Source organism: Mustela nivalis, assembly GCF_964662115.1.
Source record: "Mustela nivalis genome assembly, contig: HAP1_SCAFFOLD_1169, whole genome shotgun sequence".
NCBI classification, from domain to species: Eukaryota; Metazoa; Chordata; class Mammalia; order Carnivora; family Mustelidae; genus Mustela; species Mustela nivalis.
This window is the reverse complement of record NW_028135495.1, coordinates 508-72,596: the sequence shown is the minus strand read 5'-3', so window position 1 is coordinate 72,596 and position 72,089 is coordinate 508. Positions and strand designations below refer to the sequence as shown.

Genomic DNA, 72,089 nt, shown 5'->3' with positions numbered 1-72,089 from the left:
TTTTTTTTAAAAGATTTTATTTATTCATTTGACAGACAAAGATCACAAGTAGGCAGAGAAGCAGGCAGAGAGAGAGGAAGGGAATAAGGCTCCCTGCTGAGTGGAGAGCCCGACGTGGGGCTCGATCCCACGACCCTGGGATCATGACCTGAGCCGAAGGCAGAGGCCCCAACCCACTGAGCCACCCAGGCGCCTCCTGTAGTAGCTTCTTTAGGGAGTGTGCACAGGAGGTGACTTTGAGATCTTGTGTATTTAAGAATGTTTTGGTTATTGTCAAAACTAGATGGAGATCCTAAGTTACAACCTTCCTTTAGAATTGTAAGGGGGTTACTCTGTGGACTTCTGGCTTCCGTTGACATCGGCAGGACTGATGCCCTTCTGATTCTTCATCTCTTCTGTGTGTGGCTTTTGTCCCTTAGAAAGATGTTCTGGGAGGCTTTCCTTTCAGAATGTGAATGGATAGCCAGTGTTCTGAAATTTCATGATGCGTCTTCGTGCCTCCCGCTGTTGTTGTGGACCATTTAGACCCCAAGGCCCCATGATGTGGTCCTTCGTGTCTCCTGCTGTTGTTGGCTGTTTATCAACCCATTTAGACATGTTTCATTTTCCTCAGTTCTAGAATATATCTGATACTAGTATTTGGATAATTGCTTCCAATCAGTGTAATCTCTTTGTTCTTTTTTCATATAGTCTTAGTTGCATATTGAAATGCAGATTCATTCTCTGTTTTCCCTCCTTTTTCTTCCATTTTTTGATCATCTGATATTATTCTACATTTTGGACTATTGCCCTTTTTGGTCCAGTTCATTGCACTTTTTATTTCGTAGAGTGTTATCTTAATTTTTTTTATCTTTTTTTTTTTTTTCCATTCATGTTTTATAGGGCCCCTTTCAGCCTGGAGCTGGGCCCTCCGCTGCTGCCCACCTTCCCCGGCTCTGTCCAGTTGCCCAAGGGAAGGGCAGGGCAGGGCAGGGCAGGCAGAAGGAAGGGGCTAGAGACAGATCATTAGCCCTCTCCCCTCCCCCCGGGGGAGGGCCATCCCAGTCTCCAGAGCTGGCCCCAGGGCCACCAGTCCAGCCGCCCCCAGCCAAATCCCAGCTATGGGGCACTGGGGGCGGCCCTGAAGGCTGGGCCTCTGCGAGCTATGTGGCCGGCGTGTGCCCGTTGGCCAGCCGCCCAGCTGTCCGGCTCCGAGGGCCGTCGGTTGGGCCGCCCCAGGCCTGGCAGCCGCGCCGTTCTTCAGCGGCAGGTGCTCGGGGACCACCTCCCCGTCGCTCGAATCGGACTCCTCCACGTCGCTGCGCACGTCCTTCTCCATCCGGCCTTTCTTCACGAAGCTGTAGATCATGCGGAGGATGAGGCACGACCAGAACACGTGCAGCAGCTGCAGCATCACCAGGAGGACGTTGAAGAAGTAGTAGCCGAAGGGGCCCCACTTGGCGATGGACTCGTAGTAGGTGGTGTAGAGGATCTGCGTAGGGAAGAGCATGAGGCGAGTATAGAAGAAGGAGGCAATATTCTGGTTTTTCCCCCAAGATATTATTTATAATTTTTGTTGGTGAGGTTTTCTTATGCTTACTGGATTGTTTTGAGCCCCCCCCCCCCCCCCCACTGTTTTAAACTCCGTCTTTTCTAATGGGAACTTTCCTTAAATTTCATTCACACATACAAGTGAGACTCTGAAAAGCTGATTGGGACTTGGAGTACTATGGGTGGAGCTTGTCTGCTGTGGTTTCCTCTAGGGTGACCCTTGGCAGGCAGGTGTTAGAAATGGCTGCATCCCCCCACCTCCCATTCCAATGGCTGGAGCATTTCCTCTGGGACTCTTACTTGGTGCTGAGGGACTTTCAGTTTCTGTCAGAGGTAGCTTAGTTCAGGGTTTTGTTGAGCCCTCTGTCTTCTGTTTGGTGCCTCACTGCTGTCCTCTGCTGTCCTGAAGGGCTTTTGAACCGGATTCTTCTGTGCAGCTTCTGTGGAGACTAAACCTGCAGTTGAAAGAAAGGGTAAGTGTCATCTAGAGGTCTAAATGGTCATTTTAAAAGACTTCTGACCAGCCCCTGTTTTTAGGGGAAGCTCGACCCCTCCCCCCTTTTCTTGGCCTTTTGAGTTTTTGCTTAATATCTTCTTTTACTGTCATATTATTGGGGTTTTGTGGGGAAGGTGGGGAGATGACTATTTAATTTCCCTGGTTTAACACGATCTGGGCCTCTTCTCACGTCTGAAGCATCCGTGCTTACGAGCAGAGGTGTCTGTGATTGGAAGCCTGGTGTACATTCTGGCAATTCTGGCAAGGGCAGCACCCTAGCTGCTCCACTCCCATGAACTCCTTCCCTACGGCTCCCACCCGGATTCGGTTCACGTTCTTACGTTGATGTGTGTCTAGAATTGTGTCTCAGAAGGACCCATTTTCTTCAGCAGAGGAATGTTTTATATATTGAAGACTGTTTTACCTTTAATCCTATCCAGTTTAAGTATTTCAGTCTCTCCGTTTTGTGTCTGACTGTAACTTTTTCTGTAGATAGACTCAGAACAACTAAAACAACATCCTTGAGAAAATTTATTATAAAATGAGTTCTGAAATTAGTCTATTTTTTTGTTATGCTGTTTTTTCTCTGATATATTGCTCTGTGTCAGCTGTGTAAAAAAAAAAAAAAAAGGATTTCTAAGAAGGTTTTATTTTTATTATTCTCCATGGATCAATCAATCCAAATTAAGAGGGTGGTATTTGTGCTTCTCCCTGAAACTGACTAACTGATACTGAGTAACACCCAAGAGAAGCAGGAGGGAGTGGAGTTAGTAAGAGATCTTTAGAGGAAGCTTTGTCTTTTATCCCTTCCAGAGACTCATCTAATGGGTAGAAATGTAGTTTCTGATCTCTGTGCCTAGTTATTATGAAAAATTGGGATCTCTGAGGTAGCCAGCGTTCCAACTATGAAAGATTGAGGAACACCTGAATTATATTGAGAAATTAATTGGTGGTCAGAGTAGATGCAGCAGAACTAGTATAGTGTTTAACTCTGTGATTTAAACTTTCAGGCTACCTTCCGACTGTCTTCTATACTGTTAACTTTTTTCTATAGGTCCTGTTTTGCAGCTCTTAAAATATCATCACTCTTTCTCCCCCCCCCCCCCCCGCGCCTTCTTCCTTTTTAAGAAATTTTTGGAGTTAATCACACTATAGGAGTCCCTTAAAAATGAAGGGTGGAGCTTTGTGGGGGGAGGGTAGGAGAGGGTAGCTTATTTAATTCAGAGGTAACGTTGTGACTTTTTTTTTCCCTCTCTGTACCTGTCTACAAGGTAGTTAGTGTTGAAACAACACTGGAATGTAACTGCTTTAAGAACTCTGGTTTATCTTTTCCAATAATTGAATTTTGTTAAAATGAGGCACACGTGTATTTTCTTTCTTTTATCAGTATGCTCTTAGCTAAGTATGCATTTTCAAGGTTTATTTTAATTGCTTCTAACAAAAAGCTTACACCGAGAAGGGTTTCTATCAGAACTGCCTGTTTGGAGCCTTTTTGTGACTGGCTTTTTGTGACTGGCTTTTTTTGTGACTTTTTGTGAGTGGCACAGTCATTCACTACCACTTGCCTTTGGCAAATAGTACATGTATTTGGGCACTTAGAAAATCAGACTTTTTTTTTTTTTTTAATGGACAGAAGAAAAATAACCACAGTTTAATTAACTGGCAGAAAATTCAACATAGGGGTTACATTCCATATTGTTACTATAACCTATTTTCCATTACTTTCAGTTGCAGTTATCTTTTTTTGGAAGAATATTTTCACAAAGGATCGCTTTGATGGCAGTTCATTCTTAGTATTCTGATGTATGTCACTGTACTTTGCAAAATACATTGAGTGGGGATTTCCTGTTGGTTTAATTCTTGTGAATGCTTTAATATTTCTGATGTTATTAGAAAGCAGGAGGAATTCTACTGTGGAGTGGGGGTTCAGGAACTATCTTGAGTGGGCCCGGTAGCCTTTTGAAAGCTTTCTGTTGCAGCAGAATATCCTGCTTAAATGTCACCTTTATAGGGTCAGCTAACTTCTTTGAAAATGAATTGTTTTGATCCAATGAACCAGATTGCCTTTTTCCCCTTATATCTTTTAGCTAGTGGGTACTTCTTTTTGTATGTAGATAGAAAAGGGGTGATTTCAGTTAGTAGTATCTCTTTCCTACTTTTGTGCAGTCTACCTTTTTAAATAGTCTTTTCTCATTGTTTTATGATATGGTTCTGTATTAATTTTCTAATACAGTAGGAGCCAACAGACATGTCGCCTGAGCAAATGTATTTGTGAGGTTACAGTGGAAGGTGCTTTTCCCTAAGATCTTTGTTACGAAATAATAGTTGAGTTCCTAGACCATCTTACAAAAGGATTTTTACACCTGAATGGCTAGTGGTCATTGGTTCGAATTGGTCCAGGGGACAGGAGCATTGTGAAGAACAGCGACAAATAAAAATGAAACTTTCTTTCCATTTGCGGGTTATAAAAGGACATCCTCAAGAATAAAGTTGATTACGCAAATGTCTTGGTTCTGTTTTTGTTTGAATTGATTGTCATTTTGTTTCTCTCCACCCGATGGCCATAGGCTACTTGAGGGTTAGATTATCAGAGATCCCAGAGAATGTTTACATTAGATCCGAGAGAACAGCTGTGTCCCAAGTCCTCTGCTGAGATTGGATCAAGTGTCCAGCCCTGTGGCAGGGTCTGTGAAAGGGTTTGTGATTGACAACCTTGCAGAATTTATGTAGAGAAGTTATTTTCTGTAAGAAAGGGTGGGGCAGCGGAGTTCAGGGGTATGTGGTGAGGAATGCATTTCCACTAGCACATGGAAGGACACTTTTAGATCTGGTCCACTTGGCTGTGGTGAGACTGGTGAGTAGGGGCATGTTGGTACAGTGTTCAAAAACAGGGCCACCTAAACAAACTGTAGTAGGGGAAGAGGGTCTTTCCTTAGAAGGGGATGTTCATATCCTTAGAAGAGGATAGGCATCATCGTCACCAGCCTCCAGCACGGGGGACAGTGGAGCATTTAAACATTTTAAAACTTTTCTTTTTAGGCGATACTGTTAACATAATGGTGGGAAACACCAGTAGTCTCCAAATGATATACGTAAGATGAACGATTGGGCTGTGGAAAGAAATACAGAATCACTAATGTTTATTTTTATCTAAAAATGAGAGCGAAGCCTTACTAATTCTTGTTTTTAAAGATTCTTTTATTCATTTTATGGAGAGAGAGTGTGTGCACCCAACGGGGGCTGGAGATAGCTGGGTGGGGGGGGGGGCGGCAGAGGGAGAGGGACTTCCCGCTGAGTGTGGAGCCCGCAGAGGGTAGAGTCCGGAGGGTGGCGTCGGATGTGGAACTCCATCCCGGGACTCTTGAGATCATGACTTGAACTGAAATCAATATAGTCAGATGCTCAATTGACTGAGCCACCCAGGGGCCCCAGCCTTATTAATTCTTATTAAATGTTTGATACTAGTATCCACACTCTATCCATGTGTGAAGTGGTCCTATGTCACTTCAAGTTCCATAGCACTAAAGAGTTGACAGTGTAACTGTCTCCTATTCATTTATATGTTTATAAACTAGTACAATTTCAAGGTAGATTTAGAGATGATACGATTTAATTTCTGTTAATCTAATTTTTCAAAATGGTCAAATGACTTAAAAAGATAGTTTCAAAAATAACAGTGCCGTGATGAAGGCCAGGGAACTGTTGTTAGTGCTTCAGGTGGATTATTAGTTTAGTTCTTTTCAAGATTTTAGAAGGTGGGCCCTGTGTTACAAACCCCGTTTACAGCCGAGGACGCGGATAAGCGGAGTGGCGTGGCAGTTTCCAGAGGTCAGAGAGCAGAAGCATACTTGGACCTAGACAGTTTGCTTTCAGAGCCTGTTCGCTTCGATGCTGAGCGGTGCTGCTTTCAAGGCCGATGATCACTCCAGTGAATTCAAGCAAATTTGGTAGATAGGATGGAGAATTTAATTTAGAAAATACAGTAAGGCCGTAAAGGAAACTTTCCCCCTTGGACCTGTCTATGCATCTGTGTATCTATCTTTGATTGCCATTAAAGCCACATTCAGAAATAACTGAACGTAAACTCAGACCTGCAATCGAATATTAAAATCTATAGCCCACAGTTTATCACACGGTGCACTTTGTTTCATTGCTGTCACTTAAATATTAATAATTTTTAGTGAAAACAAAATTAATGTAAATAAGATAAAAATTTTACATATTTATTTTGTCTCAGTCACATTTGTTACACAGTTGACTGTTGAACAACACAGGTTTGAGCTGTCTAGGTCCATCTATGTGCGGTTTGCTTTTTTTTTGGTACACAGTATAGTATTGTATTTTCTTTTATGATTTTCTTGATAGCATTTTCTTTTCTCTAGCTTACTTTATTATATATAATACACATAACATACAAAATGTGTGTTAATTAATTGTTATAGGTGAGGCTTCTGGTAAGCAGTAGTCTGTTATTAGTGAAGTTTTTGGGAAGTTGAAAGTTACACACAGATTTTTGGCTATGTGAGGGGTTAGCACCCTTAACTCCTGCACTGTTGAAAGGCTGACTGTATGTAATGTATATTTTTATGTATATACATTTACATTTTATAAAAGTGTATTTTCATGTATATGATGAACCATATAATTTTTATTTGTATTTATTAGGGATGTGTGTTCAAGATAATCTTAGTGATGGGGCTATGATAAAGATTTGTGGAGGGGGCATTTATCTTAAAACCAGGAGCAAAAGGCAGTAGAGGATGTCATTGTGTCCAGTAAGCAACTGAAAAAGTCAATGCTCAGACCTTGAGGAGAGTGGTGGCTTTTAAAAATTTGCTTCCCTTTATTTTGAACCTGGTTATACCTTTGATCTTCAAAACAAGCTGAGAAGACATAGGGTAGGTTTCAACCCTTAAAGCAATGTCTTTTGTGGAAATTGAGCATTCAGAAACAGGAGTGTGGGGGAAATCATCGCAGACAATCTTTTGCATGAAAGCTACACACTAGCGAGATACATTTTTAGGTTTTAGGAACTTGGAGGAAAGTTACTGTCAGGGAAGCTGAAGACAAATTTTCAGAGTTATGAATAAGATCGAAAGTTACTGCTTGTTCTGGAGAAATTGTAGTAGTTTCAAGCTTTGATTTTTCTTTAATGGGATTGATGAAGATCAGTGCAAGACCATACGAGAAGACCCCAGAGAACTGATTATAATGTTACTCATTGCCTTATGTTCAGAAGATGAGCAGGAGTCTACCTCCCAGCATTCTGTACAAAAGAATAGACTCCCTCTGGTTCCTTAGCTTATCATTCCATTTTTCTCTTTTTTTTATAATTTGGTCAACCTTTATTATAAATTTTTCTAATATACTGCGAAACGCTGTCTTTTGCTTTTACCTGTTCTGTGGAAGTCATTCAAATCCCTGTTGCGTATTCTTTAACAGAAGTGTCCAGTGATGGAGAGTGACTCTTCTCTCTGATGGCAGAGGCATAGTTTATTGGTCATTAGCTTCATTAGACTGTGATACAAATACTAGTATTTTTCAGACTAATTAATACTGAATAATCGGTAAATTAATCTCAGTAACATTGTAGATTCTACTGCAGGTGTACTTAGCCCCCGGATAGGCTTTATTAAAGTATATCCAGAGTTACATTTATCAGTAGTACCAATGCATCATCTCCTTTTCATCTACTTCTTTTAGCATTTACCTAGAAAGCCTTTAAAGCACTTGTTTTTATGGAAACCACTTCTTGGCTCTGACCACCAATAGGAATGTAAAAATCATATATTCTCATTGGGCCTCATGTTCTATTCTTTTCTTTTTTGTGTGTGTGGTATTGTTTAATTCATTTCTCTGTTCCTTAAATATCTTGTAAATTGGTAGATAGGTCTAGACATGTGATTGAAATTTATTAGTTTAAAAAAATGTAGTACTTTTGTTTTTTAAGACAGGAATTCTTCCTAAGAGTTGCTACATATTTCTGCAAGAGACAAAGGTTTGGCTGTTCATTTTTATTTTTATTTTTATTTTTTTAAGATTTTATTTATTTTATTTGACAGACAGAGACCACCAAGTAGGCAGAGAGGCAGGCAGAGAGAGAGTGAGAGAGAGAGGAGGAAACAGGCTCCCTGCTGAGCAGAGAGCCCAATATGGGACTCCATCCCAAGACACTGAGATCATGACCTGAGCCGAAGGCAGTGGCTTAACCCACTGAGCGACCAAGGCGTCCTGGCTGTTCATTTTTAATTTGTAGTGCACTGGGGCTTCAGATAGTTTTTCAAGTTCCCATCAGCCACTTACGCTTTTGGTATCCATTGATAATTATTTCCTACTCCATTATTTGTAGTTATTTCTTCTAAATTTATTAGCTGGATTTATTCTATGATCTGGACCTTCTTCATCAACTCTTTAATTCCCTGTGAACCATAGTTCTTACAAGAAAGACAAGATAAGGGGCAGCTGGGTGGCTCAGTTGGTTAAGCGACTGCCTTCGGCCCAGGTCGTGATTCTGGAGTCCCAGGATCTAGTCCCCCATCAGGCTCCCTGCTCAGTGGGGAGTCTGCTTCTCCCTCCGACCCTCCCCCTTCTCATGCTCTCTGTCTCAAATAAAAAAGACAAGATAAGGGGCACCTGGGTGGCTCAGTCAATTAAGCATTCAACTCTAGATTTTGGCTCAGGTCATGATCTCAGGATCCTGTGATCAAGCCCCTTGCCTGGCTCCATGCTGGGTGTGGAGCCTGCTTGGGATTCTCTCTCTCCCTCTGCCCCTACTCTCTACCCCCGTGCTCATGTGCTAGCTCTCGGGGCTGGGGGGAGGGAGGGAACAAGATAAAACTTTGATGTTCTCCTTTTATATATGAGTTTACAGCATCCATGGAGTCTAATGAAAGGTTTTATAAAATATCATTATTAATTCATAAATATTTATATGATTAATGTGCTTTTTATCAATTGCAGTATTTCTTTTGAATGAAATTTGGCTCTTGAATCGGTACAAAATATATTCCAGGCTGATCTACATTTGTATAATTCCTGTCCCAGACCTAGTGTAGCCATATCTGTAAGACATCCTAGTTCCTTTTTGTGGGAAAAAGGTTCTTAAAGACTACAATCTGTGTGCCAGGGAAACTTGTTGCTGCTAGGCCTTTCAGTGGATAGAAGTTGAAAACACACACACACACACACACACACACACACACAGACACACACACAAACTCGAGTTTATACTAATACTTTAAATTCCAATTTAAGGGGCATCTGGGTGGCTTAGTGGGTTTAAGCCTCTGCCTTTGGCTCAGGTTATGATCTCAGGGTCCTGGGATCAAGCCCTGCATTGGGCTCTCTGCTCAGTGGATAGCCTTCCCCCACCCATTCTGCCTGCATCTCTGTCTACTTGCGATCTCTGCCAAATAAATAAAATAAAATCTTAAAAAAAGAAATTATTAAAAAAAAGATTTCTTCTTTTTATTCTTAGACTATTTCAATACGCATGGATAGTAAAAACTCCATGTTTTAAAGTTGCTCGAGCTAATTTTTTGTGTAGTTCTCCCACGGACTGGATAAACATTTAGGTGTCACTGATCTCTGTTTCCTTTCAGCTTTAGGCATTTCTTTTTTTCCTCTGAGATATTTTGGATTTAATTTAGTTTAAAAAAAGATCGATGCAAAGTAAATATTTTTAAAAAGGTACTTTGATTCCTCTCTACTCTTCCTCTTTCTCTATAACCATTTTTATTAGTTTTTAATTTATCCTTCCTGGTTTTTAAATATAAGTAAATGTACATGTCTGTGGATGTGTTTGACATTACCCTTAAAAAAAAAATACTTATTTTTAGAGAGAAAGTGTGTGTGCAAGTTTGGGTTGGGTAGGGCAGTGGGAGAGAGAATCTCAAGCAGATTCTCCGCTGGGCACAGAACCTGAATTGGGGCTCGATCCCAAAGCCTGATACCATGATGAGATCAGCTCCTGAGCAGAAACCAAGAGTCCGGTGCTTAACCGTCAGAGCCACCCAGGCACCTTGACACTGCCCCTTAAAACAGTCTCCTCTGCCTAGGCTTTTTAGGTTAGTGAGGATGTGACCTCCCTGCCTGGTAGTGCTTTGAGAAGTGTCCTCTTCCCTCTTCTTCCACATTCAAAGTCTCCCCACGTCCTCATCAATCAACGTATGGGTGTTTTGTCAGCTCGCTTTGGGAACCAGTGTGTCTTAGTGGGAAGGAAAAAGGAAGACAATGAATGTTGATCAAATTGTGTGTCATTGTCTCCTAAGGTAGGATTATTTCCCCCCATTATTAAAGAGGAGGACGTTAAAGTTCAGTAGGCTGTAGTTACACACGGCTGGTAAGAAGTCGGTTCATGTGGAGGATTCAATGCACCTGAAGTCTGTTTGTAATATATCAAGAGTGATGTGCAGGTATCTCAGCATTTCAGTGGTGGTTGTGCTAGCATACTGAAAAGTTGTTGTTGTTTTTAAGATTTTTATTTATTCATTTAGTTGAGAGAAAACACAGTGTGGGGGGATGGATGGTAGGAGCAGAGGGAGAAACAGACTCCCCGCTTGGCAGGGAGCCTAATGTGGGGCTTGATCCCAGGACCCCAGGATCATGTCTTGAGCAGAAGGCAGACACTTAACCGACTGAGCCACCCAGGTGCCCTTGAAAATTTTTAATCTAACATTTCAGAGGTTCTCATTTTATTTGCTTTTTATTATTAATATTTTTTAGATTTTTTTAATTTATTCATTGGAGAGAGAGCAAACATGAGTGGTGGGTGGCGGGGGGGAGTTGCGGGGAGGGTCAGGAGGAGAGGAGGGAGCACACTCCCCACTGAGCAGGGAAGCCTGATGCAGGGCTCAATGCTAGAACCCTGGGATCATGAACTGAGTTGGAGGCAGACGCTTAACCAACTGAGCCACTCAGGGACCCTTTGTTTTTATTTTTTGATGGCACTTAAGAATCTGATAGAAAACCTCACTTTTGTGTCTTTTCAAAAGAATTTTTGATAGTTATATTTTAAAATGTATAATATATGAAATGCTTAATATCTACAATGTAACAATGGGAATTGAAAAAAGAATTATAAAGAAGTCTAAGATTTTTAATTACTCTTACTGTTTAAACTGTATAGTTTTAAAATTAGTTTTCATGAAGGCCAAATTTAGTGCATATATTTTCTTTCTGTTTTAACCTGAAACCAATGCCTGGAGCATCCGTTTAATGTTCAAATGGCAGATTAGCAGACAGAATAATTATTTCTACTCTCAGATAATTTATGAGGACCATAAATTCCCTATCTTCTCTCTGTTTTCTTAACTATACATGGAAATTCATTCTCTTGAAAATGTGTTGCCCCATATTTAACAAGGTTTTTTTTTTTTTTCCTATTCTAGTTTGGGAATACCTGCTACTGTAATTCAGTTCTTCCAGCACTTTATTTTTGTCATCCATTTCGGGAAAAAGTTCTAGCATACAAGAGTCAACCTAGGAAGAAGGAGAACCTTCTTACCTGCCTAGCAGACCTCTTCCATAGCATAGCCACTCTGAAGAAGATTCCTCCTAAGAAGTTCATAACAAGATTACGGAAGGAAAATGGTAACTCTTCTACTTCTGAACGTATTCTTACGTACCAGTAAGGGTAAATAATAGCACACCACAGTTCAGCAGGCACTGACTGAGCATCATCTAAGACTGAACGTACGTTAGCCATGGAAAAACCAAAGCTGACGTTCCTGTCTTGAAGGAAGTGCTAGTTCAGTGAGGGAGGTAATCACACAGTAATTAATATGAGGTATGATTAATGTTGGAAGTATGTTCTACAAAGATTACATTCTGTATGCCAGGAAATGAGAAATGATAAATTTTTTATTTTATTTTATTTTTATTTATTTTTGCCTGCTTGGCTGTTCTATGGAGAATAAAGTTGGGGCTTCCACCCATTATCTGTTGTTTTTATAGTAGCATGTCTGTTTCATGTCTGCTTCATGTCTGTTTTACGTCTGTTAACCCATTGGATCTTTACACTACCCTGATTTAGAGAGCATGTGATCTCTCCCACTTTAGCCCTGCAAAGAATAGAGGCTAAAAAGCTTTCCAGAAACTTTTTGGCTTAGGGTAGGTGTAGGTGGTTTTAACTCCACTGACCCCCTTTTTAAAATAGTTACTGATTAAGCCTGTCTTCTCGTTTCTCTCTTCAGTGTTTTTCTTTTAGATTTGTCCCTCACGTTTCTGACATCTAAGTCGCATACTCTGTCTGCTGTGTTATGTTACCTAAGAAAATTCAAGTAGGAGTTATTTATTTATTTTTTAAAAAATTTGCATCAGTTTTTATGTTTTTGTTTTTGTTTTTTAAGATTTTATGTATTTATTTGACAGAGATCACAAGTAGGCAGGAGAGGCAGTCAGAGAGAGGAGGACACAGCCTCCCTGCCAAGCAGAGAGCCTAATGCGGGGCTCTATCCCAGAACCCTGGGATCACGACCTGAGCCGAAGGTAGAGGCTTTAACCCACTGAGCCACCCAGGCGCCCCTCAAGCAGGATTTAAATCACATGTAGAATTCTGGGTTTTGTTTGATGTGGCCAGTTTAATCATTCTGGAAATAAAATTGAGTGGTATTTTTAGTTTGATTTATTATCAAAAGATGCCCACAGAAATAATATTTGAGACGTCTTTAAGATTGGTTACCAAACACACCATTGAATAATGCTGTCCTTAACTGCATGGACACTGTTCATTATCCCATGAATTGAGATAAGCCTGGGTCATATCCAGTTTCCTGTGTAAGAAGACACTGAGATAACATGGCAGTAGGCTATTATTCCTGAATCTGATTCACCTGTTAAAAGATTTTGTTCATTTCCTCTGTAAACAGATACAAAGCAGTTGATCATTCATTCACAAAAACAAATCTTTCTGTGTTTTCCCTATGAAAGCCAAACATTTCCTTAAGTTAGAAATCTGTGTAGTATCTTCTGTTTTTAAGAACACCAAATACAGCTCTGTTCGAGTTTGGCTGAGTGATTCAAGTCCCTTAAGTTATTTTGTCTGTATTGGTATGAAACTTCAGGGATTTTGTCTTGGTAGAAAATTGATGTACATGGTACTTGAACATGCTATCTTTCTCAGTGATTTTGTTAGTATTTTAGAAATGGTCAGCATCAGAAACATGAAACACAGAATACACAGTATTTTCTTTTTCAGTGAATAGTGCATTTTTTTGACCTTATTATTTTTTTAAGATTGATTTATTTGAGGGCAGGAAGGGGCAGAGAAAGAGAATTTCAAGTAGAATTCCTGCTGAGCGTGGAGCTGGGCACTGGGCTCAGAAGCAGAGCCTGGTCTCTCGACCCTGAGATCACGACCTGAGCCAAAATCAAGGGTTGGATGCTTAACCAGCTGAGGCACCCCGGCGCCCCTTGAACCTATTCTTTTTTTTTTTTTTTAAGATTTTATTTATTTATTTGACAGAGATCACAAGTAGGCAGAGACGCAGGCAGAGAGAGAGGAGGAAGCAGGCTCCCCACTGAGCAGAGACTCTGGTGCAGGGCTTCATCCCAGGACCCTGGCATCATAACCTGATCCCGAAGGCAGAGGCTTTAACCCACTGAGCCACCGAGGTCCCTTGACCCTATTCTTTAATCTATTGTATGTGCTCTTAGTTTGGGCTGCTGTAACAAAAGTACCATAGCCTGGGGTTTCTTGCAGTTCTGGAGGCTGAGACATTCCGGAGTAACATGCCGGCAGCTTCAGCGTCTGCTGCGGGCTGTCTTCTTGGTTACACACGGCTGTCTTCTTGCTGTGCCCTGCATGGTGAAGAGAGAGAAGCAAACTTGCTCATGTCTCTTCCTAAAAGGACACTAATCCCAGTCTTAAAAACCTAAAAGTCCTACCCAGGCCCCACTTCCAAAGAGCGGCACATTGGGGGTTAGGGTTCCAGCAGGGGACTTTGGGTGGACGTACATGCCTATGGTCCTGAAGTGAGCAGTGGCTTTTTAAATTTACAGTAAGTCACGCTGCACACAGAGCTCAAGTTACTGTGTTTTGAAAGTTGTGTTTCTGTGGCTTTATACGTTTGCTTGTCAAAGCTGGAATGTTTTTGCAGTGTTTATTATTTTTTTAATAATTCAGTATTTTCTGAAAATTTTTTAAATGTTTAGGCAGAGTGCATTTTACAGTGGACTTCTTTTGTTTGATGAAATTGATTCCAGAGTGAATATTCCAAACTTATCCTCTCATAGTTTTGTTTCATTTTTCTATACCTCAGATACAGTATTTAATAAAAAAGCATGTTTATTATTTGATGTTGCTGGCATTTGTATGAAGTACAGTTTTGCCTTTTGATTTTTTTCCTGATAATTTTGTAGAGGAGAGTATACAAGTTAAAGAGCATTTAATGGACTATCCATGCTTAACTCTCCTTCTGACCTTATGTTTGCTGGGGTTTTTGTTTGTTTGTTTGTTTGTTTCTGTTTAAATCTCTGGCGAAAATGGATATTGTCCATTTCAGAATTTCCACTAACTTTCACTGTTGGATTGTTGTTCTTAAACCAGTTTTCTTCCATGGTATGCTGTAAATAAACACGTCATGTTTTTTACTTGCAGTCGATATTAGCTTCATATTGTGTTAACCACTGATACTTTATATAGCTAATCATTTCGATATTACTTGGGAAGAAACTGTTTTAATTTCAGTAATGGATTTTTGGTTTCAAAATTTTATTTCATGTTCCCTAATCATAGCATAGAACTTTTACAGTGTGATAAGACTTGCTCCATAAATGTGTTCTCCCTAATGATGGGAAACTAGCTGAAAGTTTGAATTGATTAACTATTATATATTTAGCTTCTGTTGACGGCCAGGAACTAGTGGAGAGGACCAATAGTCATGTAATTTAATGTGTTATCTCCATGAAAAAAAAAAAACATGGAAAGGGAGTTGATCAGTTATGTTAGTTCAGAGAGTTGAAGTGAGAAGCCATTGGAAAATACGAGCCAAACTCGTTCCAAGTGGATGGAATCAAAATTGCAGTTGCCCTGAGTGCTTGAAGGATGACAAGAATATTTATGTGGCTGGAGTGGAGTAAGAGCAAAAAGGCAAGGGCCTAGAACTTGGGCTTTAATTTGAAAGCCATGGTGAGCGGTTAGGGTTGCTGAGCAGGTGGGTAATGTGTTTTGATCTGGCTGCTGGGTGGTGTGGTAGCATGAGCGGGCATGGGTCACATGAGTACAGCCCAGGAAGCCAGCCAGGAGGCTGTTGCACTAACCTAGGTAAGAAGTAAAGCCCTCTGTTCTACACTGCCAACTTCCCATAGCCACTCTACCATTCTAGAAGACTCAAAACACAGACTGATGAGCTACTTGTGTGCTAGCTAGCAGTGACTTGGCTTGGGATCACTTCTGGGGGGCTTGAAAGTCCCATCAGCCGCACGTGTAGCTGTGTGCTCTGATTCACTGGGTCTTAACAGCACAGGTAGTTCACGCTATTGTTTGGGCCCAGATTTCTTCCCATGTTGTCGTAGCTGTTTCCGCCCCTGTTGTTCATTTGGTAGTTCATTCATTCATACAACGCCAAGCACATCTAAATATGTGGCAGGCATTGTCCTGGGTGCTGGAGATACACCAGTGAATGAGACAGAAAAGATCCTTATTCTCAAGAAACCTGTATGTACCTAGCGATGCTTCAGGTGATGCAGAGAGATACTGATATAAATATGTGAGAATATATATTTAAGGATTGGTCTTCCTTAAGTGAGGAAATTATTACAAATAACACCTGTTAAATAGATGTGAGTGAATAATTCCCATGTTTATTTTAATCCTGTTTCTCCAAAAGAGCGTAAAAGATTTTTGTATTAATGAAAGCTAACTATTTCTGAATTATGAAGAACACATAACATTTTTACACGTTGATTTAGTCCCCCCCCCCTTTTTTTTGCATTAATGTTGCAGCTATTTGGGACTTTAATAATTTATACCTTTCATATTCATTTATTTAATAATGAAATTGTCCCATTAGACTGTCAGTTCCATGATGAGGGGAAGCCATTTGTTTTTGGTCACCATTGTATTCCCAGCATGTAATCTAGTTCCTGGCATGTAGTAGGTGCTTACTAAATATTTGATGAGTGAGTGAGTGAATGAGTGAATTTGTTTAATTTGCCAAAGCAACTTTGAAGCCCACCTTTCCCATCATGCTACTTAGCAGAAAAGAAAGCAAACCATAAGGAAACCAAGATTTTAGAAATTAAGTGTACTCCATTTTACGGGTCTTGTCTGTGGCCATTTTGTTGATGTTGTTTTCCTGTTTATGTGGTGCTGGTTGAAGTTTTTAAATTTGTATTGACTACTCAGGCATAGCGAGAGTCTGGCACATTTACCATAATGTGTTTATAAAAAATGGACTGCAAATTATTTTAAATATTTCAACAAAATGCTTTAAGAGTATTTTCTGGTTTACTCTATATCTCATTTCCAGAGTGTTCAAGTCAGTTGAGGTATGTCTGTGCATGTGAAGTCCTTTGTTCTGTGTTAAAAGAACAACATCTAAAAAAAGTTGTTTCAAGCTTCAAAAAAACAAAAGTATTTGCCTATTTTTTCTTTATAAATTATTTTGAAAGACATGCATAGATGCTAAAATAACTTCTAACAGGAAAAAAAACGAGACTTATTGTTTATTGTTTTTTCTTAACCAGAAGTTTTGAAATTTATATCTTTTTAGTTATTTTCTAATTTTATAGTTTATTTTAAATATTCATGGCAAAAATACATTCATTAAAATTTTGGTTAGGGGGTGCCTGGGTGGCTCAGTGGGTTAAAGCCTCTGCCTTCGGCTCAGGTCATGATCCCAGGGTCCTGGGATCAAGCCCCACATTGGGCTCTCTGCTCCTCAGGGAGCCTGCTTCCTCCTCTCTGTCTGCTTCTCTGCCTAGTTGTGGTCTCTGTCAAATAAATAAATAAAATATTAAAAAAAAAAAAACAAAAACAAAACTTTGGTTACAAAAAACTTGATTTCGTGGGAAAGAGACTACTTTAGACTGTGGCATTGAGCCAGCATACAGAGAGCCAGCATATAGAGTAAATTGTTCATATCTCACTTTAACTAGGCCCTTAGAGTTTTTATGAAATATTTTTATGGTGCTCTCCCATTATCCTTCCTTTTAGATTCCTCGCTGACTTTTCCAATTTGTTCGTATTTTCCTTGAAGACTAATCAACTCTAGCCTATTTCCTTCTTAGCAGACATGGGTGGTTCTTTTGTGACCTGGTGATAGATGAGTAAGTGAGAGATAAAAAGGGGACTTTTAAGGGTGTCCTGTACACTTCTAGAGCTGCCCAGACACTCAAAGTGTCAGGGTTGGTGAAGGAGTCAGGATGGACAAAGAGGCCAGGAATCAGGCCTTTAGGAGGTGAGGGGAAGTTGACAGATGACCACAGAAAGAAGGAGGTTCAGGGTAGTATGGCCAGACCTAACAGGTTTTTTGACTGAGGGTGAGTTTTTCATATGCAAAGCAAAGTGTAATGATTTAGAAGTGGCTGCAGGGAGCTCAAAAATGCCAGAGGCTGAAAAGATGGGGAGTTTAGAACAGAACCTTGTTCTGGAGGGAACAGCAGAAAGGGTTGAGAAAGAAGAAAATCCCAAGGATGAGGAAGGAAATTAGGAACAATAAACGACTCAGAGTAATAGAGGATGGGAGAGTGGGGTTGGGAGGTAGACTAGTATTTTCAGGGATGAGGCATCATTGCACTGAGAGGCAAAGTGAAAGGTGATTGACTTCAGTTACCCCAGCCTTGCCTAGACCCGTCCAGCGGTGGAACCATCTAAGGGTTCTGACCATGACTTGGTTTGTCTCAGGAAGATAGAGTAGACAGCTGGGAGGTTTTGCAGTGAGCTGTGTCAGTGTCGAGAGTGACACACAGACTTCTGGCGGCAACAGGGGATGGGGAATGGTGTCACAGTCTCTTGTATCTGTCCCTCATGGGCAAAAACCACTGGACACACAATACCAAATTATCATCAGTTAAATGTTAACGCCACATAGGCTAATGCAGTATCTCTCAGGACTCAAGGCTTTCATTGTTCTTAAACATAAAGGGCTTGTTGGAGGCTAATCAAATCCCTCAGGACAAGTTTAAAGAAGAGAAGTGGGGAGTGGCTCTAACTGCATTAGTATTATTGAGTTTGACTTGAACTCCAAGAAGGAGGTTTAATAAATTGCCTGTGACATACATGTAATGAAAGGTCGAACCATCCTAGGAATGCGGACAGTCTTGCTCGAGCAGCTGCACCTTACATCTGAGGCTTCTTACAGGTCTTTTTGACACCAAGAGTGAAATGAGTCTTTATTTGTTTTGACTGTACTTCCCAAATCCACATTTTCACTAGTTCCCATTCTGTTTGTACAGTAACTTTGCAAAAGAAGATGGTATTCCCTTTTCCAGACCAGAAAATCAAGGCCTTTTTGATTACCATAGATTGAACATTTTCTCACATTTTTTAACTTTTTGACTTCTGTTTTTATAAATTGTTGATTTCCACACTTGGTATTTCCTTTTGTATAAGCTCTTTATGTGTTGAAGCTGTTAATAGTTTTTATGGGTTTTTTTTTAAACCTTTTCAGTTTTCTAATGCACAGAAACTTAATTTTATGCAGTCATAACTGTAGCTCTTCTAAAATGTAATTTTTTGTTCTTTTTATCTTAGACTTTGCCTAAGTTTTGTTCCTAATTTGTTGTCTTTTATTTGAAAAATGTCAGTTGTGATATCTTTGGAATTTATTAAATGTGCCTTGAGTATCTAAAGGTAAAATATTGCTGGCCAGGTCTTCTCAGTGTGTGTGATCGCTGAGCAACAGGAACCAGTTGTGGGGCAGGGCCTCCCTGGGCAGGCTGCTTTGTATGCAGCTGGGCTGCTTGGGGACTGCCTGCTTTGTGTCCTGGGCCTGCCACTTCCTGGCGCATGACTTTCCCTCTCTGATCCCATTCCCTCATTTGGAAGATGACAATAACATAGTCACAGAGTTGTTAAAAGATCACCTGCAACACTGCCTGTGAAGTCCTTACCTTTCAGTTTCAGTGGTGTGATGTCCAGTGCTGGGTATAAAGCAGTTCATGTTAGTGACTGGTTTTCGGTGATATTTTTTCATTTGTATAGTTACAGGGAACATTTCACAGAGTTACAAAATCTCACTTTTAGAGATTATCTGGATTGAATAGATCATTTGTGATACCGATGTTTCCTATACCTGACTGCAGATCCGAGTCCCCTGGAGGAACTTTGGAAAGTTCCAGGTTCCAGGCCTCACCTCTGACTGAATCCCTAGGATGCATGGCCCACAATTCTCGTGGATCACTTAATATTGTTGCTTTAAAAAGAAGATCCTCATTTGTCTTAACTGTATTTTCTCCAAGTTTAGTCATATGTTTTTGTGAAAGATAATCTGTTTCTTGTACATGACTGACAATACCAGACATTTGTATTTAGTTCTGATAGAATATTGGATATTTGTTTTCCATCTAGTTTTAATCAGGTTATTAATTTTGAAGTAATTTTCTAATATATTTTTATTTTTAGAACTTTTTGACAACTACATGCAGCAAGATGCCCATGAATTCTTAAATTACCTGCTAAATACAATTGCTGATATTTTACAAGAAGAAAGAAAGCAGGAGAAACAAAATGGCCTTTTACCTAACGGTAATATTGACAATGAGAACAACAACAGCACACCAGACCCAACGTGGGTTCACGAGATTTTTCAGCGAACACTGACAAATGAAACCAGATGTCTTACTTGTGAAACTGTAAGTATGTCATCAAATTTTGTATAGAGCAGATTTAATTCATTTTTATTAATACTTCCTAGAGATGGAGTGTGAGAGATGAACATGAAGGTGGTAATTTCTTAGGTGTAGCATAAATGAATTATCGAAGCTGTACTTGCTCTCATACTCGGTATGCTCTGTAGTAATGCTGCTTATAAACAGTGAATACCTGAGCTGACCGAAAAATACTTACTGCGGTTTGGACCGTAGTTCACCCTTGAACAACAGGGGCTTGAACTTCATGGGTCCACTTATTTGTAGATTTTATTTTTTATTTTTTTTGTATACGTATAGTATTGTAAATGTGAGGTTTTTAAAAATAATTTTCTTAACGACACTTTTTGTAGCTAACTTTATTATAAATACATACTATGATACATACACAAAGTGTGTGTTAATCAAGTTTTATGTTATCAATAAGGCTTCTGGTCAACCGAAGGCTCTTATAGTTAGCTTTTTGGAGACTCAGATGATTTTCCACAGTGGCAGCGTGGGTAGGAGGTTTTGGTACCTGTCACCCCCCCTCATTGCTCAGGGGTCAACTGTATTTGTTTTTATTTCTGTGTAAGAGGCCATAGAATCATGTTCTGGAAATTGTTCGTCTGTGTCTTACTTAAGTCCATAAGAAACTTACAGGTCAGGGAGGTACATTAATTTGTTTTCCCCTTTCCTGCAGTTATGTTTATTGTTGATTGTTGGAATAAAAACTAAAGCATACTGTGTACACTCAAGCAGGGGGAAATACCCACTGCTGGATATTTCGTAAAGCGGAGCAGTAGGGAAGAAGCTTGAAAATGGATTTTATGTGGGGTCAGATAGCCCAGTCCTTTCGTAGTATCATTACCTTCTTAAGACATTTACATTTTTAAAGAATATGTCCTTTTTAAAAAAAAATCTAACATTTCTCATAATGAGTTTATCTGATGTTTCCTTCTAACTGAGATGCAAGTATGCATTCTTGGCTGGAGTGATTCAGTTAACGTGTCTTTCTCAGGGTCTCACGTGTGGGCACACAATATCCGTCTGCCTCTCATTGGCAAAATTTTGATCTCTCATTCAAGGTGTTGTTCACTTTCTCTGGTTGATAATGTCTTATTTTTATGTCTTGGTAAAGGCAGTCTGTGGGGAGACACAAATATCTTGTTCATCAGAATCTCCCGCAACATTTAGCATCCACTCAGGTCCAGTCCTACTATGATGGTTCTACAACTAGTCTTTAATAGCACAGAAGAGTAGCATCATCCATTGGAAAAGAGAATTCACAAGCAAGAAAAATAAGACAGATGTTTTATGGATGTTTGGAAGAATAGCATGGTTACTTGTTTGTCTAAATCAGATAAACATACCTAGTATGTTGAGTGAGGCCAATAGGAAATTGTATTTTTTAATTAATGGACTTCAGAAAAATTGAGTAGAAAGTACAGAAAGTTCCCAACTCTCTCTCTCTCTTTCTTCCACTTTCCCCTATGATTCATGTCTGGTATTAATGAGGTACATTTGTTGCAGTTGATGGACCGATAATGATACATTATTATTATTATTATTTTAAGATTTTATTTATTTATTGGACAGAGAGCACAAGTAGGGGAAGCAGCGGGCAGAGGGAGAGGGAGAAGCAGGCTTTCCGCTGAGCAAGGGGCCAGATGTGGGGCTCGATCCATTCTGGGATCGTGACCTGTGCCGAAGGCAGATGCTTAACTGCTTAACTGACTGAGCCACCCAGGCGCCCCATGACACATTAACTAAAATCTGTAGTTCATATTTTGAGTTCAGTCTTGGTATTGCCTGTTCTGGGGTTCCATCTGTTTTGACAAATGTATAATGACACGTGTCTGTCATTAAAGTATCATACAGAGTAGTTTCACCCTTTGTTTCACAAATTCATCCCTCCTTCCTCTCCAAATCCCTGGCAACCCCTGATCATTTTACTGCCTCCATAGTTTTGACTTTTCCAGAATGTCGTATATTTGGAATCATAGAGAAGTAGCTTTGTAGCTCATTTCTTTTTTTCACTTAATTACATTTCATGATGTGGATATTCTGCAATTTATCCATTCACTTATTCACTTATCCATTCAGCTGCCTCCCAAGTTATGATGACTATTGCTTTGTCTGCTCTGGGCCTTGTGCTTCTCCATATAAACCGTAGAATCACACAATATTTAAAAACTAGCATTGTCCACAAGATAGTGTGCTGTGATTTCAAAGGGGATTGCCTTGACTCTGTAGATGAAGTTGGGAAAAACTGCGTCTTCACAGTCTTGAGTCCAACTGTCCATTTACATGGACTGTACATTTATCTACATCTTCTTTGATTTAGAAAGAAATCATCTTGTAGTTTTCATGTTGATCTTGTACATATTTTATTTTGTTATGTTTGTATAGATGAGTGGGGTTTTTTTGTTTGTTTGTTTTTGGCTCTAATGTAAGTAATATTGTAGTTTCTTTCTCTCTCTCTCTCTCTCTCAAAGCAAATGGTGACTGTTTTGGTTCCACCATGAATTAAAAGATAGGGTCTTTAAATAGAACCATGACCTATACCGATTAATGATCTATTGACTGTTGATTATGCATTGATCTGTTTAACTATAATCAGGCATTTGGAAAATTATAGTTGTCAGTAGTATAATTTTAGTTAATGAAGGACACAGTAGTAATAAAGAAAATTCTTTTGTGGAAATACATTTTTATTGGTGACCCTCTCTCACATCAAGTGAAAGAGGTATAATTGAGTGTTTAAATATATTAACATGCTGTGAAGATGTTTTTGGGTTAGAGTAAGGATTATTGCTCACTGCTGCAGCCATTAGTTAATTGTAGTAAGAGTTTGGGCAATGTTTGATGGCAGGAATTGGTCGTCTCAGTACTCATATTTATTCTATCTAACCAACTCCATTTGTTTTTTAACACAAGTTTTGTAGATCTTATAAAGAAGAATTTTATTAAGCTGAGCTCTAAGTAAATATATTGTCCAATTATTAGAGCAGTGGTTTGGTTGGAATAATAGGTACAATCAGAGAACTTGACAGATGCTTTTGATGTTTGATATGATGGAGTTTGGTCTGTGTTAGAAGATATGTATAACTCATCCTCTTCGATAAAACAGAAAATAGTTAAATTTGTTTAGCGTGTTGAGAAATGCAGTAATAGGTGAAGCTGGCAAAGTAGATTTGGGAGGGTTTGGGGATACTGTGATATAAGGTCTTTTAAGTTTATGTTACAGACTGAGGATGATGGGAGTGAGGATTAGATGGAGAAAGTGATATCACCCATTCTTGTTTTGCTCAAATATTTATTAATTTTACTTGTAATGGATGGATAGTGATCCTTCCACCCATTCCTCGCTAGCTAGGTCCTCCTGTGGTCTGCAATATGTATTTGCAGATAGTCTCATAAGAATTAAGGGTATGAATTGAGAATATTTCCTCAAAATCTCAATCGCCCTCTTGCAGTCTCAGTAAATGATCATTAGTACCATGCCTTTATCAAGTTCAGCTAGAGGAATGAAATTGAGAATTTCTCAGAATGAATATATTAGCATTTCTTCATTTAGTTTCGTACAACTGTTTGAGTACCAACTATGCCAGGTCGAAGATGGGTAGAGGTTGGCGGAAGATGAGTAAGACCTCAATTCTGATCTCAAGATGCTCACAGGTGAGCATGCAGGCTTCCAACAGATAGGTAATTCCAGTACAGTATGTTGTAGTTCAAGTAAGCATGAGTCTGTGGGAGTTGGACAACAGTGGAGCTGACCTATCCAGGTGGGAGTGGGACGGAGTTGTGCAGATTCAGAGTGGGCTTCGGGGAGACAGAGTTCATATGGCAGATGTTAGTAACACAGTGATTAATGTCCCAGTTGGTAGAAGATTGGGTTTCTGTAATGGCACCCTCTTCTTGTGTTCTTCTGTTCTTTGATGCTTTCTTCTGGTCCCATTCTTTTTCTGCTATTAATCCTTCAAATGTGGGCTTCCTCCAGGCTTTTGTTTTGGGCTGCTTGTTGTTCTGCCTTGGGAGGGTCATGTTCCATTTTGTTATCGCCTGTGCTAATGACTCCCCACCCACATCTCTAGCCTATAGGGCTTTACTGAGTCTTCCACATCCTGGGTGTGACCTGACGTTAGAATGGGCGAGTCCAGCAACAACCAGACACTTTAAAGAGTTAAATACTGCCCCACTTGGTAGTTTCCCAGTACCAACAGAACTGTAAATCCAAACGTAGTAACTCAGATATATCCAGGTGATCCAGAACAATCATTATGTCAAAGTTTGTGTGCTATAATAAAGATCAAAATCTAAAATGAAGACCCCTGAGGCCGTGCCTGAGAACCACAAACCTCATTTTGAGAAACACCAGACTCTCTAATCTTTATTTCTCTTTAGCCTACACATAAGGCCCTGCTCAGTCTGGCTTTCGCCTGTCTGTCCCATACTATCCCTTGACATCCTACCCTTCTTCCTCCCAAAATGGGCTGATTCTTTTTCCTTATGACCTCACGTTCCCTTTCCTCTGTGATGAGTCTTTCTTATTCTCTTTTTCACTGAATCTTTTGAGATCCAGGTCATTTCCCTCATGGTGTCCCTAGAATGTACGTACATGGTACCCATAGCTACTCCTGTTTGTGTAAGTACATAGTATGTACAGCCACGTAATCTGTCACAAGTTAATATGCTGATCTTATAAAATTGATGCACTGTTGAAGCAGGAAGGCATTTACTGCACTGGGCTTATAGCCCTTGTGTGTGAGAGGTACAGTCAAGAGATCTCCTGTTGTGTGCTAACATTAGGCATAGAGTCTTTGAAGGGAAGAGCTAGGAAAATTGATTTCTGAAGTTCTGTCCTAATCCAATTCAAATGAATAAGTAATAACTTGAATTTTTTTTAAATCAGATGAGTTACCCATAATTCAAACAGTACTTTATGTTAGATTTTATTTTTGAAGAAGAAGAAGGATTAAAGGAGGTCATCGATGAAGACTATAATTTGGTTGTCAGTGAAGATTGTAATTTGGCATTTTAGGCAAAATTATTTCCTTGAATAATAAAACAGCACAGGTGTGATGCCCTTTGCCAAGTGTCCCCATTTAGTCTTAGCCCGTGTTTTCTTTAAGAATTAGTATATATGGGCAGTTTGTTTCTTGTTTCACCATAATACCAAGGTTTTGGAAAATGATGTGATTTCCCATCCTCATCGTTGCTGGAAAGGGAATCAGTCACAGGTGGACTTTGCTGCTTAACCTGTACGTGTGTTGAGAGTCCTTTACTCAGTGTCCTTTTGGATAATCCAGATCCAGTAGATTTCTTTTGAACTCGTGGAAGATGAATTCTTCATGTACTTACTACTACTAATAGAAAGAATGCATTTAATTCTGTCACTTCAGAACAATGATTTACTGACAGTTAAAGAAATCAGAGGTAATTCCCTATTTTTACAGATAAGCAGCAAAGATGAAGATTTTTTAGACCTTTCTGTTGATGTGGAACAAAACACATCGATCACTCACTGCTTAAGGTAAATGGAGAGTTACTTATTTTGGAAGTTTAATGAATATCTTTGGTTTAGAGTACTTTTAAATGAATACACAGTTTTCTGGTATAGACTAAATAAATTTATCTTGAATTTTACACAGGGGTTTCAGCAACACAGAAACTCTGTGCAGTGAGTACAAATATTACTGTGAAGAATGCCGCAGCAAACAGGAAGCACACAAACGGTAATGTCACGTTTTTAAAATTTGGTAGTAGTTCTCTGGCAGTGGGTCATGTAGATGGGCTTTCCGAGCTGAAAGTTATGCCTGAAAATCTACAGAATAAAAATGCCTAGTTTTATCATTAAGTAATTAAGACTCACTAAGTTATTCCTGGGTAAGCAACAGTCAGCTCTGCAACCTCCAGTGATTTTCTCCACTTAATGAAAGTTGTTTAAGAATCATCAACCAGTACAGTTAAAATACTTGACTTTGGAGCTTGCATGCTTTATGTAAACTTGGTCTTGGTGAGGAGAAAGAGTGGGGAAGATGCTTTTCCTCGCCTCTACTGTCGCTCCTGCTAGCCCCACCTAGGATCTTGTGCTCTCTCTCATTTGGTATTTGGTGTCGAGGAATGGAATCGCGTCATCACCATTCTTATTATTTTACTTTTTATTTTGGAACAATCTCAAGCTCAAAGAAAAGTTGTATGAACAGTACCAAGAATGCTTATTTACCCAAAACCACTCAAACGTAAGGTATGAACATGAACACGTGAGTGGCTGTTTCCCACCAAAGGGAAGTTTCCCTATTGCCATAGTCACCCCCTGGGGCAAGTCACGCTGGCATGTTAACTGTTCTAGTGGAAGGTATTTTATTAGCTCGGATGTCCCAGTACTGTCCTTTCTGGAACAAAACAATCCAGTTCAGAAAGACATGTTATCTTAGTATTCATGTCTCTTTTGTCTTTTTACATTTGAAACAGTCTTTTCTTGGCTTTAAAAATCTCGACGCTTTTGAAAATTATAGATTATTTTATAGATTGTCCCTCTTTGGGTTCATCTCAACGATTGCCCCTCTTTGTGTTCTTATGATGAGGTTCAGGTTATGTATTCTGGTGGGCATCTCACAGAGGTGATGCTCTATTCTCATTGTATCCTCTTATCCATGATTCCAATTTGTCTCACGTGTGGGGTCCCTCAGACCACTCCTGAGACACACTGGAAGGACTCGCGAGACTCTGCATGTATGGTCAGGCCCAAAGCCAAGACTTGTTACAGGGAAAGATGGCAAAGCATCTCCGCAGAGCAGAAAGCCAGGGGAGCTTCCAAGAGTTCATTGCCATGGAGTCCCGCAAGACACCTAACCTCCTTCAGTACTGAGTAGGACATGGGGGAGGTGTCGTCTCCCCCGGAGGCTCATTACAGACCTAGTGTCCAAGGTTTTAAACTGAGGGTCAGACATGTAGGTACCCCTCTGTCTTCCAGAATTCTAGACCCTCTGAATGAAAGGAGGTGTTGAGTGTAAACCATATTGTTTGTCCAGACAATTTAGGCCTGTTGAGACACTCCTATCATTTAGGGAATGGTGGGAACACTCCTCAAATCCAAATTCTCGTATGTTAACCAAGGACTGTCCTTGCCAGCAGGCCTTTCCAGAAAGGATAGTCTGAGGCCTGCGAGGTTAACACTTTCCTGCCCATCCTGTTACTGGTGCTGTTCTGTTTGAGCACTTGACCGTGGTGATGTCTCCCAGAGGTCTTCACTGTTAAGCAATGGTTTTGTGCATTTATATAATTCATAAGTATTTTGTGTGGAGGTATTTTGAGGTTGTAAATATGCCCATTCCTCATCAGACTTCTAATTTTTTTCATTTTCTAAATCTCAGCATGGACTCAAGGATTTTTTTTTTTTTAATTCAGTGCTTTATGCTCCATTACCATTCGGCCAGTGGGGGCCCCTTCAAGCTATCACCCGTGTCTTTTTGGCATGTCCCATATTCTTGAGTGACCCTTTACTTTGTAGCGTAACAAGATGTTCTGTGCTCGTCTTGTACTCTCCTTGCCCCAACTCTGGTATCAGCCATTTATCCCAGGAGGCCTGCTTTCTTACAGGAGGAGGATGATGTTTAGGAAGCAGGACTTTGGTATATAAGTATGCTCACTGATACCAGGATGTCTGTGTTCCTGAGCCCCCTAGTGAAAAGAGCTGGACGGTGTGTGTGTATGTATGTATGTACTCCACACATGCTTACGTCTACCTGTCTATATTATCATGGATCTGTCTATATTGAGAAACCATGAAGTCACAATTATATCCACAGTTTCAGCCGACACCATAGGGTTCATTCTAGTTTTGTCCTTTTTAATATTCATAATTTCCTTCTGACAGTACAGATTGGTTCCCAGTATCCTTCTGTATTTACTTACTTGGTTAGTGACCCTGTCCATAACTGATCTTACCCCTCAACCGCTATGCGTGCACACAACTCCATATTGCACAGACATGCTTTCTGCTCTGCTCAGTCTTCTCCTCTCCCCTGCCTGTGCAGATGTCTACCCTAGAGGGCCCTACCTACCTAAATGGTTACACTGAAACATTCATGAAAGGAAGAAGAACTTAGATTTTTAAATGACTGTATTTTGATCTGTATTTTGACACATGTATCTATTAGGAAGGGAGAGGTTTTAGGTGATGGGCCCAAGTAATCAAAACAGAGTACTCATTGTCCCCTTCTATTAGTGAAGACGATTAGAGTACCTCCCCTAAGTTTGGTTATGTCATGGGGGTTGATAAATTAGATTAACCCTGAAAATGTTGTAGAAGGTGCCTAAGACTATTGGTTGAGGACTAAGTGTAGCTCAGAGGAGTGCCGTGATAAACTTCTTTGGCTCCATGGAGGTAAGTGCATCTGTGAGCATGAGCTGATCTTCATCCAGAATTACAAATAGCCAGACATGAGTAATTAGAAATTTTCCAGCAACTCCAGCTGCTTGTTTTGAAGACATCCATGTGAATTTAATATAGTATTTAATGGTAGATCTTTTATTAATATGTGTGGGAAATACATATACTCTGTCAAGAAATTAGAAAACACAGATTAAGTATAAATCAGTTAACAATCGTTATTTATAGAAGCATTGTTAACATTTTTGTGCATATCCTAGATTTTTAAAGAGTGTATGTGTGTACACATGTCATTCTTGAAATGGATTTGAATTCTATGTAGAGTTTTATAATTTTTTCCCTTAATAAATTACAGACGTGTCAGTGAAAGTATACTTTTACATCATTCTTCAGAGGTGCTGCATAGTACTTTTTATATGGGCATGCCATAATCTACTGAGTTTCTCAATCTAATAGTTTAGATTGTTCCCTTTTTTCACTGCTATAAGGCTTTGATAAACATATTTTGTATGTATACCTCTACCCATACACACATTTTCACACAGGTTTTAGGCTGTTTCTATAGGATAAATTGTGTGTGGGTTTATGGAAAGATAGCAGTACAGAAATCATTTTCTACTAGGATCTAGTGTCAGCCCTTCTGATAACTTGCATTGTGATATTGGGCAAGTCATTTAACCTTTTGGGTCTCACTTGATTAGTTGCTCTCTAAGATCCCTACCAACTATAGAAGTCTATAGTTTCTAGTCTCAGAATAAAAGAATAAGATAGTGGATATACAGATCATCATCCTAATTAAACAAAAATCATTTTGACATTAAAATGTTTCAGTCTGGGGGTGCTGGGTGGCTAAGTTGGCTAGGCACCTGACTCTTTATTTCAGCTCAGGTCTTGATATCAGGGTTATGAGACCGAGCCCCCCCGTGGAGTCTGCTTGGGATTCCTCTCTCCCTCTCCTCCTATTCCCCTTCCTACTTGCACACATTCTCACTTTCAAGTAAATAAATAAATAAATAAGCAATGATTTCAGTATGTTTGGAGGACAAAAACCACATGATCACCTCAGTGGATAAAGAAAAGGTATTTGATAGAATTCAACACCTGTCTATGATAAAAACAAAAAAAAAAAAAAAAAAAAAACAACCACTCAACAGACTAGGGATAGAAAGAACATACCTCAACAGAATGAAGGCCCTCTGTGACAAGCCCACAGCTACCATACTCAGCGGTGAAAAACTGAAGAGCTTGTCCTCTTGGATCCAGAACAAGACAAGGATGTCTACTCTTGCCTCTTTAATTCAACATAGTGTTGGAAGTCCTAGAGCAGTTAGGTAAGAAAAAGAAAAGAAAAGAAAGACAGCCAGATGGGAAAAGAAGTTAAATTATCTCTGTTCACAGATAATATGATCTTGTACGCAGAAAACCCTAAAGATTAAACAACAACAACAAAAAGCCTTGTTAGAACTAGTAAGTATTCAGCAGAGGTACAGATACAAAATCAGCACGTGGAAGTCCATTGCATTTCTGTACCTTGACTTGAACAGTTAGTGTATAATCTGAACAATCTGAAAAGATTGTTGAACGATCTGAACAATCTGAAAAGAAAATTAGCAAAATAATCCCATTTACAGTAGTATCAAAAAAGAATAAAATATTTAGAAATTGACTTAACAAAGGAGGCCAAGGACTTATGCACTAAAAAAAATAGAAGATATTGCTGAAAGAAATTAAAGAAGGTGAAAAAATCAATGAAAAGATACTCTGTGTTTATGAATTGCAAGACTTAACGTTAAAAGGGCCATAGTACCCAAAGCAGTCTGCACATTCAATTTAATGCCTACCAAAGTCTCAATTGAGTTTTCTGATGACATAGGGAAAAAAAATCCAAAATTTCATATGGGAAATCTTAAAGGACTCTTAAAGCCAAACAATCTCAAAAGAAAAAGCTGGAGACCTTATAGTTTTTAACTTCAAAACATATTATAGAGCTACAGTAATCAAAGCAGTGTGGTAGTAGCAATAAAGACAGACATGTAGGCCAATGGTATAGAATAGAGAGCCCAGCAGTAAATCCTCATTTATATAGTCAGATGATCTCCAAGAGTGCCAGTGCTACAGATAGATAACGTATAGCTTCAACACATATTTTGGGAACACTGGATATCCACATGCAAAAGAATGAAGTTGGACCCTTATACCATATACAGAACTCAATTCAACATGGATTAAAGACCTAAACGTAAGGCCACAACTATAAAACTCCTTAAAAAAGAAACACATGGGAAAATCTTCATGACATTGATTTTGGTAATCATTTCTTAAGTAGGACACTGAAAGCATAAGCAACAAAGGCAAAAATAAGCTGGACCATAACAAACTCAAAAACTTCTGCATAACAAAAGAAACAATAAATGGAGTGAAAAGGTATGAATGGGAGAAAATACTTGAAAACCAGTATGTGATAAGAGGTTAATATCCAGAATACATGAAGATCTCCTATAGCTCAACAACATAAACCAGGGACTCAATTTAAAAATGAACAAGGACATAGGGTGGCTCAGTGGGTTAAAGCCTCTGCTTTGGGCTCTGGTCATGATCCCAGAGGCCTGGGATCAAGCCCCACATTGGGCTCTCTGCTCAGCGGGGAGCCTGCTTCCCCACCCCTTTCTGCCTGCCTCTCTGCCTACTTGTGATTTCTGTCAAATAAATAAATAAAATCTTAAAAAAAAATGGACAAGGAACTTGAATGTTTTCCAAAGAAGATAAAAAATGGCCAACAAGCTAATCAGAAGACACTTAATGTCACAGATCATCAGGGAACTGCAAATCAGAACCACAGTGAGGTATCCCCTCACACTTGTTAGAAAAGTCACATTGCAAAAAGAAAATAAGTGTTGGTAATGGGGAGAAATTGAAACCTTGTATACTGTTGGTAGGAAGGTTAAGTGGTGCAGCTGCTTTGGAAAACAGTATGGAGGCTCCTCAGAATACTAAAAACAGAATTACCACATGACCCAGCATTCTTGCTTCTAGATACACACCCAAAAGAATTTGAAAACAGTGTATCAAAGAGATTATATGTACTCCTTTGTTTATTGCTGCAGTGTTCACATTAACAAAGAGGTGGAAACAACTTAAATGTCCATCAACAGATGAATGGATAAAGAACATGTGGGATGGACATCTAGTGGATATTATTCTGCCTTAAAGCAGAAGGACATTTGGTTATACCACCAGGTAGATGGATCTTGAGTGTATTATGCTAAGTGAAATAAGCTAATCACAAAAGCCAAAAAGAAACATTGTAATCACAAAAAGACAATTTCTGGATGACTCCAGTTATATGAAGACTCTAAGTAGTCACATTCTTAGCAACAAGTAAAATGCTGGTTGCCAGGGTCTTGGGGGAGGGGCAAAGGAGAGTTGTTCAGTGGGTGTAGAGTTTCCGTGTGCAAGATGAGAAAGTTCTAGAGATCTGTTGCACAACAATGGTGCTAATTGGAAACACTGCTATACTATACATTTAGAAAGGGTTAAGGTGCAGTTTATGTTACGTGTTTCTTAACCACAGAAGGAAAAGGCATGTGGTTTGGCCTTCATTCAGACTATATATGTTCCTATATGCAGACAATGTGTTCCTCAAAACCAGAGGTTTCAGTATTGGAATCCTCAAGAATGAATTTGGGAGATGTTACCTTAAAAGAAGTATTCCATGATCAAATGAGTTCGCTCTATAATAAAATTTCCTCTTCATTATTTATTCATGCTTCATATTACAGACTCTGAGAAGACTCACAGAATGGGAGAAATTTATCTTTTTATCTATCTTTATGCAGAATTTATCTGTGCAGGGACTTCTTTTACATGGCCCACCTGTTGGACTGTATAGGGCTGTATACCCAGGCTTGGCAGATGTAGGTGAACAGCCAGAAGCTGATGCCCAGTGGGAGGATAAAGCCCCTGAGGAAAAGCAAAGTGCTTTCCCTCAGGGAACTGGAATGTGAGGATTAGGATTCCGATGGCTTTGCTTTCCAAGGTGTTTTCCTGTCCTCTGGGCGTGGGGGTGGTGGGGGATGTTTTTTGAAGCTGCTCTGCTGTCACTCTTCTCTGCCTCAGAGCAGGGTTCAGTGAGTGGCTGCACCGGGGGCTGAGCCCGCCTGACTGGTTCTCTGCTAGGCGTCCTTCCTCTCTTCACTCTTCACTTCCAGGCCTGGGGCCGGCCGTGTGAGGCATCGGGGAAGACCCGTGCGGTGCCCAGGTCAGCAGCATCGAGGTGTCATGGCCTCTGTCTCCCATCTACTCTGGTCTAGTCGTTGAGGTCCTTCCTGTTTCTGAGGGCAAGTTCTTCCATTTTGCTCCATTTTCAAAACCAGCTCCATATCCGATTCTTCCATGTGCAGGTCCTAGTCACGGCTAGTGTCATGTTGGCAGCCTTGTCATGGCCACATGCCCTGTCACTCCTGGCATGTAGCCTGCTGTAACAGGATACCATAGACTGGGTGCGTGACAAGCGCCAGGGGCGTCCTTAGAGTTCTGGGCGCTAGCAGTCCCAAATCAAGGCGCCAGCATGCCCTGTGCCCGTGAGGGCTCTCTTCCTGCTTCCTCGAAGGTGCCTTCTCACACCGCGTCCTCACGAGCTGGAAGGATGCTGGCAGACTGTCTCAGGTCTCTGTTACAAGGATACCAGTTCCATTCCTTAGGGCTCCAATTTCATGACCTAAGCATCTCCCAAGGCCCCGCCTCCTAGTACCATCACGTTAGGTTTTGAGCATGGGACCTTCTTGGGACTTTGAGGGGCTGCCTTTCCTCTCAGTGCTGACAACTCAGTCATGTGGTGTCTTCGTCACCTTTGGTCTAGCCTCTGTTCCCCTCTCACTCCTTAGCCTGCCTACCCCAGGTAGGCCTTCTGGATGGGATAGTATATGAGAATAATGGGATTTCATGTGTGTACAACTACGGAACTCTTCTGTGTGGTCATAACTTCTCTGCTGGGGCACCTGGGTGGCTCAGGCAGGTAAGTGTCTGCCTTTGGCTCAGGTCATGATCCCAGGGTCCTGTGATCCCCCCACCCCCTGCTCGGCGTGGAGCCTGCTTTTTCTTCTCCCTTTGCTGCTCCCGTCCCTCGTTCTCTCTCTCTCTTTCTCTGCCAAATAAATACAAATCTTCAAAAAAAAAAAAAAAAAAGGTCTTCTCTGCCAACAGAATTTTATTAAGTTCTTAGGTGCTTGTGCTAGGATATTAAATTTCGCTCTGGCAGAGTTTGCCTATTAGTGCCCTTTGGCCCACATTCACCGTACAGCCCTCTTTGCTGGGCTCACAGAGCTTATACAGATGGGAAGATATACTTTAAAAGAGTGGCTTCTGGCTTTTCTTGACCAGGGGGGAAGGGTGAAAAATCAAAACAGCAGACAGCTTTGGAACCTGGCACCTGCGGTCCTGGGGCCGACTGTTGCCTCCGTGGAGTAGCTGGTATTCCGGTCCGGGAATGGTGGCAGACAGTGCCTGTTCTCCAGTGCCCCCACTCCTGTAGGATGCTCTCACTCTGGCTCCTCTCCGAGGGACTCCCCTTGGTCTGCTGCTGAAAGAAGCTTCCAAGAGTTTCTTTACCCCAGTGGCTTTTGATCAGTGGATGGAGATGAGAGTGCGAAAACCCAGTTACCTTGCTGCCTGTGCAGAGTAGAGAAATTCAGAGCTCAGAGCTGAAGCTGCCCTCTGTGCCACCTTTCCAGAGACTGAATCCTTAGCTGGCTTCTTCCCTTTCCTTCTTGGCTCCCTCCATCTAATTAGCCAGAAGCTAATTAGAATAGGAAGGATGTGATTGCTGCCTCTTCTTGCAGTGGTTTGATTTGTGACCTGGTGTGTAACGTCGGCAGTGCATTTTTGCCAAGAAAATAAGTCTGCCCTTCCCTGGTTTTCTAGAAAAATATTTGGATTAGATTGGAAGAGGACATGCTTGTTTTTAAAAAATCACATTGCTGATAAGCATATGTTTTCTGCCAAGATGTAAAATTTCTGTAAAATTTAAGTGGGGTCAAGGTTTCTTTTCTTCAGGAGGAGAAGGATGCTATCTTATCTTAAGATGTCCCTTACGTATTTATTATTATTACTTTGCTAATTTAGGAATATAAAGAAGTCTTTCCATTTTTACAGTTATTGGTCTTTAGAAAGAACCTGAGGAAAAAACATCATTGCATTTAGAACTATTGTATCATCACCGACTGAGGTTTATATGTTGCTGGGTTCAGTTCGATAATGTTCTCTTGATTTTCATGTCTTTGAAATATCATGAGGGGTATCATTAGTCTGTAATTTTCTTAAACCTCTGTCAGGTTTTGGTGTCAGGTTCATGCTGGTCTCAAAAATGAGTTGGTGATATGAACATTGGAGTACAGATGGCCCTTTTTTTTCACGACATCTGTATCTTTGGGGTAAATACCAAGTAGTGCAATTGCAGGGTCTTAGGGAAGCTCTATTTTTATTTTCTTTCTTTTGTGTGTGTGTATGATGGAACTGTTCTTTATTTTATTAATTTTTTAATTAATTTTAAAATTTTTTATAAGCATATAGTATATTTTTATCCCCAGGGGTACAGGTCTGTGTATTGCCAGGTTTACACATTTCACAGCACTCACCATAGCACATACCCTCCCCAATGTCCATAACTCCACCACACGGTCGCCAAACTGTGGACAGGACCAAGATGCCCTTCAACAGATGAATGGATAAAGAAGATGTGGTCCATATATACTATGGAATATTACACCTCCATCAGAAAAGATGAATACCCAACTTTTGTATCAACATGGACAGGACTGGAAGAGATGATGCTGAGTGAAATAAGTCAAGCAGAGAGAGTCAAGTGTCATATGGTTTCACTTACTTGTGAGCATAAGGAATAACATGGAGGAGATGGGAGATGGGGAGAAGTGAGTGAGGGGAAATCGGAGTGTCGGGAGACAAACCATGAGAGACTGTGGATTCTGAGAAACAAACTGAGGGTTTTGGAGGGGAGGGGGAGGGGGGGTTGGGTGAGCCTGGTGGTGGGTATTATGGAGGGCACGTACTGCATGGAGCACTGGGTGTGGTTCATAAGCAATGAATGTTGGAACACTGAAAAGAAATAAAATAAAAATGAGTTGGTGATGTTTCCCTTTTGCATAAAGGGGCTTGTGTAAGGTGGGTGTAGGCACAGGCATATCTCACTTTACTGTGCTTCACAGATACTGCATTTTTTTTTTAACAAGTTGAAGGTTTATGGCATCCCTGAGACAAACAAGTCTAGTAATGCCCTTTTTCTGATGGTATTTGCTGACTTCACGTCTCTATGTCATCCCCACGGTATTTCTGACTTTTTCATTATTATTACATTTGTTACAGTGATCTGTGATCAGTGATCTTTGATGTCACTCTTGTAATTGTCGGGGTTACCATAGACCATGCCATATAAGATGATGAGCTTACCTGATACATGTGTGTGTCCTGACTGCTCTGTCCACTGGCCATTCCCCCACCTCTTCTCCTTTCCTCTGGCCCCTCTGTTCCCTGAGACACAATGGAACTGAAATGAGGCCAGGTAGTAGCCCTACAGTGGCCTCTAAGTGCTCAAGTGAAAGGAAAACTCACATGTCTCTCACTTTGAATCAAAAGCTAGAAATGGTTAAGATTAGGGAGGAAGGCATGTTGAAAGCCAGCATAGACTAAAAGCTAGGTTATTTGTGCCAAACATCAGCCAAGTCGGGAGTGCAAAGGAAACAATCTTGAAGGACATTAAAAGTGCTACTCCTGTGAGCATATGAATGATAAGAAAGTGAAAAAAAATTCTGTTGCTGATACGGAGAAAGTTCGAGTGGTCTGGAGAGAAGAGCAAACCAGCCCCAGCATTCCCTTAAGCCAAAGCCTGACCCCGAGCAAGACCCTAGGTCTCTGTGATTCTGGGAGGGCTGAGAGAGGTGAGGAAGCTGCAGAGAGAAGTCTGAAGCTGCAGAGGCTGGTCCATGAGGTTGAAAGAAAGAACCAGCTCCATAACAGAAGGTACAAGGTGAAGCAGCAAGGGCTGGGGGAGAAGCTGCAGCGATTTCTCCAGAAGGTCCAGCTACAACAGCGATGAAAGCGGCTACACACCACAGCAGGTTTCCAGTGTAGACAAGACAGCCTTCTACTGAAAGAAGATGCCATCAAGGACTTTCAGAGCTAGAGAGGATAAGTCAGTGCCTGGCTCCACAGCTTCAGAGGACAGGCTGACTCTCACGTTAGGAGCTAATGCAGCTGGTGACTTCAGCTGAAGCCGGGGCTCACTGACCATTCCGAAAATTCTAGGGCCCTTCAGAATTACTCTAAACCTACTCTGCCCATGCTCTAGAAATGGAACAATGAAGCCTGGGTGACAGCACGTCTGTTTCCAACATTACTGAATATTTGAAGCCCACTGTTTAAGACCTGCTTCTCAGAAAAAAAATTCTTTCAAATACTGCTGCTCACTCACTGATACTGCGCCTGGTCTCCCAAGAGCTCTGATGAAGATGTGCAATGAGATGAGTGTTTTCATGGCTGTTGACACGGCATCCATTCCATAGCCTACGGATCAAGGAGTCATCTTGACTTTCCAGTCTTATTCTTTAAGAAATATATTTCATAAGGCTCTAGCTGTCTAGAAAGTGATTCCTCTGATGGATCCGGACAAAGTCAATTGAATGCTTCCTGGAATGGGATACTATTAAGAACAATCAGAAGAGGTCAAAATATCCACATTTGTTTGACGTTTGGAAGAAGTTAGTTCCCACCGTCCCTGAGGACTTGGAGGGGTTCAGGCCGTCCACGGAGACAGTCACCACAGAGGTGGTGGAAACAGCAAGAGAACTGGGGTTAGAAGTGGGGCGGGAAGATGGGCCCGCACGGCTGCCGTCTCATGATCAGACTTGGACGGATGAGGAGCTGCTTCTCGTGGATGAGCCAGGAAAGTGGATTGTTGAGCTGGAATCTGCTCCTGGCTCAGATGCCGTGAAGAGTGTTGCAGTGACCACAAAGGATTTAGAATCTAACATCAACTTACCTTAGAAAGCAGCAGCAGCTTTAAGTGGACTGACTCTAATTCTGAAAGAAATTCTGTGGGTGAAACACTTGAACAGCCTCCTGTGCTACAAAGAAATCCTCTATGAAAGGAAGAGCCAGTCGATGTGGCAGACTTTCTTGTCTTCCTTTAAGAAATTGCCACAGCCCCCACCAGCCTGCAGTGGCACCGCCCTCATCAGTCAGCCACCATCAGCAGGGAGCCAGGACTCTCATCCCCAACAGAGAGATTATGACTTGTTAAAGTTTTAGATGATGGTTTGCCTTTTTTAGCAATGAAGTATTTCTTAATTAACGTATCTGCATTGTTTTTCTAGATATAATGCTGTTGTGCATTTAATAGTAACGGTATGGTGTAAATCTAACTTTAGTATGCACTGGGAAAACAAAAATTTCATTTCACTGGCTGTATTGCGATATTTACTTACCTATGGTGGTCTGAAACTGAACTCACAGTATCTCTGTGATACGCCTGTCTCCTGGATTTTTCCAGTTTTTCACAATATAACTCTAGAAATTTTTTTTTGAGAAGTCTTGTATTTTTTTTTAAAGATTTTATTTATTTATTTGACAGAGAGAGATCACAAACAGGCAGAGAGGCAGGCAGAGAGAGAGGAGGAAGCAGGCTCTCTGCTGAGCAGAGAGCCCGATGCGGGGCTCGATCCCAGGACCCTGGGATCATGACCTGAGCCGAAGGCAGCGGCTTAACCCACTGAGCCACCCAGGCACCTGAGAAGTCTTGTATTTGAGATGATTTATTTCCCTTCTAGAAGTGGGATTACTGAGGCAAAGACCATAGAGACTCTTACACTGCTGGATTTCTTTCCAGGAATGATTATCTGTTTATGTTTATTCTTACTAATCTTTTTCAAAGGTCAGGGTAGAATAGTAAATGTTTCTGGAATAATAAGCTGCCCACCACATTTAAGATTTGTAGGATGCAGATTTACTATAATGCTACAAAATGATTCTTGTTTTTATTTCATTATAGACACTGGCTTTGTAAATTTCATTTTTTAATTATGAAAAGCGTTTTGCTTCATTGAACACATACAAAATTTGGTTCCGCTACATTTGTCAACTATCTGTCGTGTGCCAAGCGTGTTGTTGTTCAGTAGAGAAATAAAATGGGGGGGAGAAAAAAGGTTTCTACCTGTCAAGATTTCAGATCCTAGAAGAGAAAAACCCACAGTCATCTAAATATTTTATGGTGTAATAAACCGTATTCGCCCACTGTGACTCCGCGAAGTGCCGATGGGGGATTGAAGGGAGGAGGTACTGATGCCAGGGTTACAATGTGAGTTGAGCCGTCAGAAGAATAAACTTCCGTTAGATGAAGTAGAAGTTCAGAGGTCGTGCCAGGGAGAAAAGGCACTGAAGGGCATACTAAAGATTGTCCAAAATGTGAAAGATGGCCAGTTGTTTTACAGTTAAAAACTTTTCTCCTAAATTTGCAGGTCATTTAACTCCCATCCTAGAATACATGTCGTCCTCATTCTTGATCTGGAGCTATTTACCTCTGGCAAACCCCTTTCACAGAATGGTCTTTAGTAATGCTTTTCTCACTGCGCCTGTCCTCCACCTGTTAGTGAGTTCTACTGACCGATGGAACAGTCAGCTCTCGGTCTCCACGCACACCCAGAGGAGTCAGCAGCTGTGAGGAACTGCTTTTCCTCCGCCCATCGTGTCGGCCTCCTGTGCAGTCCGCCCGATCCTGGGGGCCTGTATTTCAGAATACAGATTTCTGAAGTAACTTTGTTCAGATTTCTGAACAAAGGACTGTTTTGAAGCTGTATGGAGTACAAAGTCCTGTTACATTGTTTGGTGCTGGTGGTTGGGGTGGGATCTTCGCAAGACATTCGGGATGTTGCTTCGCCGATGTAAAAATAACGGGTAGGAATACGCAAAAGTGGTCAGTGCTGGGCTACTCACACTTTCCGTGACCTGTTTGTTAATGGAATCAGAAAGTTTGAGAGTTCTTTTAAAGATGTGCTCTGAATGCCTTTCCTGAAATTTTGTTTCCGTGTTTATTTGAATAGGATGAAAGTTAAAAAACTGCCCATGATTCTGGCTCTGCACCTGAAGAGGTTTAAATACATGGATCAGCTTCATCGATACACAAAACTGTCTTACCGGGTAGTGTTTCCTTTAGAGCTTCGTCTGTTTAACACCTCTGGTGATGCAACCAATCCTGACAGAATGTACGACCTTGTCGCCGTGGTGGTTCACTGTGGAAGGTAAGCGCAGCCGTGGGCCGTGCGGGCCAGGATCTCTGTCCGTGGGGCAGGTGTGCAGGATGTTCTGTGCCTGCCATTTGTGGCTGGCGTGGCTTCGTACAGTACCCCCTGAATGTCCACGCTATCCTACGCAAAATGCAGTCCTATTAACAACCTGCCACGGTGTTACTGTTAAAGGGGGAATGCAAATCACTTAGCTGCTGCTACTGTGTTCTTAACAATAACGACACCCTTAGAGTACCTTTTCACATCCTAACTTAACTGTGCTGTAGCCTCTTCAGATTCAGGGACAGTTCTTAGGTTTCCCTCTGCTTGGATGATGCTGGGGTTCCTGGAATTGCTCTGCTCACAAGACCGTGAGCTCTGAGATTCCTGGTCACAGCTGGGCTCCCTCCCCAACTCCTTATTCCTCTTCTCTCACTGCAATCCCCCTGCCGCCTTCCCCTCCTGGCCTCCTCAGACCTCTCTGAAAGCCGTGCTGGGTGCCCTTCTCATCCAGCCCTGCTCCATGTGGGGCCACGCCTCTGTGTTCACCCAGCTGCTGGATGTGTCCTGCCCGCAGTAGCTCACTGCTCGGTACGGTGTGTGTTTATCAGTTTGGGGGGCCGTCTCCGGTAGCAGAACAGGCACTTCTTAAAACAGGAAGTGATCCTCCCATTAACAAAAGATTGAAAACATTTTCAAACCTTATTTTCTACTGACAAGATTTACTCGTAGTTACGTTTCATAGGAGAGTGTAAAGGGTTTAGGTTGCCGCATCCTTGCCGCGGTGATGCCTATTGCCAGCAGGCCTGTGTCTGCCCAGCTCCCGTGGTCCTGCTCCTGCGTGTCTGGCATCTCGCGGATTTCCGGCAGGTGCTTCTGGACTTCGTGCGTGTGATCCTTTCATTCCCTCTCAGGGCCCAGCTCCACTGTAACCAACTTCCTCAGCTCTCCTCCCCCCAGCTGCCCCCTCCTGGGTGAGGCCTGTAGGTTGCACTACCCCTGCAACTCCGCTTTTATATCGTATGGGGCCCCGTATGGTGTTCTTGGAGAGGTCTCTCCTGTGCTCACGGTGTCCTCAGGCCAGGAGGCTGTGGTGCCTTTCTGAGCCCCACAGCAACCAGCAGTTATTAGCCCATGGGATGTATTCATACCATACTGCACTGAGCATGTCTTGTGTTCAGGATGCACGTCCCTAAGCCACGGCTCTTGTAGGGTGAAGTTTACCAGCCTTTCTTCTTACTAGTTTCTGTAGTGAACATTTGTCTTTTGTCCTTCAGACTGCCTCTCTGCCACAGGAACAGGCTGCTACCCTTTTCAGTCTCACACCCAAGGGTTCTCAGCCCACCTGCCTCCTTTCCTGTCTGGCTCTGTTCCTCTGCCTTTCTGAGACTTTTTCTTTATGTTCACCACTTTAAAAATTAAAAAAAAAATTCTTATCATCTCACTATGAAACACAAGACTCTAGTTGAATCCTATAGGAATGGGGAAGTTTTGTTCTTGTTTTTTGGTGGCTTTTTTGTGTTTTTTTTGTGTGTTTGTTTGTTTTGTTTTAGTTTTTTCCAGTATTAAAAGCCTTAAAAAAAAAAGGTTCTGAGGTATTTTCTTCTGTGGAGAAAGAGCAGTTCTGTTGTTTTGTCATTTTGTCACCTGAGGTACTCGTTTCACCTAATAATCAGAGGAGCCTAGGCAGGGACACATGGGAGGGTTCTTATTCTATTATCTGATTATCTGATGTTGCTAATCACCATAAACAGCACTTTGTGTTGAAAATTATCTCAAATTCTATAATATAATAATTCTAATAGAATTAAAACTTAAAGAATTATATAGGAGCTTTTATAAGATTGAGTCATACTTAATCTGCGAGAGGTTAAAATCCTTGCCATGTCCTTTATAAAGCAAAGGATTTTTTTGAAAAACAAAACAAAAACAAAAAAACCCACCTGCATTTTAATGCATTTCTAGATTTCTTTATTCCAAATTTGTTTAAAATGAGCTGCAGAGGCAATTCCAAGAATTATAATGACTAAGATCCAGGTACTTAAAAATAGCACTAATAATACTAGCAAAATGTCATTTGTTTTTAAAGAAGTTTCTGAGGGTCAAGCTTCATTTTAGAACTATAGATGTGATATGTGTTTTTTTAGGCATCACAAGGTATTTTTCCTCAAGAGAAAAATGATCGCCAAGGGAATAAAACTTAGAAAAAATTCTACGTATGTTCTGTATTTTAACTCAGGGGGCTCTGACCCTTGATCCTTTCTCTCTCCCAAATGCTAAAAAATATATTTAAATTTTTCAGAGAAGCAAATTTGAAAATTATTTTAAATATTACAATTAAAAAATTATTACAAAGACCACAACAATTTTAATAGCATAGATTTATGTAAATAGAATGCTCGTTATAGCTCTCAAAGTAGAGTAGTGATTATTTGATTATAAAATTGAAGGCCAGTTCACATCAGTGTAGCTTGATATTTTGGGGAGGAATAGATAAGGAGTATTTTCATCAGTTTCAGTTATTCTCCTTTATAGAACATGACGTCAAGGGCATAGAAGAGTGGTATTAATAAACATTGTATATAATTAACTTCTCTTTCTCTTTGTTTTAGTGGTCCCAATTGAGGACATTATATTGCAATAGTTAAGAGTCATGATTTTTGGTTATTGTTTGATGATGACATTGTAGAAGTAAATAGTTCCTGAATTTCTTATTTTTATTCAAAGTTGTGTGTGTATTTTACTCTTCAGTTTTTTTCTCCCAGCCTCTCATTCATATTACAGGTGATGAATATTGGATAATTGTTGAAGTTTTCAGATTGTAGTCAGATTTCTACTTCTTACTCCCCAACAGCCAACCCCAATGCTTGAATGGTCAGGTGACCTTCAAAATGCATAGAGTAAAACAAAGAAAAGCTTTCCACAAGAGAACTAGTTTTAAAAAGTCTTTCATTGTCTAAAAAAAATGATTGAGTTATAATACACCTACAGAAAGTATATGGATCTAAAGCAGCACTTGAATTTTTTTTTTTTTTTAGATTTTATTTATTTATTTGACAGAGCTCACAAGTAGGCAGAGAGGCAGGCAGAGAGAGAAATTGGAGGAAGCAGGCTCCCCACCGAGCAGAGAGCCCGATGTAGGGCTCAATCCCAGGACCCCAGGATCATGACCTGAGCCGAAGGCAGAGGCTTTAACCCACTGAGCCGGCCAGGTGCCCCAGCACTTGAATTTTTTATGTGTGGGTTTGCATACACACGTATGTATGTGCACATGCACACTCTGTAACCACTCTCCAGACCAAGGGAGAGTACACTGGTAACACCCTCCGATAAGCCCCCTTATCCTTTTCCCGGTCAGTCTTCACAGTTTTCCCTCCCATTCCCCACCGTCCTCTGAACCCACTATTGATGACTGATCATTATGATTAGTTGTGCCTCTGTTTGACTATAAATGGACTCCTCCAGTGTGACTTCTTTTGTATCCAGCAGTTCACTCTTGCTGCCTATGGTAGTGGTTCTTTTTTATTGCTCCGTAATTTCTCATTGTAAGAATATAACAAGTTAGAGATTTGCCTTTTTATCCCTTCCTGACTATTCTCAATAAAACTGCCTCAATCACCCCTATCTAATGCTGGATATACGCACTCATTTTTCTTGGGTAATTGTTAGGTAGGACCATAAGAAATTGCCGTTTTCGTAGGTCACAAATGGTTGGGAATTGGTGGTTTCAAGTGGGTCAGGTAATTCTGTTCCCTAGGAATAGACTTGCTGGATCGAAGCCTAGTTGTGTGTTCAGCCTTTACAAGATAATGCTAAACATTTCCTCAAGGTCTCCGTTCCATTCTGCCTTCCTGCCAGCTACGTGTGGGAGCCCTGTTTACTGCACTTTCTCACCAATACTGGGCATGATCAGTCTTTTTAACTTAAGCCATTCTTGTGCAGAGCTGTTTTATAAACATAAGCAGGAAAATGAGAGGCACGATTCTAAGAAATGTGCAAGACTTTACTGGACTGTAGAGCTCATTTCTGTACTAATATTTCCATTTTGCCTCACAGAAAATAGATGCACAAGCTATTGAAGAATTCTACGGGTTGACATCAGATATCTCAAAGAACTCAGAGTCTGGTTACATCCTTTTCTATCAGTCTCTGGACTGAGCGGGACCGTGATGAAGAGATACTTTCTGCCTCATTTCTTCTCTGGTTATTTTGGAAAGGATCAAGCACTGATTTTTCAAGACAAGAGAAATGCAGGAAGCTCAGGGGGCAGTAGCACACTTTGCACACAATAAAGCAAAGACTATGGATTAACACGCTCTTCCTATCATGGTAGTTGATTTATTTGCTCAGGTATCATGCTGGCTGTGCAGTTCCACACAACAAGGAAGTGAAATCAGAGATAGCAGCTCCTCTTGTAAAACAGCCTTCCAGTAACTGATATGCATTTCTCTTTATTAATTGCACCAGTAATGAGTTGAACTCCTTGGAGGTGCTGTAGAAAGACTAGGAATCTGTGCTAGGTTGTATTGATCATTTAAGGAGATCACACCGAACACACTGCGTAAATTTGCCCGTGTTGAAGCCACACAGGAGGAATATTTAGTGTCTTTTCAAGTGTAAACCAGAACTGCATTTGGGCCCAACACTTGCGGTTGCCTTCCTGATGTCAGAACTCAGCTCACTAGAATCCAGTGTCAGGAAGGCAAATATGTTTTGCTTCTCTGAAGAAGCTTATAATAATATACAGTATATGTATATGTAGGGAACAATTGGTCAAAAGTGGCTTTTTGTTTTCCCAAGGGGAAAGACTGGCTTTGTAATTATCATTTTTTTTCTTATTTATTTTACTTAAAACTGGTAGAGACGTAAGTATTTTGTGAAGTGCCCATGATTCTGTCAGTAAAATTGAGCATATTTTTATTAGTTTTTGTCAGTTTTACTAGTCCTTTTGTTTGTTTCTATTTTGAAGGTGAATTTTAAACTCTATTTTAAAGTCCTAGGATACCTTAAGAAAAATTTGCAATGCGAGGAGATAAATACTCTTTTTCAGGAGGAACTGATATCTCTGGCTAATATTTGTCCTTTGTTAGAGTTTATAAATCAGTTGTTCAGCTTTAATCTCAGCAGCATAAAAAACTGTCAGAATCTCCCTGTCATAGTTGGAAGGATGAAGGAACGTGTGGCCCCGTGGGGGCGCACCAGTCCTGACCACTCTCAAGTTCTCGGACGTTTCAGGATGAGGCCGTGCTTGGAAAATTGGTGTCGTAGCAGTTATGTTGTTTTCAAACGTCATTCTTTACCCGGGAAAGAAGTAATCTGTCAGAACCCCAGCAGCCCCCGAGGCTCGCTGCACACACCGACGAAGATGAAGTGTTTGTGGCGCAGGCCGGGCACACGCGGAGCAAGTCCTTTTCTCTTCCTCCCACCCCCTCCCGCCATCTTCACAAACCTTACTGGAAGAGTGTTCAGAGATTACACTTTGCCTTTGTTAAGACTTTGTTCTGTTGGGAGTTTGAAGAAGTAATATATGTCATGTCAAGTGCACGTGAACCATGGCGGTCGGCACTTTTCCACGCATCATTAAGTTGTCGGACGGTGGCCAAAGGTAACATGCAGGAGATGATTGAATACAGAGTCCAACTCACAGCGATCAGGCCTTGGATGTTCTTCAAGTCCCTTTAGGAAGTAATTTTTTTTTACTTGCTGTAATTTTCTAAAATTCTTTGACTAATACTGTTTAATATGAAAAAAAAACTTTTTTGTCTGCTGCTATTTATTAACATTTATTATCTGTATCTTTTAGCTCAGGAAATGACTTCACCTACTCGTTCCATGAACTGATCTTTAACAGGGTCACTTGGCTAATCGGGCTGTTTCAACAGATGTGCTGGGAGAATATGATGTATTTTGACAACTTGTTTTTTAAGATTATAGTTGCTAAAACCTGACGCTGGCTGGAGTGGGTTTGTACAAATTATGTAGCCTGCCCAATGACTACATTGCACAGAGAATCATGACTGAGAATGTGGGGAAGGTCACAGACGTTGAAGTGGATACATTTTTTTATTTTGAGGGTTAAACCAAATTGTCTTGGAACTCGAGGCTGTGTTTCTGCAGCGTTGAGCGCAGAGAGACGTAAAGTGAGGCTGAGGCAGTCTTCACTTGAGTCAGGCCACAGCATGGATAAGAGAGATAGATGAAGTCATTTGCATAGAGGTACAGCATTGGAATACTACGCTGTGTTTGTTTCTACATTTTGCATTTTTAAAAAATACAGTAAAAGCAAGGTTAAATCTCCTATTAAAGCAAGTTCTAGCATTTTTATTGAGTTCTTTGGTAGTCACACACTGTTCACATCTACACCATGTTTAATAGTATGATTTGTCCGGGGAGGGACTGTGGGGTGATGGTTCTCAGTTTCCTTTTTACTCTTAGTACAGCTGCATCTACATAAAATGTTTTGAAGCTTATACTTTGAAAACAAAGGGTTAGGGTTGGGGGGGAAAATGCAGGTAGTTAGTAAGAAAAATGACCCATCTAGAAAGCATTGTGAGGTTGTATCTTGGTTGACTGTGATTGAAATGAGGGGTGGGGGTAGTAAAGGGTGGCTGACTGCTCTCTAACCATGTACATGTTTGTTGGGATGGCTGTCCCATATTTTTTGCATATTGGAATAAAAATTTCTATAAATTATCGTAACTGAAAGTAAATATTCTAAATTAAGTCTCACTGCTAAGTCCTATGGCTTCTGTCTTGGAAACTTCACCTTTAGAAGATTGCTTAAGACAGGAACCGTGAGACCAGGAAAAGGGAAAAAAAGGACGTGTAATATATGGGTCTTGTTGCCTCTAACCATCAGTATCGGGTTTTTTTCTTTTTGGTGATGGCAGTAGAAAGACCTCACTTTCATAACATACTACTCTTGATACTTTCTTTAAGGACACTTTTCATTAAAGATTCTCCCATGAGGTATTTAACTGGGAGCCGGGAGGCTAAGGCGCTCAGGTCCTGGCTCTTCAGTGAATTTAACTGTGTGACTTTGGGCAAGTCACTTAACCTCTCTGTGCTTCAGTCTCCCTATCTTGTAAAATGGGAGTAATACCTACCTTACAGGGTTGTTGTGGGGATTAATTAGATATACTGTCTGTAAAGCATCTAAGGTTCTTGAAGAAGGCGCTATATAAATACAAAATAATATCTATTAAAGTTGGTTTATTTGTGCTTGTGGGCTTTTGAGTGTCTTTTTTTCTCTCTGCCTAAAATATCTTTGCGAATTAGAATAGTTGACCCATGAACAACACGGAAGTTTGGGCTGTGTGGGTCTGCTTTGAAGTGGATTTTTTTTCGATAAATGTAGTACTATGAACATGGTTTCTCTTAGGATTTTTCTTAACATTTTCTCTTCTCTAGCTCTGTTGTCAGAACAAAGTATATAAAACATATACAAACGGTGTGTTAATGGCCTGCGGATGTTATCAGTAACAGGACAACAGTAGACTCATAATAGTTTTTGGAGAGTCAAAAGTTAGGCAGGGTTTCTTCGACTGCCTAGACACGGTGCCCCTTACCCCTGGGTGGTTCCAGTTCAACTGGATACACTAGGAGAACGGCCTTACTGCTTTTGCTGCGAACTTACTCCCTCTGTTACCCAAAGAGATTGTCCCAGAACAGCCTTCAGCAGGTGTAAAACAGCACGCGCAGTCACGTGTGATCCTCACGCACCTCGCATCCATCTTTCCATAGTAGCACTGTCTTTCCCCAAATCCCAAGATTAAAAATGTAAATTTAGGATCACAGACTCTGAGAGGGGCAAATAGGTTAAAGGGCAGCATTTTTAGCACTCCTTGCCCCTCCCAGTGTAGCAAAATCGGTATGTTGGGGGTATTCCCCCTGTGCTGGAGTACTCGAAGCCCTGCTCCCCCGCTCACTGACTCAGTAAGTAGGCGCTAATCCTGCCTTTCTGTGTAATCCACCTCCCTCGCTCTTGGGTGACCATCCCGGAAACACTCTCGGGTACTCATCTCTCTGAAGGAGCGCAGTAATGGGTGAACTAGATCATCACTGGGGACCTTAGATGGCATTCTCTCTTATAAACATCTGTATCACACACCTTGTGTGGAAACTTTAATCAATGAAAGTGTCTGCACTCTCGAGAGCTGCTCGTGAACCGTTGCAAAGCCAAGACTTCCCCTCCCTTTATTCAAGTTCCTTCGTTACCCAGTACCTGTTTCTCTTCTTTTGAAGCTTTTTTTTTTTAAACTTTGTGCATTTGTGTTTTCTTTTTTTTTTTAATTTTTTAAAAAGATTTTATTTATTTTAATTTGAGAAAGAGGGAGAGACTGAAAGAGATGTGAGAGCGGAGGAGACCTGAGGTAGAAGCAGACTCCCCACTGAGCGAGGAGCTTAATGTGGGACTCGATCCCCGGATCCTAGAATCATGACCTGAACCAAAGGCTGTCACTTAACAAGCTGATCCACTCAGGAGCCCCTCGATGTTTTCTGTGATAACATAGTACTTTTTTTTATTTCCAGAGCTGCTGCAATAACAACCCATCATTTGTTGGTTGATGGCATGAGAGGCTGTTGGTATACTCAGCATTTTGCTTTCGATCTTGACAATGACCTCCATGGATATGTGGAATCCTCATTTTACAAGAAGAAACGAAAACTCTCCAAGGCGCAGGCATTTTCCCACAGTCACTCAGCTGGAACGTAGTAGATCCAGATTTCAAGTAGGTAGAACTTTGCGGCCCATCCCTTCGCTGTGGCTGTCATTATCAGAGTGTTTTATTGTGGAAAAAGCACAAGACATACAGTTTGGCATTTATCCTTTTTTTTTTTTTTTTTTTAAGATTTTATTTGACAGCACAAGGAGGGAAGGAACCGGGCACAGGAGAGGGAGAAGCAGGCTCTGCTAAGCAGGGAGATTGATGCGGGGCTCGATCCCAGGGCCCTTAGATCATGACCTGAGCCGAAGGCAGATGCCTAACCAACTGAGCCACCCAGGTGCCCCCATTTTAACCATTTTTAAGTGCAGTGGAATGACATTAAGCACATTCACAATGTTATGCAACTGTCAACACCATTGATTTCTAGGATTTTTCATCTTCCCAAGCAGAGACTTTGTATGCATTAAATAATACCTCCCCAACCCTGGCCCCAGTAACTCCTTTTCTGCTTCTGTCTTTATGACTTTGCCTGCTGTAGGTCACTCATTCAAATCCTATAATATTTGTACTTTCATGTCTCGCATATTGCACTTATTGTGCTCGTTGCACTTATGTAACGTGTTTAAGCTTCATGTTGAGGCACGTGTCAGCATCCTTTGTCAGTACTTGGTAACACTTCATAGCATGCCACATTTTTATCCATTCATCTCTTGGACATTTGGGTGGTAAAGCCGCTATGAACACAGATGGACAAATATCCGAGTCCTTGACTTCAGCTCTTTCAAGTCTATACAAGAGATTGCTGGACCACTTAATTCTATTTTACCTTTTCTCCCCCCCAAGATGTTATTTATTTGAGAGAGAGGGTAAGGGAGAGAAAGATTGAGAGAATGAATGGGTGGAGGGGGAGAGGGCGAAGCAGATGCCTCGCTGAGCAGGGAGCCTGAAGCGGGACTCAGTTGCAGGACCCCGCGATGCTGACCTGAGCCAAAGGTAGATGCTTAACCGACTGAGCCACCCAGCTCCCCTGTTCCAGCTTTTTAAGGAACTGTTTTCCATGCTGTTTTTCTATACGCCTTTATGTTCCCCACCGGTGATGCCCCAGCATGGCAGTTTCTGTATAACCCCGCCAACAATTGTCTCCACTTCCCTGTAATGTTTTTGGTAGTGGCCGTCCCAACTGTGTGAGGGGATCTCACTGTGGTTTTGATTTGCCTTTCCCTGATGACGAGTGATGTTGAGCAGATTTTCATGGGCTCCCTGGCCATTTGTATAACTTCTTCAGAGAATGTCTATTCAAGCTTTTTGTTTTTAAAATTGGGTTGTGTATTTTTAAAAATTGAATTCTTTGTAGGGGTTCTTTTTAAGTGCTGAATATTCATCCCTTTCCAGGGAGATATTTTCTCGCTTTCCACTGTCTTACAGATCGTATCCTTTTTGATGTAGTCCAGTGGATCTGTTTTTTTTTTTTTTTTTTCTTTTGCCTTTGGTGTCGCATCCTAGAAATCACTACCAAATCTAGTCACAAAACTTCTCCTCTGTTTTCTAGTAAAAGTTTTATTAGAGTTTTAGCTCTTATATTTAAGTCTTTTATCTATTTTGAGTGAATTTTTAAACATGGCATTAGGTAAGGGTCCCACTTCATTGTCTTACATGTGGATATCCAGTTTACCCAGCACTACTTGTTGAAAAAACTGTTCTTTTCCCATTGAATGATCTTGGCATTTGTATCAGAAGTCGATTGGCCGTATATGTGAGGGTTTATTTTGTTCCACTGGTCAATATGTCTGTTCTTATGCTGCTGTGACACTTTTTATTGCTGTATTAAGTTTTAAAATCAGGAAGTATGAGGCCCCCATCTTTGTTGTTCATTTTCAAGATTATTTTAGCTGTTCAGGGTCCCGTGGAATTTCATATGAATTTTAGGACTTAATTTTAGGACAACAAAAGTTTCTGTTGAGATTTTGAGCAGGATTGCATTGAATCTGTCTTCCTGGAAGATGTCTGTTTATTTGTGTTGCTTTCATTTCTTTCGGCAATATTTATCTATAGTTTTCAATGTAACAATCTTTCACCTCCTTGGTTAAGTTTATTCTTAAGTATTTTATTGTTTTGATGGTATTCTAAATGGATTGTTAATTTTCTTTTTCAGATTGTTCATCGTTAGTGTATAGAGAAGAAACCGATTTTTGTGTGTTGATTTTATGTCATGCAACATTGCTGAGTTTGTTTATTCTGAGAGTTTGTGGGGCAATCTGGGGTTTTCTGTATCTAAGATCACATTATTCACAAATAGAAAATTTTACGTCATCTTTTTCAAATTTGTATGTCTTCTATTTCTTATATAATAAGGCAACAGCCTTATTGCTCTGGCTAGAAGTGAAATCAGGCATCCTTGCCTTGTTCCTGATCTTAGAGAAAAAGCTTTCAATCTTGCACCTCTGAGTGTGATGTTAGCTGGGCATTTTCATGTATGGCTTTCATGTTGAGGAAATTTCTTATCTGTAGTTTGAGTGTTTGTATCAAGGAAAGGTATTGAGTTTTGTGAAAAGACTTTTTTTTTTCTTTTGCTTTGCTTTGCTTTGTTAATGTATTATAGTGATTTTCATAAGTTGAACAATCCTTGCATTTTGGGAGTAAGTCCCATGTGGTCTTAGTATACAGTCCTTGAAATATGCTGCTGAATTTGCTTTGCCAGTACATGACTTTTGCATGAATATTTTAAGGGATACTGGTCTGTAGTTTTTTGAATGATCTTTGGCTCGGGTGTGAGAGTAATGCTGGCCTTATAAAACGAGTTAGAAAGTATTCCCTCCTTTTCAACGTTTTGGGAGACTTGGAGAAGATCAAAGATTTTTACAAATAACCAACACTTACATGCTCACCCTGGGTCATTAAGAAAGTCAAAGGCATAGTCTTTGACCTTGAGGAATCTACCACCTAGGAAGGAGTCAAACGGCTTGTTTGGAAAGTCAGCTGCACGCTTCAATATACACACAGCTTTACAGAACAGGTGGAGAAAGGTGAAGTAGAAAGATATTGACATCCACAGAGATGCAGTCAGACTACTATGCCTACAGAGAGAGCCCCACAGAGAGATCAGGAAATCAAAAACAGTCAAAGGGATTGGAGATACTAAGTGTAGCAAGAAATCAAGAATACTAACTCCTAATACTCTCCAGTAATAGAATTTCTAAGTTTGATTCAAATACTCACTCCCCTCCCTCCCAGCCCCGGGTTCTCCAAGGAGAGTCTCTTAATTTAACTCTCAGGAACTCACCAGGCAGCTACTACGGACCTGATTCCCAAAGAAACTAGCTTATGGCATCCTGTAGCATGTTGCTTATTATAATTCACCTAAAAAATTGGTTCCTTTCTTGAATTTCCTCACCTGTTGTCAATGATTTGCCCTTGACATGAAGACTTAATTAAATGTTCCTATGTTGCCTCCTAATTGTTTTCAAATAAGCAAAATTCTGTTTGAAGATCAGGAAAAACGGTCCCACTACCCTGATTTGATGAGTCATTCCCAAACCTGGGTGATGAGCAGAGTCAATGGGGAGTTGCACAGATGTTCAGATGCCGGGCATCCCCAATTTTGATGCTCTGGAAGGTTCACAGGTGATTCTAATCACCCGGGTTCGAGTCTCCCTGGGGTAGAACTCCTCCCACGTTCAGTATCATTTTTCTGTAAGGTCACTGCCAAACTGGAGTTGACCTGAAGCATTCTCAATAAAACAAATTACTTCAGGAACCATCATGGGAAATTGAAGGGGAGAGGATGGGCACTTGTCTTTACAGCATTTGAAAGGTTGCCATCTGGAGGATGTTTTTGCCATTGTGGTTCGACGGGGACAGAGAGGCGGAGAGGGCAGAGACCATATTAAGTACAAGGAAAAGCCTTCTGGTTTTTCAGCAATGAGAGCAGCCAGCGAGCTAACAAATGAAGAGCGAAGCTTCTAATGCCATTGACTGTTTGTAGGTAGGGCTCTTCGCTGGCTAGGAGGCTGTACCAGAGAACCCTGTGCTTCTTTGCAGATGAGGCAGGGAGCCAGAGGACGAGCAGTAGGCTGGATTTTGTATTCCAGGGCTCATACTTAGCTCTCTGTATCCACACATAATTGGACGTAGAGGGTCATCATTTACTGGTTGCTCTCATGGTTAGGATGGAAAGCAGCCTGTTCCCCAGTCACTGGCTCAAAAGGAGGGAGGTGGGTTGAATAAAACATAGCAGTCTCGAGTTTTCAAATGTGGCAGTTGTAGAAATCATTTTTCCTTCCGTTGGAGCAGAGAGACGCCCTGGGTGAATCGAATGTCATAAATCCAGTACTTCCCACTGTCTCCCCAAATACTTCTTTTGAGGAACCTTCAGGTCCTTCGGATTTAGGGAACTCTGAATTGTGGCTGATAACAAGACACATTCAAACTGGACTGAGGTGTGACCTGCTCGCATTCTATGAGGGATACCCTGCTCACCCAACAAATTTGGGAAATGGCATGTTAGGTCATTAATAAGGAAAACTGCAGAAGAATAAGGTACAATCTTGATTTTACTATACTCAGCCATGTCATTACAAAGTGTTTCTCCATTCCCTGCAGGGCCCAGAAAGAAAACAGTGAAATCATGCTGCCTGTGCACATTTTGGAACAAACACAATGATTGTGTTGTTTTTCACTGAAACTTCCATTTGCTGGGAGCCTTTTTCCTTCAGGTAGAAACCATTTTCCTAACTGTGTTGATTTTCAGCTGCAGAAATGAACATTTTCTCGTTGGAGTTCTGTGGCTAGTTTTGTTTAACCTGCCAGAGTTTTTGCATGGATTTTAAGGAAAAAACCGTAGATGATAGAATGATGAGGAAGGTAAACTTGCAAAATTACATGTCAGTGGATTAGATGATCAGATGTAACAATGGAAGCTCCCCACTTTCCCAGTGTTCCATAGATTTATCATCCTAAAAATCTTACCGGCTGCTGCACTGTGTTCAACAGACGTATTTTTAAATTCCTGTCGTGAACACAGTAGGGGCCGTGTACTCTCTGATTTCTGTACATCATAATGCTCTGTATACTCCATATACAGCTACTGATTAGAACTGATGTGAAATTACATTAATTGAGTTAGTTACAAACTGCGATCAGGTTTATGAACTTCTGCCAAAGCAGGGAGGGGTGGGGAGATTTGTACTCCCAGAAAGTGCTCCTGGCTGTGGTGTGGAAGGAGCCAGAGTGAGTGTGATGAGGCCTCAGGGGGTCAGGACTTGGCACCAAGTCAGCTGGCTGGGGACACAGGAAGGGGAGTGTCAGGACTTAGCTCACACAACCGGGATGAGAGGAGCCTTTTGCTGGGAGCCTACGAAGAGGACCAGGCTTGGGGGGTCAGATCACAGTGCTCCGTGGTATGGAGGTACCACAACTTTACAAGCATTTGCTCTTAAGAGGCCAACACTGCCAGGCAGTGTGGACAGGCCCAGCCGAGGAAACGAAATTCCTGTGCTCAGACTGTACCCCACGTGCCCCACGTCCAAAGCTGTGACTTCAGACGTGAAGATTTGGTAGAAAGCTGAAACGACCATTGTACTTCTGGGGTAATTACTCTGGGTGAACTCACCGAATGTCTCCCAGAGTCTGCAGTGATTTTGAGGCATTTAATAACTTAGGACAGACAGAGATAATGTACACCTCATGCTGAAGAACGCTGGGGCCTTTTGAAAGCTTTTACTGGAAAAAAATGTATCATTTGTTCTGGCATTCAAAAAGCTTCCTTTCCTTTATGGAAAGTTGATCCATTTAAGGATCCTGGAGACACCTGAGACTAAGGCAAAGAAAAGGCTGGTCCTCCTGAAAACTTGTGGAAAGAAGTTTTGTGAAGTGAATGTAATGCAGGCATAGAGATGACATCCTGGATTAGAGAGATCTGAAGACCCCCCCCCCCACACCACCACCATGGCTGGCTGTGGGCTGCAGGGGGTACTGTCTCATCCGCAGTTGGGAGGGCTTCCAACCCTCGGTCCCACGTGGTGTGTGTCTCCAGGAGAATCCCCTTAAGTGTCTCTGGCCGAGGTCTTGGTCTCTTTCCCAGCCCCTGTTGGCCCCTTGGTGACCATACTGCTTCCCACCTCCTAGCCTCCTGAGCCCACATTCCTCATTCACAAAATGGTAGACATAACAGTATCACGTAGGAAGGTTGTGAAACGGACTTGAGATACATTTGGTGCACTTCAGGGTCACAGTTGCTCTAATAGTGTTTTAGAAACTTGGTATGAAACCCCACGCTGATTTCTTAGGTAGGTCATGACTGTGGGGAAGGAGGCATTATGGGAAAAGCGTCGTATCCGTTGTTCCAAGGGACATAAAGATGAAGAAGGCATGACTCCTGTGCTCAGGGAGCTTCCAATGCAGAATGTAAAGTTCCTTGGGAAAAAAAAAAAAAAAAAAAAAAAACAAAAAACAAGACGAAATGTAAGTAAAATATCCAGAAGGAGGCCAGAGGTCATGTGGTGTGGTCAAGAGCACGGGTTCTACAGGCAGACCCCCCTTCACAGCCCCGCTTGAGGAGACTCCTGTCAGAATAGAGAAATTCTGTGGGTGTCCACTTCACACATAGTGAGACGAGGATTCAGGGAGCAAGGATGACTTTGAAGGCACTCAATAAATGTTAGGAATGATGTCCTAATTTGGTGTGTAGTTACATGTCTACTGCGCCAGCTGCCGAGAACACAAAGTTGAATGAGACTTTGTGTATTCAGGTCAGCGAAGGAAACAGACCCATCAATAATGAATTGCAATGATGCAGAGTGTTGAGAGCCATAATGGGTACATAAATAAGATAATGTGGGAACACAAAAAGAGCATCTAAATCAGATCGCTTGGCAGTGAAGGCCTCCCAGAGGAAATGCTACTTGAACGGAACTTTCAAGAAGTAAGGTTATTCGGATCCAGGAAAGGAGAGAGGAGGAGGCATCAGGTTTAAGGAAAGGAGATGGGGGAGGGCACCTGCAGAAGAACCCTGCATACTGGAGCACTGTGGGTTTTGTGTGGCTACAGCAGACTATGTTGGGTGACATGGAGCAAGAAAGGTCGAGTTCTAAATCCCAAAGCCCTGATTTATTAAGCTATTAAGTTCGGATTTTATGAAAATGACATAGAGGACTTCTGAAAGATTTCAAGTCGATGACTAATTTCTCAGAATGACATTTAGCTGCAGTGTGGACATCAATCCGTCCTGATTAGAAGGGGAAGACCAATGAGAAACTTGTAGTAATCCAATCAAGAAGTCACCAGAGCCTAGACAAGGTGGCATCAGAAATGGAGGTGGGGGGTGGGGGGCTAGAATCTAAAGGACCTGATTGAAGAATTAGCTGTGGAAGTCAGCATGGGGGAAGGGTTCCGCTTGGGCCCTGGGGGTGAGGGGGTGTTCTCCAGGGTTCTCTTCTAGGTCATTCACTCCCTTCCCTTCACAATTCTGGACAGCGTTCGTCAGCACCTGACACCAGTGGCTACCAGAGTCTCACCTCTAGCCAGGGTACCTGGAACCCACATGCTTCCAGTGATGTCCACAGACACCTCAAACTCAACTCAGAACATGGCAGCTGGGACCCGTGAGGAAGCATCCCCAAAGAGCAAGGCAAAAGTATATGGTGTTTTAGTGATCTCTCCTCAGAAGTCACCCAGCATCTCTTCGGCCTTACAGCATCACCCAGATGGAAGGGAAGTGGATATAAATCACATCATGTGGCAGGAGGAATGTCAGCGTCACACCCCAGGGAGAGGAGGTGAGATGGGAGATACTGTGGCCATCTTTGGGAAATCCGGTCAGCCACAGTCACTCTCCTGTTTCTTCTCTGTGTGACTTTGCTGAGGAGAACTATCGTCTAGAGTGCATATTTACTCAGGAAAAGCATTTTAGTCAGGCAGATGTTCAAGGTCCAGAGGGAAGAGTGAAAAGAGAAGAAAGGAATTCTAGGCCTGAAGATGCCAATAGGGAAATGTGTTGGGAGCAGGTCACATCATGTAAGGGGGGTTCACAGCCACAGGAGGTTAGTCTTCTCACGGGTACGTGTCTGGGTCTGATGCTGCTGTGAGCACACGACATAGAAGCAGGGAGAGGACGTGTTGTCTGGCACATAGAGAGCAGCACACTCAGGCATGTCCTTTCTGCCGTCTGTGTAGACAGAACGCTGACAAATGGAGCCCCTTCCCCCTATGACAGTCCACCATGAACCCCTGAATGTGGGGCCAGCAGGCTAAGCGTGCATCAGAAAGTGAACAAAGAATGGTTTGGAGGTAGTATCTGTCATCTTTTGGTGTCAAAGTATTAAATAAAATCAGCTAACACATTAGTTGCCAAAGTTATGAACCCGTGCCTTTTCAAAGACTTAGTTTTACAATAAGTAGGATTTCTTCAACTCAAGAGATACGAGAGAGAAACCAAATACAGGTGGGCAGGCACTTAAAAATAAAACAGATAAAAAATAAAAAATTATATTAAAAAAAATAAAATAAAATAAAATAAAATAAAATAAAATAAAAATAAAACAGAAGATTGAAAACGGATGTATTGATAAGGATTCTATAATGGTTAAGGGAAAAACATGTCAGCTTTCTTGAAAGAGACTGTCGCTCAGACACTGAGCAGATACTTAAACCGAGGAAGGGGTCATTCATTCATTGCTTCATTCAAGAAATACGGTTAAGCAGGTAGTTTGTCCTTGGCACTATTTCAAGCAATAAAGAAGTGAATGAGACTGGCTGCCTTCAAGGAGTGTGCGCTCTAACGGGGGCAAACAAGACAGAGCATTAGACACTGTGATGTGTGGGGAGGGCATGAACAGGGCTGTGTGTTACAGTGACTGAATTGGGTGAGGCCCGCCACAGATGAGGTGGTGACAGGCAAGGCCTCTCTGAGGAGGTGACATTGGAGCTGAACTTGAAGGGTGAGAAAGAGTCAGCCATGCCGGGGCTGGATGGAGAGCATCCCGGCCACTGGGGCAGCGGGCAAACACACAAGCTCCGAAACGGAACAAGAATGCTGGGCAGAAGGAGGTCGTGTGGCTGATTCTTCGGGAACCCTAAACATGCATTGATTTACTGCTGTGTTTATTTATTTATTTATTTATTTAAAAGATTTTATTCATCTATTTGACAGATAGAGATCACAAGCAGGCAGAGAGGCAGACAGAGAGAGAGAGAGAGAGAGGGAAGCATGGTCTCTGCCGAGCAGAAAGCCCGATGTGGGACTCGATCCCAGGACCCTGAGATCATGACCTGAGCTGAAGGCAGCGGCCTAACCCACTGAGCCACCCAGGCGCCCCTACTGCTGTGTTTAAACAGTGAGGTGTTTTTTTTGTTTTTTGTGGTTTTTTTTTTTTTTTTTTTCCCTGAGCGTGGAAGTTTGAATGGTCCCTAGATGGGGATTTCAAAAATGACTTAAAAATCATTACATCTGTTTTCCGTGTACATTGTAGAATCTTTGATGTGTGGAATGAAAGGCAGAAATGAAACAGCTAGTTAGTTTCTTCAGTGCCGTTCACTGAGTAAAATGTCTTTTCCCCATCGAGTTGATAAAACGCCATCTCTATTGTGTACAGAAATTCACCATGAACCTGTGGCTCCTTGGGACCCTCTCTTTGGTTTCATCCATCTGCCTCTCTGCTCCTGATCCCGGGGCTGTACTGATTGAATCTCTGTGCTCCTGTCTCAACGGCGCCTTCCTGAAAACCAGCATAGACAACTACACAGCAGTGCTTAGGGTTTGAGTTTCTAGTAGGTTGTCCTAGAACACTATTAGCATCCCACGGAATGCCTGTGTTCCCTGGACCTCAGTTTGAAAAATACTAAGCTTGTACTGCCTTGCTTTGAAAAGGACCAGCAGGCCTGGAGTTGCCTCTGGAAGAAGCCAGATTCGTACAACATTTACACATGTCAGGCCTTGTACAGCACGCTTTCGGCTGTTTCATCTCCTGTAATCCTTACCTATTACGTCCTCTGTTTTACCAGGAAGGGTCCACAAGGTTAAGGGGCTGTGTTCTAATGGATGTCTAATAGATACCAAGCAGTGCCAAGTGCTCTGAACAGAGAGATGCTTCTGCCCGTATCCTACCTGCAGTCAAATCGGACTGCTTGATGGGCCCCCCAATGCTAAAAATAAGAGCCAGTATTTGTGGAGCATCGGGCCTCACCCTCCACGTGCATGGTCTCATCCTACCTTCCTGCCACGGGATGGTTTTCTCCTCTGGGAAGCTCCAGCTTGTTCATCAGTGACAGGGAAGATCGTGTACCAAGCCTGAAGGGAGGCAGATGGCTTCTCGTTGTACAGGTGAGGAAATGAAGGTGTGGACAGTTAATGCTCTCGCTGGCAGAGTCACACCACGAACGAAGTGGCAAAACCGAGATCTGGACCCAGAAGCAGCAGGTTTGGAGTCGGTCCGTGGCACGGTGGACCATCCCCCTCCCCACCAGGTCCTGAGCTTTTCCTCCTTGGGGCCTTTGAGCATGCCGCTGCCTCTGCCTGGGTTTCTCTTTCGAGGCCAAACCAGAGACCTTGTATAGGGAGGATGGCTGGGTGAAAGCTGGAGCCCATCATGCCAGACAGACGGCATGTCGTCTCTCGTGATACTCTTGTAGGTGATACAGAGAAGAGTATGAGGCCGAAAGGCAGCAGAACTGATTTGGAAATTGTTTCCCCCACGTATTAGCTCTGTGCTCCCTGCAGCTCAGTTTCCTCACTTGGGAATCCTTGTGAGATTTATACAACGCAATAATTCCATTAATACAAAAAATCCCGGGGAGATGTTGTCTCTGTCCCCAACTCCCTTATTTACTCAGCAAATACTTGTGAACCTCCCATGAAGCTCCAGGCACTGTGCTAACCATTATACTTATCAATTGTTTCAATAGAATAGTATTTCAGGGTTCAGGCTGGGAGTACCCCAAGAGTGGGCTAATATCGCCAACATCGTGCTCCTCCTTGACCCTGCCTGTGGAACTTCCTTGTCCAGTTTACAAGGGGATGTTACCTTCATAAGCTACGTGTGATTTTTTTCAAAGTTCTACATGAGCTGGTGATTGCATAACTCAACTCGGATTTTTGGTCTTGTCACAGTTGTTATAGGGCCCAGAGTTGCTGTGGCCAACCTTGGGGTGACCCCAAACAGGGCTGTCAATCCGGGGGTGTGGAGAGTGAAGGGAAGTCTCTCCCCACAAGTTCTTCTAGGGTAATTCTATGGATTCTTTATCCCTGGGGAGTTGCTTCTGCAATTAGAAAGGCTCTCTGTTTCGATAGCTTATGACGTAATTCCATTGTCCCGTGCCTGACGTGGTCAGATAAGTCCTCAAAATCAGGGCCAGGGGGAGTTTAATGGGTAAGGTTACTATTTCCTCCAGGATTAAAATAAGCAAAGAGCATGGGTTGTTACGTAATCAATAACATTGACCTCTTGATTGAAAACACAAATGGAATTTATCTCAAAATCATCCTCTAGCTTCTTGTTCTCCAAAATTAGATTACGCTAGCAAATGTGTTGAGCCTCTTGAACAGACAGTTATTTTCATGTCAATAGCTCCAGAAGAATAGTCTTCCCAGGCCCAGATTCTCTATGGATGGAATTTGGGGAAAAAAGCACTTCAAATCCAAACATTCGACCCATAGTTCTTATAGTCATTGAAGGCTGAGAGACAGCATGGCCTAATGGGGAAAGCTTGAACTTTGGAATCAGATTAAACATAGATGGAGATACTGGCTTCTTTACTGACCCATCTGTGTGAATTTTGTTCAACTTCACCTTTCAGAATCTGTCTTCTTAGCTAAAAAAAAAATAAAAATAAAACACTTAAAAATGAGAATAACAATTATCTACCTTACAGGATTATTTATAGGTTTCCGATACTGTATATGGACGTACATGACAGAGTATCTGGCATACATTAAGGCCTCAGTCTATGGTAACTAGTAAGTCTACAAGTGCTTAGTAGAATACAGATCAAAAGACAGAATTGGTTCCAGAACCTGAGGGCTCTGTCTTAATCTTGGAAAGAGAGAAACACATAGCCAGTGGTTCTCAGCTCCAGCAGCTCAGAATCTCCTGGGGGTCTTCTAAGAAAGGCTACTGTCCTGGTCCTGCCCCCAAAGATTCGGCTTCTAATTGATTTGAGCTGAGGCTGGGTGTTGGGATGCCTCGCAGTGCCAGTCAGAGAACCTTGCCCACATCTTCATCGCTGGGTTTGGTGGACCACACATGGGGAAGCCTCACAGAGATGTTTATCGGGGGTCTGGCCTTCAGCCTCACAAGTTCAGAAACCCTATCAGACCTTCAAGGTGATGGGACTCAGACACATGCTGAAAAGGAAACGGAGAGGCTCCTAATTTATCATTGAAAATATACCTACCAAACAGACCAAGTACGTGCATTGGACTGAAGAGCATGTCCTCGCTTTAAGCAAACTCCAAAGGAAGCCAAATGATGGAGAAATGACTCGGAGCCCAGGAAGTGGTTACACAGATTAGATGTTGCCTGGCATCTGGTGTTGAGGTCCCAGCAAGGGCTTGTGCCCTCCAGGCAGGCTGGAGGCTCTATCTTCCCATGTAGCAGCCCCTTCTCACCTGTGAATGGGGCTTACGGGATAGGTCCAGGTTTTGCTACTGGAACAACCCTTTCCGTGGGCTTCAGAGGTTCCCCTGCCTGCCACCATTCTCAGGTCATCCCGAAGTGGGCCCTGTAATGTCAGTCAGAGCAGCCGAACTGGCTCACATCTTCATCTAACAAACTGACTTGCCAATGCACCAGAGAGGGCAGGGTGTGAACCTCAGCTATGGTCTGATGAAAGCAAGGGTCATACACATGTGTGGGAGTGCCCCAGAGGAAAGGATTTTGGCTTTGACCTTCATCCTTCACATTCCACAGGAGGATTCAAAAGCTGTAGCTGAAACGCCTGCGGGATCATAAACATGGGATGTTGCTTTTAGAGCCCATTACTGATCCCACAGTTTCTCGCCAGTAGGGAGAGGATCTCAGTGAATGATGGGATGGTGAGTGTGCTTGGGGAGGAGGTCCATAGCCAAGGCCAACATCTGCATCAGCACAGGGGAGACGGATGGGCACAACAATAGGGTAGTTGAGACATCTGGGTTTGGTATAAAATGTTACCAGGTGAAGAAAGCAAGAGTCTAATGTTAGGGTCATTCTGGGTTCAGAAGTCCACATATCTGGAGGAAATAATTTATTCAGGATTGAGAATCACTGTTCTGTCCTTCTTCCCAGAGAGTGAGAACTATGTTCTGTTTATTAACTGATGATACGAGATAATTACACCTATCAAAACCCAACTTTCATCATGGCTATAAGCAAACTCCAGTTCCTTTGCACGTTGGGTATTTCCTTGGCCAGGAGAAGCAGAAGGAAATTTCTTGTCTGGTTCTGTTTGGATCCCTGTTGCACTGAGCTGACCTAATTTTGCTTTGCCCATTCTCTTGGGTGGGGTCCACACTACTTTTTATCAGAGTGGCCATGTGCTTGTGCCAGGAGTGTTATACAGCAGAACAGGTTTTATTTTCCACCCTCCTCTGAGTCCACGTGCCAGGCCCAGTGAACGTGGCAGCCCTCCAGCTCGCTCACACCCCTTTGAGTTGTGTGGTGTCTGCTCCTAAAGTAGTTTATGCCCATAGTACATGTTATGGTAATTAAGTGATTTAGTTACCTACTATGTCAACCAACTTGATATTATGTAAACCGATACAATGAGTATGAAAAGAAAGGGCTATTTCTTTGAGAACTAAGTGAAATTATTTGGAAAGACTCAATAAAGGAAAATCGATTTAAAGATTTCCTTTAAGTGTGGGGAGGTTGGGGGAAAATCAGAAGAATATGGAAGAATTCTGTCCTGGAAGTCTTTTTCAGGACTCTAAAATTTCATGCCACCTCTTAAGAAGTTGAAATTTAAAACAGTGGATAACACTTTATAGGTGTGATTTATGCAAAAAAAGAGACAGCAAGGATCCCAAGTGAGGGCACCAGGCTCAAAGAAAAGGCTTTGGTCCTATGTCAAAATGTTGGCAAATAGGGGTGCCTTGCTGGCATAGTTGGTAGAACATGCGATTCTTGATCTTGGCATTGAGTTCAAGCCCTACGTGGACGTAAAGTTTTCTTTAAAGAAATATATGTTTGATTTTTTTATAAGATTTTATTTATTTATTTGACAGAAAGATCACAAACAGACAGAGAGGCAGGCAGAGAGAGGGAGGGGGAAGCAGGCTCCCCGCTGAGCAGAGAGCCTGATGCGGGGCTCGATCCCAGGACCCTGAGATCATAACCCATGCTGAAGGCAGAGGCTTTAATCCACTGAGCCATCCAGGCACTGCAGAAATGTATGTTTTAAGTATATATTTTCATCCTTGATTCATCATTTAACATATATATTGAGTGCCTACTGTGTATCAGAATTCTAGGTTCTGGAACTGCAGAAATGAATAAGGCCAACAAAGTCCCCGCCCACAAATGAACATTCTGGTGAAGGAGACGGTGGCCAACGGCAACTTATAGGCTATAGGTAATGTATGCCGCGATGCACATTTGTGAACTCAGTGTAAACTGATTCACAATGGGGTAGACAGGCAGTCACAGAACAAGCCTTGCCAATGAGGAACCAGAGTGGAGATGTAACTCCGTGGGCAGAGGGGAGCCATGTAGAAATCTAGGGAAGACTCCGGGGACAGAGGGGCCAATGAGGCTGAGACCCCAAGCTGGGCCTGAGCTTGTATTTAAGGAACAGCAAGAAGGCCAGTCTGCCTGGAGGAGCAGGTTGGAAGCTGAGAGCCCAGGGGTGAGGGCATGGGGACCCTGGGGAAGACTTTGGATCTGACTCTGAAGATGAGAAGCAGCCACTGGGGTCTTCTGAGAAAGGGACGGGCCAGGTGTGATTGTTCTATTAAAAGGTACACCTGCTGCTCTGTGAAGAGAACTGGCAATGAGGGGCAAGAGTGGATGCTAAAAGCTGCAAATGAGGCAGACAGGAAGAGTCTGTGATGTGAGCAGGGGCCCGTGGAGACCGGCTCCCAGAAAGCCACTCTGGGGCAGCGTCCCAGGCTCAGTGGGACTGGAAGGTGCTCTGGAGGCCCAGTGAGGCCAGGGGAGAAGCCTCGGAGGAACCAGGGGCCAGAAGCCACTGCAAGGAGCGCCGGGGAGTCTGAGCCCTTTCCAGTGGCTTGAAGGGAAAGGGCAGGAGAGACAGGGCTGGAGAGAGAAGGGCCCCGGAGAGGGGCAGGTAAGAGGCTGTCGGGAAGGAACCCGGAAGTGACCCCACAGGCCTCCCAGAGTCCTCTGCAGGGAGGCAGAGCTTCCAGAGGATTAGCAGAGATGACTTTGTTTACGGCTGGGAGACAACCAGGCAGAACTTGGCTTCCTTCACCATTAGAAGCAGTTGGCCTGACTTAGGAGGTATTTCCTTATTGTCTTCTGCTCTTCCGGTTTTCTTCTCCCTCCAGTGGGGAGGACTGACTCAGGAAGCCCGCAGAAGCCTGCTTTTGTTTGTCTTTGCAACAGACTTGACTGGAGGGGAGAGGGGAGGGGTCTGGGTGCCTGAGGTGGGGCCTGCAGAGTATCAGGGAGATGGCCTGCTGCCCAAGGGGGCTAATCTTGCCCATTTTTGGCAGTCACTGTTAGGGAATGCTACTGGGCAGGGTTCCCATGTCAGAGGGAAAATAAGCTCAAGGCTTATATTTCTCAGGCTTTAGGTAGACTCTCCGTGGTTTTCAAGCTTTTGAAAAATGTCTGTTAATGGGAATCTATTTTATATATAGGTATCAGAATTGGAATGGAGAGAAAGAGGTTCCTGGCAGCCTCAGGACCTTGCTGGGCCCCCAGAATGGACTGGAAATGTCCAGGTACGGGGCCACTTTTTAGGATCGGATCTTTCTGGCTGGGTAATGGAAGGAGCCTGGTTCTGAAATTTTACCCTAAAGGCCTGGTCTGGCCTTAATTTTTCACCATTTTTGCCTCTACCCCTAGGTACTGACCAGCCTTTGGGAACAGATGAAAGAAGGGGTTGATCTTCAGGCTTGAATTCTGCCTCAACACAGCCCTTCCTCCTTTTGAGGTGCCCAACAAAGAGAGGTAAAGGCAAACATGTGCTTTTGATGACGACAAAGCCCAATGTAGACCCTTGTAACCTAGTGTTGGTCCCTGTGGAGTGTGCCTCCTTCCTGGGCTGGAGGCAGGCCTAAGGCCCAGAGTCAAAACGGGCTAAGTGGACATTCCCTCCAAGCCCACACCAGAATCTTTCAAGTAGGCATCCCAGGAAAGGCCTGCACACTGGGGAGAAGCCAGAGCCTGAAGCCTTCCCAACCTGACCTGGAGTCTGCTACTGTGCCCTAGGCCACCTGGGGTAGGGGGAGGACTCATGTGGGAGTCATGGTGCACATGTCCCCAGGTTTCTCTGCAGTGTGCACATAGAATTAGAAGTTCTGGGTTCACATATCCATAATGATAGTGCCGAACTGTTTTCCAGAAAGATGACCTGGGTTGTCCAAGTCTCTGTCCTTGCTGTTTCTTCTCTGTTAATTCCTGAGAGAAATATGTCAAACCTCCCACTATGTTTGTGGATTTGTCTGTTTACCATGTGTGTTTTGTTGGGGTTCTTTTACTTTTAGATTTGAAGCTATGTTATTAGATTCATAAAATTGTTCTACCTTCTTGGTGAATTGATCATATTCAAAACAGTTTGGAGGTTTAAGAATGTTTCTAAGAGCATTATGCTTTGCCAATGACACTGAACCACAGCCCCAGATGGGAAATTGTCCAAATGTTATTTTTTCACTAGGAAATGACCTTAGTTGTCTCTCCTGATGCTTTTTGCGTTAAAGTCTATTTTGGACTTCTAACCTTGTTGCCTCCAGGATCTTGGGAGAAAGGGAGCCCAAGGCAAAGTGACGTTGATACAAGTAGACCAAAGAGGGCTGGAGAGGGAAAAATAAGGCTTACTCCCCAGTGAACCACCCAGCCCCTCTGTGCTCAAGGAAGTTGAGGGATCCTCAGTTCACTGCCTTGGGGGGACTGGAATGAGGCAACAGAGGAGGAGTACAGCCTTGAGGACAGCCTTCCCATCAGAACACCTGCTAGACTGGGGATCAGAACATGGAAACTCAGCTGTGTGCATACATGACCTCTTCATCTGTCCACCCTGCAGCTCCGGGGGGGTTGTGGCCAGTGGGAGAGCCTGAGTGCTCTCAGGTGTGTGCGAGGATGTACTTCCTGCCAGCCCACAACAGAACTCCAGATATTTCTGAATTTGTCATTCTCTTCTTCGTGGACGTACTTATCCAATCAACAAAATTTTTTTAAAGGATAAAATAAGTTTTTATTTATAGTCTTATAGTAAAGGGGAAAGACTTAACTTGCAAGACAATTCTTGGGCAGTATGTACAACGTACCTTTTACTTCCACGTGAGGGAATCAAACATGGACTGAGACTACACAGTACATGCTGGAAATCAGCAAATGCCAGGAATGGAGTAGGAAAAAGACAAAGAAATATGGCCTAAACACACAACCCCTTCACCGGGATCTGCTGACGGAAGCCAGCCTCAGGACTGGTCACACACTGGGAGCGGGTTCCAGGACAGGTGGAAGGGGAGTGGGGTGAGGGTGGGGAGGGTCTGCTCTGGGGGACGGGTTTAGTATCCGGTCAATTGCTCTTAGTATTTACATACAAAATCGGTTGGCTCTGTTTCTTAGAAATGCACAAGTAAAGAAAGGAAAATCTGATCTTTGCTTTATGAATTTGCCACTTTGCAATACCGACATCATCAGAAATAGAGACAATTCACTCAGATACAGGTTTCAGTAGCAGGAAAGTATATCGAAACATTGTCACTGGCCCCCAATCCAAAACCTCTCCCTGGCCTGATCCTCCCTCCTTGTCCCACCCCTTACCCTCCCTTGGCGGCTACCATTTCACTGCTGCCTGCTGTCCCCCACACATACCACACTGCTGCCTGCTGTCCCCTACACATACCACACGAGTGTCATGCACCGCCCCGAGGCTGGCTGAGAGAAGCAGGAGTGAAACAGGCCGATGACAGTGCTGCAACTCTGTCCCCACTTGTTTTTATACCACAGACTTCTTCAAGGATCTGGCCTTTCAATAGGAAGGTAAATAGCTTTTTAGAAGAAAAATAGATCCTCAAAAAATAGGGGGATTAGTTCTGATGACTCCAAACCAGTCATCTTCTTAAAGTAGAGCAGTCCACAGATTCACCAAGTCTATCAAACGGAGGTGAGGAGGCCCCTGGAGGAAAGGCCTGTTAGGGGCAGGAGTCCTTGGGGCATGTGCCGGGGGCGAGGAGGGGGGCGGCAGTGGAGGAGCTGGTGGCCGGTCGGAGGGCCGGCCGTCTGTCCTCCAAAACAAAAGCTTGGTTTAAAAATTCCTGGTGAGGACAGGGAATCCTTGCAGGGAAACATCAGAAAAAAAAATTGTTGAGATGGGGAAGGAGAATGAGAGCTGTTGTCCAAGAGCTTCCATGTGAAGATCAAGTTTGAGAAAAAAGAGGGAGCTTAGCTGTCTCCATCTGCAGCTCCTCCCTGCTCTGGGGCTCCGTGCCTGCCCCCAAACCAGAGTCAGAGCCTCGGGCAAAGACAGAGATGGCACTTCCCTTGGTGTTGGGGTAGAAGCGGTTGTCTGAGGAGGGGTGGTTGGCCAAGTTGAGCACTGCACCTCACCGTCTCCAGTGCCTGGACTTCTTGCTCCAGAGGAACATCCTACTGCTTGAAGTCATCAGTGTCTTGCTGGTGTGTGTGGTTTTTCCTTCACGTTTCCTGGATGTCCTCTGTGGCTTTGTCTAGGACTTGGGCCCGGGATGCCTTCTGTCCTTGGAGTGACAGGTAATGAGTACCACAAACTGGGAAAGCTTTCTTAATGTGCTCCCTATGTTTTCATTCCGGGAAATTATGGTGAGCCGGTTTGTCAGTCGTAGATTGAAACCTCGGTTGCTCTTTGTCACTCTCCGTCTCAAGGTCATGTCGTCCTTATGGGTCATTTCCTAGGGTTCCCTCCCAAGGATGGGGGGGCACCTCCCTGACAACAAGCCCAGTCCCCCCACACAATCACTCACTCAATTGTGCGTGCACACATGCACACACACACACACACACACACAAACATGGACAAGAACCACCTTCTCACTCTAGTCAACAGATACTTATGAAGTGCCTACTGTGTGCAGACACTGGGGCCCATTCAGACTCTTCTCTTTGAGGTTCCTGGTCCCTGTTCAAGGGACACTGGACAAAATCTCCCATCCTTGAAAGGCCCAAGCTGCTCTCTGGGGGCCTGAGTTGACCAGGAAGGCCTCAGCCAGTTAGCAGGGGAGATCAAGATACTAAGGCTTCTTAATCCCTCAGACCCCTCTCTCTCCTCAAAAGCTAGAAGCCTCTGATATGGACATTTCTTGCTCTGGAATAGTCCTCTGGTCCTATGAACTAGAAAGACTTGTGACTGGGAGATGCCATCCGAAAGCGGCTGAGATCTCTCCAGTGTGAGGGTGGTATGAAAAGAGGTTTATGCCTCCAAATGTCCCTTATTCTTTCTCCTCAAAGTGACAAGATCTTCATTAGGTTTCAGCCTAGGGGAAAACTCAAGAATAAATGAACTGCCAATGCCACGGGGCTCTAGAAGCTCAAAAGTGTCACAGCCATCAGCTAGACCGAGGATAACCATGTAAAGTTGTTGCCAAACTAGAACACTTGAGAATGGCAAGGAGTGCTGTTAATATGCGCACTGAACAACCACCAGAAACCCAGACCGTCCTGGGCCAGCTGAGAGGTGTGGTCACTCACTCTAGAATGGAGTTCCTCAGAAACAATCTGCAATGGAGAAATTTGGTTCCCTGTCAGCCCTCTCAGGATGTGACTCAGAAATCATGCTAACTGAGAGGAATCTTTCCTAGACAGGCCCACTCCCTTTTTCCAGAACACAGGGCAGGAGAGCCTCCCCAAATGAGGCTGGGGTGGGCCACTTTAGAAAGCCACCCTGAGGGACCTCGAAGGCAGAGAGGGACATGGAAAAGATGCACGCAGGCCTCCTGTGAGGAAACCCCATCAATGCTGGAAACTTAGGGGCTCTTTGAAGATATGCTGGCCAGGAGGAGGAAATTCTTGTAGTCAGTGAGGTCAGAACACAGGCCTCCGTTCCACACTGATACTTTTCTAGAAGGTCAAAAATGTGTTTGGCCTTTGTAGTTGGTTTAGGGGAAGTTTCAGGCTCTGAGATTGAACTTTCCAGGCTCCCATCTCTTGTTTCCATGTGGTGATGCATTTATGGACTGTATTTTTAGAAGAAGATATTTGAAAATGGGAAGGTATTCATGACAGAGGAGTGACTCAGCCCTCATTGGCCGTGCCTCTGTTCTGGATGCCTTGAGATGGGATGGCATTCAGGACATGAGTGGGACTCGGAAGGTCCCAGCCTGTTACTATGAAGTGAGCAGAGGCTAAACATTTTAACCAAGAGGCAGGCTCCCCAGTAGACCGGAGGCAGGGATACACTAGAATCCAAACTTACCCATGGGGCTGGAATGGAGCCAACCTGATGTGTCTCAGCTCCCATCTTAGCACGAGTGTCCAGCAGATAGTATGCGTATGCGCCCTTCTCAGGTGAAAACCTTCCAGATCTGCTCAGCTGTCCACCCAACCAATAAGTGTCCTCTCTTCTTTAAGTACTGCAGTCGTGAGATGTGTCACGCTGCTCTTGGCAGAAGAGGGTAGCCCTGCAGAAGAGCTGGTTGCTCTGGACAGGGGTGGGCGTGGGCTGATCCTCTAGGCTGAGGGCATGGCACCAGGGAACAATTGGTCGACCTTTTTTTTTGTCTCTAAAAACTGAAAAGGGAAACCCGGAGAGACCAAGAGAATAGACTTGATAATTAATTCTTACAACTAAAGATAGCTATACTAATAATAGCGTTCATGGTAATAATTACTAGGCACAGTAGCCAACATTTACTGAACATGCTTAAATGCAGGGTTTTAATGAATTCTCACGATAACCCTCTGAGGTTGGTATCATTGTCCCATATTTTAGATGGGGAAACAGGCAGAGAGAGGCCACGTCACTAACCTGATCTCCAACTGCTTTAAGTGGACCTGGGTAGACCCAGTCTTCTTGGCAGGACATAATGGCCGTGGGTCAGATGGGAGTGTCCTTGGGCTCCCACCACCGAATCCCATGGCTTTCCCTCTGCTTCTTGTCATCCTTCCTTCTGACTGGTGAGAAAGGAAGAGGCACAGCTTACCAGTCTGAGGGACTATCCTCCTGACCTGGCCCTGACTTCAGCCTTTCCCTCCCTTACAGGTTCTTCCCATCACAAAGAAATATATGCAAGTCTCTCAGGAAAAAGAACCAAAAACTAAACCCTCTTCTTGGAGCCCATTCCCTTCCACCTCCTCTTCTTTCTATCCCCTACCACTAAACTTCTAGAAAAATTTGTTTGGGTTCTCTGTGTCCACTTCATTTCCTTTTACTCCACAACCTGCTCTAACCTCTATTCTGCCCCATCCCCATCTCCTCTCCACCAGTGACCTTACACCCTACCCAGCGTCCATCTCTGTCTCTACTGTACTTGCCTTCTTGAAGATTCCATCCCTGTTGGCCACTCTTTCCTTATTGAAGGGCTCCCTCCCTGTGACTTCCTTCCTACGACCTACTTTTAATTTCCTCCTATTCCTCTAGCTTCCCCTTTGTTGGCTTTATAGGCTCTATCCTTTCTGCCTACCTGTGATGGTTAATTTTGTCAACTTGACGGGCCTACGGGATGCCCGGACATTAGATTAAGCATCATTCTGGGCATTACTGTGAGGGAGTTGGCCTTCTAGAAAAGTGTCAGGATCAGATTAACATGTGAATCAGTGGATTGAATAAGGCAAATGGCCCTCCCAATGTGGTCCTCGTCTAATCCACGAAAGGCCTAACTAGACAAACAGGCTGAAAAAGGGAATTTGGTCTCTCTGCCTGCCTTTGAGTTGGGTCATTAGTCTTCTTCTGCCCTTGGACTTAGACTCAGACTAGAAATTACACCGTTAGCTCTCCTGGTCTCCAGCTTGCCCACTGTAGATCTTGGTCCTTCTCAGCTTCTAGAATCACATGAGGCAATGCCTTATAACCAACCTATCTCTCTCTACCCAGTACTCCTATAATATATATGATGTCCCACTGGTTCTGTCTCCCTGGAGCCCTCCAAGACCAACAGGCTGGAGCCCCTGAGCACTCTTCAATCCTTATCCCCATCACATTATGTCTGTCATAAGAGAATGTGTTTCACATTATTGTAGCCTAATGTGCTCCTTAAGGACAGAGATTGTGTTTTATTCATCTACCCAATCCATAATAAGTGCTCAGAGGTATTTGTTGAATGAATGAACAAACCCTGAACTTGGACGCACATAGGAGTAAGTACGATGCATATAGCCACAGGTGAGGCTCTTTTAATGTGCACATGATCTTCACGTTGGCAGTGCGGACCGCCATCTAGGGTAAGAAAGATTCATGTACCTTAAATCCAATCTAGAGCTTAAAGTCCCTCAAATGCATTACTTCAGTCAGGCCTCCTGTGCTTTGGTCTCAATGGCCAGGCATGCATGTCAGCTCAGTAAACAATCTTTGGGAAGGAAAAGAATAAATATATATTTTCTTTCTGAACCTACAGACACAATTTCAAAATCTCACCTCCACCCAAGGCGCCAGATTCCCTTTCACTGTGCACTCTGTCACTTTCTCTCTCCACCTGTCCCCTTGCTATCACTCTGTCATATTTGCAAGACGGAGTTCTTGGAGAAGAGAGTAAGACTGCATGCCTCTTGTCTATAGCTAGAAATTATTTGGCAGGTTAACAGTCAGCCTTAGGCCTTATTCTCTGTCTTGAATTTATAGGGGAAGTACCTATACTCCTCAGGCTGACATAAAACCACAAGAACCTGTTTTGACTTTTGTTGGGGATGGGCTGGGACCAGTGTGCAAGGGACCTGTACGAACAGGGCAGGGGAAATGTTAGAAGGCATGTCCAGGCCTGAAGGCTGCAGGTGGTGACAGCAGGAGAGAGTTTTGACAGAAGCCTATAAAACAGAAAAGTGCAGAAAAACAGGTAGTGAAGGTTCACAGGCCCATTAAGTAGAACATTCCATGACGTTCCTTCTATGTTTTTCCCGGCGACATAGAAATAGTTTCTCCCCTGTAGGTCATGTACCCCACTTGGGACCCAAGGTGGGGTGTGAAGTGATAGAGAGGAGGGGTGAGTGCTTGCTTCCAGGATGGGCAGCCTGTGGTAAAATCTTGGACGAGGCTGCAGCAACTCTATCTTTCAAGAGAGGTAGGAAGCACCTGCCTCCAACGTCCACTGGCTTCTGACGTACCGTGTATGGAGATCTGCTCCTTTCCCCCAACGTGTTTATGATCCACCATTAAGGTCGCTGCCTCTAGCTAAATATTCATATTGAATGTTCGTTCATTGGTGAATATCAGTGTTAATCAGTCCGACGTAAATCCGTGGAGCTGGTAGAAAGCTGAAATCCTTCCTTAATTCTGAAAGGAGCCCTAGGGAGAACAGCAAAAATGCCCGCCGTCCTGTGGTACCAATGGACTCCACCTTTGTTGGGCCGGATTTCTCCTGAGTTGTGATCTGTGTGGCTGAGCGGGTCCACTATATCTCTGTTGGGGATGACTCTGAGGCAGCATTGAAGTCGGTCACTTGCAAGTTTGAAGTTGAATTATTGGAGCGCCCAGTGCCCATACCAAACAGTACAGAAGTAGAGCCTGAGGACCTTCGTGACTCTGGTGACACTGAAGCCACCTCCAGTGATGGCCCCTTCAGTGTCAGGCCCTTTGCTCCTTGGGCTTATTCCTAATCAAGACAGATCTTCTCATGGCTGAGACAGTCTAAGCCT

The 72,089-nt window shown here is 42.6% G+C and overlaps 1 long non-coding RNA gene and 1 pseudogene across 2 annotated transcripts; both read left to right on the top strand.

Annotated features, from left to right (window-relative positions):
- Positions 1-23,437: 23,437 nt before the first annotated feature.
- On the top strand, positions 23,438-43,857 carry LOC309857745 (ubiquitin carboxyl-terminal hydrolase 12-like; annotated as a pseudogene). The gene is made up of 6 exons: positions 23,438-23,497; positions 25,276-25,352; positions 25,471-25,554; positions 39,320-39,517; positions 42,115-42,193; positions 43,559-43,857. The product of its transcript is annotated as a ubiquitin carboxyl-terminal hydrolase 12-like (transcript).
- A 20,066-nt stretch (positions 43,858-63,923) lies between these two features.
- Positions 63,924-65,112, top strand: LOC309857742. The gene is made up of 3 exons (XR_014307890.1): positions 63,924-64,045; positions 64,170-64,274; positions 65,057-65,112. It is a non-coding gene; the product is annotated as an uncharacterized lncRNA (long non-coding RNA).
- Positions 65,113-72,089: the final 6,977 nt, after the last annotated feature.